Below are 69690 nucleotides of genomic sequence, written 5' to 3'. Positions count from 1 at the left end.
ACGGTAATTGGCCTTCTCTCTCAGGAACTACACTTTTTCGTTTCTCTCTTCACTATTCTCTTTTTTTCTTTTCCCCTTCTCTTCCCTTTGCCCTCCGCTGCTTTGGTATCCCCGTTGACGTCTCATCGGATAGCACGCGTCGAACCTACGTTGACCTTGGTTCAGCTGTTTGCCTGCGAACTCAGTGCTATGTCCTTCCCCTCCTCCCCCCTCTCTCTCGTCCAGCATTCCACCAATGGGGAAAGAGAGGCGCACAAACTTCGGCTTTGCTGGGTAGCAGACTACACCGTCGACGCGCCTTTGTTTGCCCAGCTCCTCTGCTCGCCATGCTGACAGACTGATCCGATTGATGCACGTGGTGCACAAGAGACTATCTCTTTTTTTTTTTTTTGCCTTTTTGTCAATTCTTCTCTTTTCAACAAGCGCACTTCACCCTTTGATTTCATCCCACATCTCCCACACACACACATCTTTCCATTTACACTATTTTTCCACTCCACACTATACAGCGTAACAATCTCTACAGCTGACTCGTATCCTTCCACAGCAACAACGGTAAAAAACAACAAAAAAAAAGAGCAAAAGAAAGGATGATTGGCAAGAATTTTCCTTTTCAACCGAAGAAAGCACTGGCGCCTGGGAGGGGAGAGGGAGGCATGGACAGAAGCACATCTCCTTCCTCCGATGCCTAGGAAGCAAGGGCGAGCTTTTCTCCCTGTTTTTTTCCCAAGGTTTTTGGGGAGAAGAGCTTTTCGGATCTCACTCGTCCGCCTTCTCTCTTCCACACACACACACACACACACACAAAACAAAACAAAAAAAACAACACCTACCACGGAAAGAAGGCTAATGGTACCTTCCGTTCACCCAACAATCTTTTCTGCGCACCTGTGACTTCCTTTTGCACGCTCTTGCACCATACAACACTGGCGTTCCTTTGTAGAACGAACCAATTTAGTCAAGCGAGCTCTCATCACCGGTCAGCCGCGCGCGCATTTGATTACCCGGCGCTTTTTTTTTTCGTTCTTGTTTGTTGTTTTCCTCCTCCCTTCTGCCTGGTGTTTTTCATTGCTTTTGCACGCCCATGTTTGAGTTTAGGGTCAATCAAGGACCGAGGCCCCCTGTGGCCGCCCGTGCAGGCGTCTTCCAGCTCCCCCACGGCCCTCTGCGCACACCCATTTTTATGCCGGTTGCGACGCAGGCCGCGCTCAAGGGCGTCACGGTGGAGCAACTGGAGGAGATGGACGTTGAGAATCATTCTCGGCAACACCTACCACCTCGGCCTCCGACCCGGGGAATACGTGTTGCGCGAGATCACTGACCGAAAGAATAGGGCGGAAGAGGAGAAGAAGGAACAAGAAGCTGCACGGGCGTCGAAACGCGCCAGGGAGGAAGAGGCAGGGACCGGTGGTGACGCTGACAAGCCACAGTCCGCGACGGACCTGTCGCCTCCGTTGAGGGTGAAGGACAACATGGATGGCATCACTTTTTGGAGGGGTGGAAGCGAAATATTTTGACAGATAGCGGCGGTTTCCAGATGGTGAGTTTGCTGAAGTTGGCGCAGATCACCGAGGAAGGCGTGCGATTCCAGTCAACGCACGGCGGTGGCAGCGGGGTGATGCCTGCCAACACCGTCGAGGACGAAAGAGGCACCACGGGCGGCGAAGAGAACTGCTCTCTTTTGCTGCGGCCCGAGGACAGTATTCGCATCCAGAACGCGATTGGCGCCGATATTATGATGCAGCTCGACGACGTCGTGCACGTGCTCACGACGGGACCTCGGGTCGAGGAGGCGGCAAAGCGTTCAGTGCGTTGGCTCGACCGCTGTCTCGCGGCTAACCAAAACCCGCAAAAGCAGTGCATCTTTGGCATCGTTCAGGGCGCCCTCGACCCGGCGCTGCGCCAGTACTGCCTGCAGGAAATGATTAAACGGACCACCTGCAAGGGATTTGCCATTGGGGGTTTGAGCGGCGGGGAGGCAAAGGACGAATTCTGGCGCATGGTGCGTCTCTGCACCGACCAGAGCCACGGCGCAGGTCTGCCCAACAACAAACCTCGCTACTGCATGGGCGTTGGCTACCCCGAAGATATCCTCGTGTGCATTGCGCTGGGTGTGGATATGTTTGACTGCGTCTATGCGTGCCGGACGGCCCGCTTCGGCTCTGCGCTGACGTCAGAGGGGAAGATACAGATTGGCAAGCGGCAGTACCGCGCCGACGGCGGCCCACTCGACCCCAAGTGTTCTTGCAAGACGTGCAAGACGTACTCGCGGGCCTACTTGCACACCATCGCCTCCGCCAAGGACTCCATCTCGGCCACACTTCTTTCCTACCATAACTTGGCCTACCTAATCTCTCTCACCCGCGGTGCACGGACGGCCATCGAGGAGGGGGCGGTTCACCGAGTACGTGCAAGACTTTTTGTAGCGTACTACCCAAAACGAATCTACCCTGCATGGGTGGTGGACGCGCTGCGCTCCGTTGAAATTGAGCTTCTCCCTCCCATGGAAGAGCCGACAGGGCTGTGAAAAAAAAAAGCAGCGATGAAACACCGCTTAATGCCGCTTCGCTGTGTTGAGCGGCTTTTCCTTATTGCGTGATTGATTCTCACGATGTAAGGGACTTAAAGAACAAAAAAAAAAACGATAAAAACGAAAAAGAAGAGAGGGAAATCAAAACCATTGTCTCGATGCTTTTGCGGAGATAGTGATACGAGAGAGAAACGCTGTATTTTACCGGCAGCTTGGACATCACTCACTCCTGTCTTGGCAACTATCATGGGTTCTTTTGTTCCTCCCCCTTCTTTTCACTGCGTCGCCGACATCCTTTTCTTTGTTTCTTTAATCGTCTAGACCTCACTCGATCTTCAAACCCGTGGAAAACGCCAACGCTTTTTCCTTCCCACCTTTGTCTTCCCTCTCGAACTTGTTGCACGATACCTGCTTCACGAGCCTGACCATCTCCACGTTGGACACGTAGACACACACACACACACACACACACCGCCACAGCATGACCATCAACGTCTCCCTGCAGTCCTCCCTTGGCCGCTTTGAGCTGCCCTTGGACCCCTTCCCTTTCCCTCCGCGACGTCAAGCGTGCGTTCAGGAAAGAGTGCGCAGATCTCGCCGATGTGAACATGAGCGCCTTTGTGCTGGGCTTCAAAGGCGTCTTTTCTCCCGAGGATGCATCGACGCTGACGGCGTGCGGGGTGGACGACGGCGACGTGCTCTTCCTCATCCGTAGGCGCACAATTCCTTCGTTGAACGCTCCGGACGCTGAGTGACGGTTTCCTGCGCGTTACCTCCTTCACTCTCTTTCCCCTTTTCTCTCTCCTCTGCAGGTAGGAAAGAACGCACCAGTCCACACTTGTGTTTCTATCGCCTCACCTTTTTTGTCCTTTTTTTTTTTGTTCTATCTCTTCCTTCTTTTCTCTCTCTTTTTTTCCCCACTTTGAAAGAGGCGCAAAGCTATAATGGTTAGAATGTACTATTTCTCTTGCTTCATGCAGAAATCACTTCCCAATCTTTTTATTCTCTTTTAATTACATGTTCTGTCACTACCGCCATCGCCTTGGCATCACAAGCGCACCCAATCAACCAAAAAAAAAAAAAAGAGTTTGAAATTGAGGCCTATGCGACTCGTCTTGACCTCACAATTGCAGCGTTTGTCTCCTCAATCGTCTTTTTTTGTTTTTGTTTTTTTTTTTTTTTCGGTTGACAGAATCAACTCTCTCTCCTCCTTTCTTCTCCGGCTCTGTTCCTCCTGATATCACAACAAAGTAAATTAGCAAACGAATCTGCCTCAGAAAGAGGAAATTCGTGTTTGATAGACTATACGCGGGTTCTCCCACGCTTTTTCAACCACTGAACCCCTGTTTCTCTCTCCGGAAAACAGCCTTCTTGGCCTCTTTTTTTTTTTTGGTGATCTTTTTTTTTTTTTTTTCTTTTTTTACATATTTTTGTACATTTCCTTTTGTTGTTTTTCTCTTGGTAAACCAAGGAAGAGGGGGGGAAAAGAGGAAAGAAGGAAAAAAAAACCCCGTAAACTCCCCTTCCTCCCTTCCTTCCCAGCACTTACAGACGTTGCTGCAAACAAGAAGAAGAAAAAAAAAATATCCACTGAGATGCAACCCGCAAAGCCCTCCGCTGTTCGCTCGGCCCCGGCGAGCAGCAAACGGCTGCGCGGAATTAGCAGCAACGACACCCGCAGTCACACGAGCACCCGCGGTCACTTCAGTAGCGGCGGGAACGTGAAAGAGGGCAAGAAATCAGACGCCACCTTGCGAGTCGCCCCGACAACGGCTTCGCCGCCACCACGCCTGCCGCCGCCCCGTCCGGCCCGATCCCCCGGAGTCAGGCCACCAACCCGCGGTCGAAACCAGCGAAGGTGGCAGCACTGACTTCGACTTTTTCTGATCCGCTCACGCAGCACTTCCCTGGTGCGAAGGTGAGCCCGTCCGCTAAAGAGAAGCGAAAGCCAAAGGGCGAAGACCTCTTCCTTGTGGAGCCGCGCGAGATTACGTTCAGCACGTACGCGGGCAACCAAACCTACGAGGCCGCCCTCACCTTCACGAATCGCACCCCTCAGAGTCAGTTCATTCGCGCGGCGAGGCCGGAGTCGCGGATCTTTTCCCTCACGCCGCCAAAAGGCTCGGACTCCACCCTGAAGGTCGCGGCCGGCCTCTCCGTTGTGTACACGGTGGTCTTCTCCCCCGAGGATGCGGACAGGGACTACTCCTGCGATCTGCAAGTGTCAACCGACCATGGCGCCTTCACGGTGCCAGTGAGGGCGTACAGCAGCCGCGGTCGTCTGGACCTTCCGAGCGAGGTCGCGGTCGAGAGCTGCCCCGTGAAGAGCTCCGCGACGGCCCCCCTTTTCTGCGCAACATCGACGCCGCGAAGCCGTGCGTCTGGCGAGCGGAGCTGCTCGCCGGGAAAGACGACAGCGATGCCGCCGGTGGCTCCCAGGCACCAATGTTTGCCCTCTCCCCTAGCTTTGGCGTCGTGCCGCCCAACGGCGGCACCGCCGCGGCCGAGTTGCTCTTCACGCCCCACTCTGGCCTTCTTCCCGGCGCGCAGGTCACGCGCACCATCCGTTTCTTTCTTGGCCCAGAAGGAGACGAGGTGCAGGACCTCACCGTCCGCGGCGTCACCACAGAGTTGAAGGTGACCCTTGAAGAGCCTCAGGTGTCCTTCACACCAACGTACGTTACCACGGAGCGCCAGGCGGTGGTGCGCGTGACGAACTCGAGCGACCACATTGTCAAGTTTGCTTGGAAGAGTCAGTACGCGGACCCGAACACGGCTCTGGGCACGACGTTTCTCACTGGTAGTGTGGAGAGCGAGGAGGAGCGCGTTCTGTTCCTTGACGGCCCGTTCGACGATGACGTGTTCAGCGTGGAACCCGCGCAAGGTGTCATTTACGGACGCGGAACAAAGGAATTCACCGTCACGTTCAACCCTCAACTGGCGGTTACGTCAACGGCCACGGCGTACCTCGACGTGTCTGGCCGCACAGAGCGGCTTCCTCTCGTGCTGTCAGGCGAAGGCCTAGGCCCGCAATGCAAGCTTGATTTCAACCGGCTTAACATTGGCGAGGTGTACTTGAACGCGGAACATCTGTACACGGTTGAGCTGTCGAACGTGGGCCGCGTGGAGGCGCGCTACTCTGTTGTTTCCCCCGACACCGAGTTTGGTCGCAAGCTGAGCTTTTCACCGGCCTCGGGTGCGCTGGCTCCCGGTGAGTCGCAAGAGCTCAGTATTACCCTCAAGTCCGACGTGATGGGCGTTGTGTCGGAAACCTTCTACATTCGCCTCTACGGCTCCCTTACCGACCTGCCACTGCTCTTCAAGGGCCGCGTGGTCGGACCCACCTTCAGCTTTGACGTGGAGGAGGTTGACTACGGTGAGGTCTCGTTCGGTTTGGCATAGCAAGACGTTCTCGCTGACCAACACGGGGCAGGTGCCACTGCACTACGGCCTCCGTTTGTCGCCAGAGTGTCTGTCTCCATCCGACTACGAAATCATCCCCTCCCACGGCGTCATTGACCCTTTGGCCTGCGAGAGAATTGAACTCCGCTTTCAGGCACGCGAAAGGGTGAGGTGTTGACAGAGCTTCTTGTGGACGTCGTTGATGTGGGCGAGGCCGTCGAGGTTCTGCCGGTGAAGGCCTTCTGTGAGGTCCCAGTCCTCTACTTCTCCGCTGACACACTGCCTTTTGGCCACTGCTTTGTTGGTCACAACTACACAGCCCATATTGAGGTGGTCAACGACTCGGACCTCTGGGAGGTTTGCCGTGGCGCTGACGGGCGATGCCGAAACGCTAAGGGCGCAGGCGACGGTCAAGATTGGCGAGCATGACGACACTGCTGATGTCGAGAGCAATGGCGACGACGAGGACATGCTGTCCTTCCACAGAGAGAAGCTCCTTATTATTGGCCCTCAGCAGCGTGTTCAGGTTCCCATTCAGCTTTGTGCGGTGCGCGTTGGCGCCATCACGTTCACCATCTCCTTGCGCGTGGACGGCCAGGAGATCGCCGAACACGTCGACAATGAAGCCAACGGCAGCGAGGGCTCCGCCCTCTTCTCCACTGTATCGACCTTTGTGTCCAACGATGACCACGACTCGCACGTCGCGCCTGACATGGTGAATCACATGTTCCGTACCGCGCTGGTCACGGCCTCGGCGTGTGGCTCGAACATCGAGATCCAGCCCGCCGGCGTTGTGAGCTTCGGTACCATCCCCGTACTGCTGCCGTTTGAGAAGACGCTCACCCTCGCCAACACGAGTCCCATCCCCGCAACATTCTCCGCCTGCTTTGAGAAAAACGACATCACCGACCCCCACGCCGTTTTCTCACTTGAACCCCGTGACGGCGTCATTGATCCATACGGCAAGGCCACCATCACCATACACGCCTGTGTCGATGAGGCCATATCCTTCACCGACGCGATTTTCATTAGCATTGTACACTCTCTCGAAGCGATGCCTCCAATTATCGTGAAGGCGACCGGCACCGGGTTCCCTTTGGTTACTGACATCGACTTTGCCAAGTGCAACCTTGGCGATGTTTTCACGGAAACCAAGGTGGAGCGGCCCCTGACCATCACGAACAAGGGTCGAAAGGAGCAAGAGGTGCAGTGGCACAACGTCCGCGGCTCGAAGGTGAAGGAGGGTGCGAACCCCATTGTGTTTTACATCAAACCAGAGCGCGCTTTCATCCGACCGCGTGAAACCGTCACCTTTACGATCGAGGGCTTTGCGGAGCAGGTGGGCGTCTTCACGGACGAGTTTTTCTTGAAGCAGTCCAGCACGTTCAAAGAAATCCTCCGCGGGACGATCACGGCAAACTTCATGCCTCCGCTGCTGGCCTACAGCACGCGCACTCTCCTTTTCGACTTTCTGAACACGACGGAAGAGAACGCGGGCATGCCGTTCCCGACGGAGCGGAAGTCGTTCACTGTGTGCAACGTCACGAGCAAGAGCCTGCAGGCTCACATGAAAATCAGCGAACCTGGGGGTAAGACGCCCTTCTCACTGGACGTGGAGCCGATGCTGACTCTCGCCGCCGGCGAGACCCGCGTGATTGGCGTCATCTTCAACCCCCTCCTACCGCACCGACCGGGTCTCGCACGAGGTAAAGTCGAAGATCAAAGTCACGTTTGTCAACCACCCGCGCCAGGAGTCACTCAGCCTCGCCGCGAAGCTTGTCTACCCAACCGTCCATCTCGAGCCGCCCGCTGGCAGCACGGTTGACTTTGGCGTAGTGCTCAAGGACACGGAAGAGCGCCGCGTCGTTACTCTGACGAACTCGTCGACCGATATTCCGGCGAGCTTTGAATGGACGATTGTCGAGGGCGAAAGCAAGCCGGTGGAAACTGCGGAAGGCGCAAGCGCAAGTGCCCCTACGGTGGACGAAAGGCACTGCTTTGATCTCGTCCCTTTCAAGGGCACCATTCCCCCCGGAGGTTCTCAAAACGTCGAAATTGCCTTTTACGGATTGACAGGAAGCCACAAATCCACAGCACTCTGCCACGTTGTCGGAGGCACGACTCATGCAATCAACCTAAGCGGCAGCGCCGGCGAGGTGAAGTTGCAGTACGACCGCGTCAGTCTTGATTATGGCGTGATGCCCTATTTTGACGAGGCGCAAAAGATCATCACGGTCAGCAACCCTCGCGAGTGGCCGCCAACTTCCAGGTGACACTGCCGGCCAACACAAAGCATGCCAACCAAATTCGAGTAAGCCCCATGTCCGGCGTCATCAACGACAAGGTGAAGCTGGTGGTCACCTTTTGTCCGGTGGTCCCTGACGAGACGAACACGGTGTTTACGGTTCAAATTGCCCACTTGGACCCTCAGCCGATCTCCGTCGTCGGCCGCGGCGTGGTGAACACGATTGCCCTCTCAGGCGGCGACGACAAGACCAGCGTTACTCGCAACACCATGTTCAACCCGGCTTTTGGCAACGCACTGTCCGAACTCCAGGCGCGCACCATGACCGTAAACAGCCCCACTTGCGAGCAGCAGCAGCAGCAGCACCTTCAGGCACCCTTTGTTCCGTATGTTCTCCGCACTGCTCGGAGCGACGATCTGGTGCAGCTGTACAGCAATCAACTGCACCCCGACGCGCTTGAGATTGAAGCAGAACGCATGGCACTTTGTTCTGCATTGAAAACGACCCCACCGATTGTTGCGCAGATCGCGCTTGAGAAGGCCGTTGCCGAAGACGTCGACGGTCCGGTAGCCGACACCGCGTCGCCTGTCGCAGTGGCCCTTACCTCCGTTGAGAAGGCAAACATTAAAAAACTTACCAGACCAACAAAACCGACGACCCGCTTCGGCGTTTTAACCGCCGAAACTCGAATACGGCTCTGTTCAACGGCTCAGTGAAGTACGTCCTCGCCAAGTACATGGTCGACTTTGGGCACATGACACGGAACGAAACGCGCACGACAAAGCTGAAGGTGTCGAACAGCAGCTCCGACCGCATCTTTGTCATGCTCGACCACAAGGAGCTGAGCGCCACCCCCATTTCCATCACTCCTACGAACCTGCCACAGCTGGATGCCCTTCAGTCGACTACGCTGCAAATCACTTTTGATGCGGCGGGCGCGGTGATGGCCTCGTCTTCCGGCAGGAGGAACAGCACAGCGAGCAGCAACGGTGGTGGTGATCGCAGCAGCAACGCGCCCATCACCACGACAGCGACGCGCAATACGCTCCAGCACGCGACCCCCACCATTCGCCCCGGAGAAAACCTTTTCGAGTTCACGCTGGACATCAAGAATGGCCCTCTTGTTGTGGTCCAGTGCCGGTGCTACATCGCCACCCCGACCCTTCGCATCAGTGAAAGTGCGATTGACTTCGGTAAGGTGATGCTTGGCCACGTAACGGTCAAAACCTCACGTTGCGCAACGACCAGGCGATCCCATGCGAATGGAGCGTGACTTGCAAAGAACCGACAGGAAAGGTCCGCCCGAAGCGCGTTGGCTACTTGGCCGGCGTAGGTAGCGGCGGTTCTGAGGAGAAGCCTGCCAACGTTAAAACCACCGCCGAACAGGAGGTGAACAAAGACAAATCTGGCAACAACCAGCAACAGCAATTTTGGACCGATGTCGAACACGGCGTGCTTGCCGCGAACGAAAGCACCACACTCGATGTCTTCTTTGCCCCGTACTACCAGAAGAAGTCACACGCATCGCTGAACTTTCGTTTTGTGAGCAACGCCAAGACGTACGAAGTCCGCTGTGATGGCGAGTCTGATTCATTGGACGTGTCCGTCTCCCCGTCTCCTTTGGTGATGCCCGTTGTGCGGCCCCAGCAACTTGCCAACGCCACTGTCACGCTGAGAAACAACGAGAACAAGCCAGTTGAGGTGTACCGCTGTGAGGGCGACGTTACGCTTCGTTGAAGAACAGGACATTCTCAGTCACGCGCTCTCGGTGCTTGGCGTTGGGCCGCAGCAGCGACTGCTCACCCCCTCCGCGTTGCAGGTGACGCACTGCCGGATGATGTGGTGAAGGCAGTGTACGATGCGTTGGGGCAGAAGGCCGCCCAGTTCTTCACTGAACTCAGTGATGGCGAGATTGAGGCGTCCCTTGAAGAGGACGCGGACGGCAGCAGAGCACTTGGCGCGTTCGCCCAAGGTGGCGCCGGCGCCGGCAAAAACGGAAAAGGGGGAAAGGCAACCGCGGCAGCGGCAAGCAGCAATCCCAGCGCGACAGCCAAGGAAAGGACACTGTACCGGAGAGGAGACACAGCGCAGGCAACACCGGTCCCATGCAAGGCACACTTCCTCCCAGTGCCGTGCGTGGCGTGACGGGCCCCGACGCTGAGAGTAGCGGACGGGCCCCGACGCTCACGGGCGGCACTGCGAAACCCGTCTCGGTCATCCTTGTGGGGCCACCGCAGGCTGGTAAGACGACGCAGGCCGCGCTCTTGGAGTCACGCCTAGGCTTTGACATCGTTGACTTCAACACCCTCGTTCTGGCCGAGGCGGAACGTGACACGGCCAACGGTGAGGTAATCCGAAACATCCTCACGATTCTCATGCGCCAGGCCCGCCCACCTGAGTTCAAGGGCACGCAGCCACCGCAGATGCCCTCCCCGCGAGGCACCGCTCGCAGAGATGAGCTGGGCGACATCACAGACGCTGACAACCAGACGGTGGATTTCGAGGAAGAGAGGGCGCAGACCGCTACATGGCTGCAGAACACAGTCGCGACCAATGAGCACTTGCGCTTGCTGCTTTCGGACCCTATTGACCGAAACACGGAGCGCTCACGCCGCGCACCGCCGAGCTGTCCCCAGGAACCTCCCCGGGCGAGGTGTCCGAGGCCGCTGCGGCGACGCGGTCTTCCTGGACAAGTATGAACGCTTCCTTCCTGGCATCCTCAAGACGCTTCTCCACGCCGAGATGGAGACGCTGCTGCAGCAGCAGCGACAGCAGGCCGAGGAGCGTTTTGCCGCCTCCTGCGGCCGCACGCCTGGCTTTCCTTTGACGGTTTACAGTGCTGCCTCACGATGAATAAACGTTTGCTGTACGACATTGTGAAGGAGGTTAGCGAATCCCTGGGCAGTCGTCTCTCGTTTACTCCTTGTCGATCAGCGAGGCGGGCGTGGGCCTGCGCCGCGCTGCCATGGAGCAACGCGAGTGCCAGGAGCGCACCAATGCGGCCTTCATCCAGCCACTCTCCGAGACCGAGTACGAATGCCTGTCCCCTGTAAATCGGGAGAACTACAACGTGCAGTTGAAGTACTACAATGAGTGCCGCCGGCAGTTGAACATGGCGACGAAGCAAAAAGACCGTTACCAGGCGATGCTTGACGAGGGTCCGCAGAAGTCCATTCAGGACAGCATCGAAGAAGAACGTGTGCTAGCCCAATCGGTGAAGCTGGAGTCGACACTGAACGGTAAGGGTGGTAGTGCTCGCAAGGCCACCACGTCCAAGAAGTCGGAAACGCCAGAATACGTGGAGCCTGCCTGGGACACTCTGAACGAAATGCAGAGTTTTCGCGAACTGTGGGCCTACTTGCTGCACATTGCTCAAACCGCCGAGAACGCGCCTCCCGTCAAGGGTACGAAAGGTAGCAGCCCCGCAAACAGCGGTCGCGCGGGGATTTTGGCGCGGAAGAACGTGGGCAATTCGCCACCCCACCGGCGCCCGTGAATCTTCTGCCTGTCAACGTGAAGGGTGAACAGGATGAGCAGTCATTGACGAATGAGCTTGTCAATTCAATGGAAAAGCTGTTGTCCACGGAGGGCCTGACGGCGGCCGCGGCGACGGCAAATGAAAACAGCCCTCTCAACTTGTCACACGGGAGCAGCGAGGTTGCCAAGAATGCAGGCGGTGGCGAAGAGGTGGACTCGCCTATTGGGAAACAAGCAGACGGCACGGACGCACCCAACTCCATGAAACGCGAGCGTGGCGTCAAGTGGCCAGAGTTACGGCCCCTCACAGACCAGGGCGAGCAATGCTGGAACTACCTGGACGCCGCCCGCTTCGCCACCACCGCGACCACACGCCCTCGGCGCTGTCAAAGTACGTCCGCTTCTTCGCGATGGTAGAGCGCGAAATCGCCACCCAGGTTAACTTGACACCGGCGCAACAGAAAAAGAACGCGAACAAGCCGAAACCCCCACCAACCATGGTGCGCAAGCTGGAAGAGATGACGCGTTGGATTATCCCCGCGAAGTCATCTCTGGAGCTAACCGTTGAATTTCAAGCGGATTACGCCGGCAACTACGCGATTCCGTGCGAATTCGGTATTGTTGGGGTACAGCAGAAGCTTTTGTTGACGGTGGAGGGCCACGCCGCACTCCCGGACATGACGCGCGATGACAAGCACATCTTCCCCAACTGCCGAGCCAAAGTGCCCGCGACCGGCCGCGCCCCTGCAAAGGTGTTCTGGACTGCAAAGCGCGTGTTTGACTTTGGCCCGCTCCTCGTTCCAGCCTTGGTGCAGAAGCGCCGCAAAAGCGACCGAGGCTCTGCAGCAGCTGCGGCGGCCGCAAGCCAGATATCTGACGCGGCCAGCAAAGGCATCCGTAGCCCCGTAGCCGATCCCAGCTCGACACTTGCCGCCGTCACCCTCGAAAGCCTCCCGCCCGCCACCTCGGAGGAACTCCTGACCTTCACGAACAGTGGCGTGTCCTCTGCGGAGATTACGCTGACCTTTGAGAATGAAAAGAGAAGTGCTTTTCTGTGTTTCTCCACCTTCACGCTCCCGTTGGGGCTACGGAACAGATCCACCTGCGCGCGCACCCCGAGACGGTGGGCGACATCACCAATACTCTGGTGGCGACCGTGAAGGACAACGCCACACCTTGGAGCGTCACGGTGACCTGCACAGGTTCACGCCCCTCGCTTACGGTGGACGGAAAGAAAGACGCGGAGCTTGACTTTGGCCGCTCCTCACTGAACCGCGCGACGGAGTTATGCATGACCCTCGCAAACACGTGCCGCATGCCGATTCGCTGGACCCCTTGTCGGCACTGAGAAGCTCCCGGCTGAACTGACCGTCAGCGCAACCAGCAGTGTGCTCGACGAAAACGCTGCCCAGGAAGTCGCCTTCACGTTCCACCCAACGTCCACCTGCCTCCACGTCATCCCCCCTCCAAATCCAGGTCAGCGACGCGAGTGCCCCCGCCAGCTCAACCGGCGGCGGCAGCAGCAACACGAACAGCAATGCTCATGTCGTGTACGAAAGCATTCCTGTCACCCTCAAAGCGGAAGGCCATGACGTCATTCTTGAATGGACGAAAGAGATCGATTTCCAGCTGATGCACGTCGGTGACACGAAAAAAGGAGATCTTCCGTGTTTTAAACAAGAGCCCGTACGATGTTGGCTATGTGATTCGCCTCCCGAGACGCCTGCAGAACTCCATCACCGTTACACCACAAAAAGGCACCATCCGCGGCATGCTGGGCTACAAGGACGCCGCCGTTGCAAATGTGGAGGTGACTGCGCACTTTGAAAAGGAAGGCGAGATTAACAGGAAACTTGGGCAGCTTGAGGTGGCTTTTTTCGACCCCGTGGAAAAGGAGCTTGTTTACCCACTGCAGATTGTGCCGGTGCGGGGCGAGGCGTGGTACACGCGCTACAGTGTGAAGCCTACGTGCATCGACTTTGGCTCCTGTTTTTTTGACCAACTCAGGCAAGCTTCTTTCGAGATCCGGAACACCGGGCGGTTTCCTGTCACGTACTCGCTGTTCGACTACAAGGAGGGCTGCGATGGCCTCAGTAGAGAGTCTGCATCTGCCACGACAGGCGGCGCCGCAGCGCCCGCGGCTGCCCTGCGACCCCCGTTGCCGATCTCACGGCGGCTTCACACGCTGCGCCAAGCAACAACAGCGACAGCGGCCCGGCCGGGGGCAACGCGAGCAAGAAACCGTCGCCGAAGAAAGGCAACAAAAACAACGAGGGCACTGACTTCAGGCTTGGCTGCTTCACCGTTTCCCCATCCCGGGGCGTGGTTGCCGCCGGTGAGGCGGTTACGCTCCAGGTGCTGACCGTTCCTCAGGTGTCCAGCCGCACGCGCGAAACCCTTGGCATCTTTGTTGCACAAAGCCACCCCGAGTTGGAGGCCAAGGGCACGCCCATCGAACTTCTCGCCCACCCCGCCACCCCTGGCATTGCCGCTGATCTGTCTTCCCCGTCGGACATTGAGACCATCTTCGAAGAGCAGCAGGTGGTCTTCCGTCTGGCGCAGTTCGACCTGGAAGGCCAAGGCGTACGGCAAGGACGACAAGGCTTTTTTCCTTGGCACGATGCTTGTCGGCCACCGCACTGAGGAGCGGTTCCGCATTGCGAACACGAGTCCGCTCCCGTGCACCGTCATCGCCCAACTCATCACGTCCACGGGCGGCATGCCGCCAGTCGCCGGCTCCTCGAATGTGGGAGGGACATCCGGCAACTGGCCAGTCAGCGGCCCGTCCTGACGGCTTCGACATTCGCTACGATGGTTTTGACGAGCCGAGACGCAGCGTACGCTGGCTTGATGGAGGAGGCAGGTGGCGCAGGAAGTGACAGTCGCGCGCAGCCGGGAGCCCACAAGATCCGCAGCATCGCCCGAGCTTCGCCGAGTACTGACGGGCGAGCGCAGTCCGTTATTGCCACTTCAACCGGCGCCGTCCACCTCATTTTGCCGCCGTTCGAGAGCCGCTTCGTGACCGTTGGCTTCACCCCCACATCACTGCAGCGCTTTGAGGGACGCTTTGTCGCTACCGCAGACAACGGCAGTGACACAAGGACGAACTGCCTCTCCTTCAACCTATTGGGCTTCGGCACGCTCCCCAACGTGGAGTGCATTCTTCCCGCGCCCTTCACCTCGTCGCTGGAGCGTTGGCCGCTCTGCCATTGTCGGCAGCCCCATCGCGGAAGGCGTCCACCAGCTGCCACGCAGCAGTTCAAAGGGCGCGGCAACCCTGTCTCCACCCCGTCGTCGCACAAAAAGAGCAACAGTTCTGGCAACAAGGACAAGGACGCCTACACGAACGCAGACGGTGCCCTCGTCACCCACCAGAAGCGGATCCAGATCCCCTGACGCGTGTCGGGTCGCGCAGCTCGCGCTACTTCACCATCCGTAACATTGGCGGCGTGCCTGCGGACTTGCGCGTTTCCCCGGCTTTTGACGAGCCGTTTGCGGCTGAACTTAGCGTCACAAAGAGCGGTCAAGACGTCACCATTCGTTGGCTCCGGAGGAGGTGTTCGAGGTCAACTACGCACCGACCACTGTAGGCAAGGCCACTATGAAACTGAACGTCTCTCATCGACAATCCGTTTGAGGATCAGGAAATCCGGATCGAAGCCCAGAGCTTCTCGCAGCCAGTCTCCTTGAGCAGATCGACGCCGACACGACAGACTTCCTCGACTTTGGCGACTGCTACGTTGATCAGCCGAATGAACGCACTTTCGCCATCCGTAACAACACGGAGAGCCGGCTACGGTTTGTCTGGCGCTACCCCGGCTCGACTTCCCCCTTGACCCCACGGCAGCCGCTTCGGGGCCGACCGTCGTTGATATGGAACCGAGCGTCGGCCATATCGCACCCGGCGCACGGTGAGAATGATTACAGCGCGGCTTCTCTGCACGGAGGCGCCACAGGGCAGTTCCGGTGCCTCCGTGCACAGACTCCCGTGTTCGCTGGACGCCCAGTCGATCGAACTCGTCGGTGACGACGTGGACAGTCTGGGCGGGCAAGCACTGAGTGGGATAGCTCGCTGATGAACCAAAAGTGGGCCGTCGTGAATAACCCGAGCTCGCCCAGCACGAACAGCACGTTTACTGCGCCGGTGGCACCTCCATTGCTGACCGTCCTCACTCAGGCTTTGCGAACGATGCTGGCCGCAGGAACCTGCGCAAGGTGATGGAGCCTGTGCCAGAGCCTGACTACCGCCTCACCGACCACGTCACTTGCGTGGTGCCCTTGCAAATTGGCTACGTCTGCGAAAGCCGCGCTACCAACTTGCGTTGATGAACAAGGGGTGGCACTACGAGCGCTCAGCCGCTGGAGACCATTGCCTTTGAGACGACGAAAGATGTTCCAGCGCCGCGTCGCCACTGTCTGCGTCACAAACACGGGTGCAGTTGGCTTGCCTTTCCAATTCCGAACAATGCAAAGGGCGAAGGGCGATGTCGTGAGCGCCTTCAGCACTTCCGAAATCGCGGACGGTGCTGCCACGTCGTCCCCTCTGTTGAAGAAGACTGGTGTGAGTTCTCCGTGGAACCGGCAGAGGGCGTGGTGCCTGTTGGCGGGAGTACAGAGATCTCCGTCGTCTTTGCCCGCGCGCGGCCATCTTGGCGACGGGGACGTTAGTCATGCAGTTCCCCTACAGTGAGCGGCCGCAGAGCGAGGTGGCGCTTAGTGGGATTGGGGAGTGCCCGCTTGTGCACTTCTTCATTCCACAGAGCACTTACCTGGACAACCGCGTGGACGGCGAGGCGGGCGTCATCATGGATCCAGAGACGCTCCTGCTGGAGTTCATGACGCGCGGACTTCACACGCGCGTCACCATGAAGTTCCAGGTGATCAACCCCACTACGCTGAACTACCCGTTCGAGTGGACCGATCGTTCACCCTCCGGTACGCTTTCGCCTTTCCGTTGCGTCACGCGCAGCGGTACCATTTCCGCTGGAAAGCAGTTCGAGATGGTCTTTGAGTTTTCTGCTGATACCCTGGGCACGCGCGAGGCGCTCTGGTCTTTTGATATTCAGGGAAAGGCCTCTGTGCCGTTCTTGCTTGTTGGCAAGGCGGTCGAACCCGACGTCCTTTTCACCACCAGCAAACTGAACTTTGGCTGCGTGAATGTGCGCAACCGTGTGGAGAAGACGATTGTGCTTGAGAACCGCGACGACGTCCCGTCCACTTTTGCCTTCGACAAGCTCGACGGCCAGAGCTCAACAATTGCCACGGCAAACACGGTGCGCCAAGGCGGCGCTGCCGCCGTGCGCGAGGACCGGTCCGGCAAAAGTCAAGAGTGTCACGAGCAACTCCTACCTGACAGTGAAGCCAGCCTCTGGCGTTGTGGGCCCCAAGAGCAAGCAACTCATCACCATCAGTTTTGCCCCAGTCGATGAGATGGAGTACAACGTCCCAGTCATCTGCCGCGTCAAGAAATTGAGCGCGCCACTGACAATCAACGTGAAAGGCGAGGGTATCTCGACCCACGACTCGCTGTACGTGGAGGCTGCTGGCGTCGACGGAACGCGCGACAGCAGCGCGACGTCCCAGCCTCTCATTGCAACCAAGGGACAATTGCTGATGCTCAACCTTGGCCGCGTGCAGGTTGACGAGCGTGTTACCCGCCGTTTTGTTTTGACGAACACGGGCCAATACCCGTTCGATTTCATGGTCAGTGCGCCTGAGCGCCGCTTCGTCACGTTGGAGAACACACAGGGAACTGTGGCACCCAAGCAGCGCGTCATTGTCACACTTGTATACCACCCAACCACGGAGGAGTCCTTGCGGCAGTTTCGCATCACCTTCAAAACCGGCCCGACCAAGTCCTCGTATCAGATCGGCGTGCAGGCGGTGACCTACATTCCCAAACTGCACCTTGGCTTCGAAAAGTATGACTTCGGTCCCCGCTTCATCACGCAATACAATCCGAACAATGCACCAACCACCGTTCTCACGTTGACAAACAATGACAAGGACGTGATCACTGTGGACTGCGGCATGACGGAAGGCAACGAGTGGTGCCATCTTGACAACAACTCGTTTGTGGTGAACCCGAACGAGACGAGTGAGGTGGAGCTTAGCTTTGCCCCCACCGACGTGCGCACGTACGACGACAAACTTAAACTGCTGCTCAACGGCGTTTACCCCGTGTACGTCCCGATCAGCGGCGAAGGTGTGGTGCCGCACGTGGAGGTGCTGAATCATGTGGCCAAGCTCGGCGTTGCTCGAATCGGCGAGAAACGCGAGGTGGAGCTGAAGATCGCCTGCCGGAGTCGCATTCCTACTCCTGTGTCCTTTACTGGCTGCCTTGACGATGACCTGGTGCAGAAAGGGATTTCCGTTTCGTCAGGCCAGTCTCTCTGCTCTTGAAGCCGCGCGAAGTCCGCGTCATTACAGTGACATTCAAGCCCACGCACCGCATGGGCGAGTTCCAGCGAGAGATGAAGATGCTTGTCTGCGGCCGCGAGTGCCCTTTTGCGCTCCTGACGGGCTCCTGCGAGGACTCCGAAATCCACCTGGACACCCAGCAACTGCACTTTGCAGACGTCGTCGTCGGCTCTTCTGCCACGCAGCGTTTGGTCATCATGAACAGCGGTGACATTTCACAGAAGTTCACATGGGGTCTGCGCCACGGCGGCGAGCTGACCGTCAGCGCACCAAGCGCCTTTATTCGCGCGCACACCGAGTTCGTCTGCGAGTTCACGTACACGCCGATCCGCGCGGACAGCTCCCTCCGCCGCACGCTTGAGGTGACGTTTGACCACTCGCCGCCCATGAGCATCAGCGTGGAGGCGAACGCCGTCGGGAGGCCGGCGGCGAAGAGCTTTGTGTCGTTCCGCTGCCGCGCTCGCGAAACGGACACGCAGGTGATCACGGTTGAAAACAGCTTCAACCAGCCGTGGAGCTTTACACCGGTGTTTGATCAGGCACTGTGGTCCTTGGCAAGAGACGCCGACATCGCCATTACCATTAAGCCGAAGAGCAAGGCCGACCTTGCGATTGTGTACGCGCCGACGAAGGAAACACCCGAGGCGTCCAGCGATGTTGGCACCATGTTTATTCCTCAGCCGGACGGCACCGGCCTCACATTCATGCTCGATGGTCACGCCGAGCCTCCCGGCCCATCCGCGCCTCTTGCGGAGATCGAAATGGAGGCAAAAACGGCTCACGAGCTCACGTTTCCGATTCGCAACTGGGCCAACGTCCCGCTTCGCTTCACGCGCGAGGTAGTGTGGAATCCCGAACCCGAGGACGGCCTTCTCACCGTGCGCGGCGCGAGCGGGCTGGAGATTTTGCCGAACGCGACGAAGGACTGCGCGCTGGAGGTCCAGTGCATGCGTGAGGGCATCTACCGGGGCACCGTGTACGCGCGCTGCACTGAGCGCCCAGAGATGGTTCAGTACTTTGAAATCTCTCTCTGCATGTGTCCGGGCAACCCAGCGCCACCGTCAGCGACCTTCGCGCGACGGTGCGCAGCTGCGCTTCACAACATCCCTATCAGCAACCCGCTCGCGAAGCCGGTGGTGGTGCAGACCAAAGTTGAGCTTGTGACGAACGGCAACCACGGTGCGAACTCGAGCAACAACGGAAACGCCGCCAACACTGCTAACGCGGGTGCAAACCCGTCCTCGCCCGGGTCGCTAGCGGACTACTTTGTCGTGCCGGCGACCATCACCGTTCCCGCCAAAGGGGCCGTGAACCTGTTGGTGCAGTTTGTTCCTCTCGTTCAGCGCGATTACACCCCGGTGCGGCTGATCCTATCTTCTGCGGAGTTGGGCATGTCGCGCTACGTGTTCAGATTGTTTGCCAGCCCCGCGCCTCAAGAGAAAACCACCCAGGTTGTCTGCCCACTCGGCCAAAGCGTTACCTTCGCTCTCCGTTTTACGCACTTCTGCCACAGCAACACCGATTTCACGGTTCAGTTGTGTGGCTCGCTGAGGGACCGTAGCACCCCATCCACCCGCAAAGTAAACAGTGGCGGCTCCGCGGACCAGCGTGGCTCCGCCAACCAAAACCACAGCGGCGGCGGCGCAGCGGTTATTAGCGTGAATCGCAGTGGCGGCGCCGGCGCATCCACAGGCGCGGCCGGCGCTGTTTCTGCGTCCTCGGCGGTGCTTAAAGCTCAGGCGAGCGCTGGCTGGCCGCTTGGTCAGGAGGTGGGGATGGAGTTCACTTTTGAACCGCAGGCGGTGGGCACGATTAAGGAGGTGATTGAATTTAGCTCCGCCACCGGCGGCACCTACACCTTTCCCGTCATCGCGACGTGCACCGGCCCGGAGCGACAAGGCCCGATCGCGATTAAGGCCGGCTCGCAGAACACCCAAATCCTGTTCAAGAACGTGTTCAGCGAGCCTGTCACCATCAGCGTCGCCAGCGATAACCCATCGTGCTTTATCGTGACGAAGAAGACCGAGACCATCCCCGCGAAGAAGGCGATTAACCTCGCGATCCAATACAGGCCACCACCGCCGAACATGGAGAGAGGCTCGAGTGTCGTCCAGCACGGTGCGTTCGCAGCCGGCATGGCTGGCCGGAGTAGTGCGGACGACACCACCGCGGCTACGGCGGCGCAGACATTGTGCGCGGCAAACTTCTGGTCAGCTGCACCCCACCGGGGCAGTCGGCACCAGTGGAATGGGTGTACTACCTAGAAGCGGGCAAAAGCGAGAAGGACGCCATGAGTGGGCGTCGCTTGACCATCAAGCGAAAATAACTCTTTGTTTCGTGTTTCGTGTTTCATTTTTTTTTTTTTTTACATGACTCCAGGGCAGTCTCTGTCGTTTTTCTTTTTTTTTTGTTGTGTATTTGTTTCCTTCTCTTTCTCACAAGTCTCATGTAAACAGCGAAGCCTCCTTTTTGTCTTTTTTTAAAATTGACGCTTTCGGAATGCTGAAGACGCTTTTCATGTTTGTTTCTCTGTTTTTTTAATTTATTCTTCTTGTTTTGCGCTTTTGGGCTTTGACGCGGGGCCACGCTGAAAAACGCCAATGCGTTACTTGAAAGCAACGCTGAGAGAACAAAACACATCTTTTCCTTGTGTCGTCCGGAATCATGTACGTAACCTTTCTCTCTCTTTTTTTTTTTTTTTTTTTTGCTTTTGTTGTTGTTTGCAAAGGAACGGCAGACCCTTTTTTTTCATCTTTTCTTTCTTTTCTTTTTTTTTTTCTCATCTGTTTTTTTGCTTCGATGTAGTTGACACACAGACCATTCCTGTTCATTCGTTTGCGCGCAAACGCACCAAACTCAACACCCAACCCACCAAGAAGATGTAAGGCTGCGCAACTCTTGTTGATGGGGCGAGCAAAGCACTCACTGTGTCCGTGTGTATGCGTGTGTGTGTGTATGTGTTATTGTTAAAATAGAGGATGATTCTGGGAACGAAAAAAAAAAAACACTCCTTGCTTCTCTGCTTGTTACGCCGGCAAAACACAACCACCATTGTTTTTGCATCCCTCTTCCTCCCACTCTCTCTCCACACGCCTTCTGCTTCACTCTCTTTTCCGTTGCTACTGCCTCTAAACGGGGTGGTGACGCAAAGATTGAAACAAGTTTTTTTTTCTTTCTCTTTCCTTTTATTTTTTCTGTTGACATTACGCACACTCTCTCCTTTTTTTTTTTTGTTTTGCTGCTGCCGTCGTTGTTCCTTCTGAAAGGAGTGGGAGAGAACCGAAACACGTTATTCTTACAGAAGCAAAATCGATGGATACGGGCGTTCTCGAACGCATCCGCAGCTTAGAGGCGGACATTGAGAGGTGCATTGAGAGTGTAGTGCAGCAGGAGCTTTTCTCTCAAGACGTGACAAACGAGCGCCACCGCATCTTGCTAGACCACTTTCAACTAGAGCAATTGAAGACAATCAGAGGACTGTCAGAGAAGCTCCTGGATATCTACCTGGATGAGGACGAAATCGTGGAGGCCCAGGAAGCGCCGGGCAAAGGCGAAGAGGCAATCGCCTCGGCCGTGAAGAAGTTCGAGGGCAAGGTGGCCGACCTTCGCGAGTATCACTTGACCTACCGCACCCTCCCGGCGGTCAAGAATCAGCTCGCCATGCCCAACCCAAAGATCCTTGACACGCTGTTTGCGGTAAACGAGCGGTACGGCAGCTGCCTGGACCTAGCGACACCGTTCAATCAGCACTGCACGTTTATGATTAGCACCGCCGCCATGGCGACTACGACGTACGAGGGTGAGGAGGTGCATCTTGCGATGCGCCGGCGGATCGCTGCTTGGGCGTCGACGTGGCCCAGCCGCCTAGAGTACTTCCGCTTTGTCCCTGAACTACCCGAACTTGTGGTGGGCGCTGTTGACGCTACCAGAAAACTCACTGGCTTTGCGATGTACAAGGACTTTGTGACGGGTCTGCTGACTTACCTGAACGACTTTTACCATCGCGTACATCCCTTGAGCACGGAAGAAGTTCCTCGCCTGCTGACAGAGGCCGAGAACGGCTGTGAGGAGTTTTGGTCTGCTCTTACAAAGGAAAGCGACGACGTCAAAGTTATCTCGGACGCCTATGGGAAAGAGGATGATAGCGACAGCGCCGACGACGGAGACGGGGAGGGCTCCCACGGAAGCGAGGGCCGCGACTCCCTCACGGCACCAAGTCCTCCTGCGGGCTGGCGATTCCGCCGCCGCTGAAGAAGTACATCAAAGCCTACAGCATGTGGCCCCTGTCCCTTGTCAAGGAGTTGGTCGAGTACCGCCGCGTGCTGGTGCAGTCATCGGTAGAGGGAGAATGTGGTGAGGTGAACCTTCCCGCGGCAGACCCGAATCGCAACGCGGCGCTCCGCCAATTAGCGGAGCAACTCCCCGAATCCCTCGCGGACGTGAAAGGTGTGTGCGTGGTTGAGGCGAAGATCTCCTCCCTGCTCCGCTCCCTCCTCTTCGACGTGCTCCAGCAAACGGAGAAGACGATCCTGCGCGACTACAGCAAAACAACCGAGGAGCTGGAGGTTGACCGTGCACAGGCAGACGCTGAGTTTGCTGAATCTCTGGACATGGTCAGCAAGAACTCCACCAACTCTCTGGAGGGTACCGCGATGAGCTACGCCGTGGCACGGCAAAGCCTGTACGCACAGGGCGGAAGCGCAGCGGTGCTCAACCGAGGCGCCCCTGTGACCGCCGTCGCGGGCGGCTCCGGCGTCGACAGGAAGACCGGTGCCATCATTGGCGATCTTGCCGATTCACTCGCTAATGAGAAGTTCATTGGCGAGGATGGCATCGCCCTGCCTCGCTGGCTTATCCAACTGCAGCAGCTGGAGAAGTCATTCGTTTGTGAAGTGTGCGGAGGGACCGTGTACCAAGGTCCGAAGGTCTTCCGCGAGCACTTTGGGCAGGAGCGGCACGCGGAGGGCCTACGCCGCCTCGGCGTCTCACAAAACTTGCGCGAGTTCGAGGGCATCGCCTCCATCCGCTCTGCAATTGAGATGCGTGATCGGCTTGGCGACGTACACGGCACGTTTCGCAAGCGCCTGCGCGATGAGAAAGAGCTGGAGGAGATTCAGGATGGACAGGGCCACGTGCTGACGAACAAGCAATATCTAAGTTTACAGCAACACGGCCGGCAGGCGTGAGGTGAAGCGAGTGCGTCGCCGCCACACAGGTCCTTCTTTTTTTTTTCTTGCCTGGTTTGTCCTTTGGGGTTTGCTCGCGTGCAAGCCTTTTTTTCCAGGCCTGTCGTTGTTGTCGGTTGTGCGTTTAAAATGTTTAAACAAGAAAACAGGGAAGAAAAAGAAAACAACCAAACAAAAGAAAAAACAAACGCTGATCTCTCTGTAGAAGACCGAAGGCTGCGCTTGTTCGTTGTAAGCTTAGTGCTTTTTTGAATCAAACTCATGTACTGCTCCTCCTTGCTTTTTCTCATTCCATCTTTATCGGATGCCTACTCAAAGTTAGAGAAACAGCACACACACACACACACACACCAACAACAACAGCACCAAAAAAAAAGTCTTTTTTATCTTTTCTCTGCTAGACATGCCAACCTCACCAACCGGGCAAAAAGGCAAAAACAGTGCTCGCACGAAGAAGGTTTTGCCGTCTGCGCAAAAAAAGTCAGAGTGCTGAAAACAGAAACAGAGGTGACCCGTGTCAAGGTGGAGGTCCGTGCGCAAAGTACGGCAGCGTCGCTTTCAACCGTAGATGCTGCCGGTGTGTCAAACCCACCCGAGAAAACGGAATTGGCCGCCCTCAACGCCAAGAACGCTGCGTCGATGACATCAACGCAAGCCACTACGGCAGCGGACATCGTGGACGGCTCACAAAAAGGCCTCTCTGGACGTTGTAGGTGAGCAAGTCAGTGACGGGACGGAGCTTACGCGCCGTTCCAAGAGACGCAGAACGCCAAGCATATCCGCTAACCAGACAGTTGTTGCCTCAAACGCTAATCGGAGCCGTCGCGTAACCTCCTCTGAGCAAGGGAGCGCTTTCTCGAGAGCGACGACGCTAGCAAAGACACGCACCCATCCTGTCAGGCCAAAGGGGGAACTTGGTATCGCGTGCCATTCTGTCCAACGCGGAGGAACAGGAGAGCGACGTGACAGCTTCGTCACTGCCCGTTCTTGACAGCAAACGGGAAGAGGAGGTGGCGAGCAAGCAGACCGCTTGTGGGGGTGCGGAAACACTGGGAACGAGCCAGACTCTGTCACCGATTCCCCCCTCCCCCGTTAACCCCGTCGCCGTGTCAGCGCCCACCACCTCCGCTCCTGCGAAAGTGGTGTTCAACATTGCGGGCATTAACATCCCGGCCTACCTGGCGGAGTCCTCTGATCCACCACCGGTGTTCTCTCGCGCAAACAAGACGCGGCGAAACCGACGCAGAAAACAGCTCACCGCTGAGAGCGCGATGTTTCAACAACACCAGCAACTGCGCGAGAATCCCCAGAGCTTCGCCAGACATTTCCACGCTGCACCGGTTGCAACGGAGGAGCACGTCGTGAAATCACTCAACGAATTCACGGACTGCCCCTCTTTGGTGTATGCGGAGCTGTTGTGGAAATACGTCCCGGAGGCCGTAGCATCCATGGCGATGCTCCGCGCGCGACGGCAGGCCAGCGAGACTGCCGGCACTTCTGACGTGAAGCGCGAAGATGTGTCTGCGGAGGCCGCGCCGAGCGAGTGAAATGCACAGAGACCTCTTTTTTGCTGTATTCTACCGTAATGATGGCATCAACGCCGAAACGAAAAGAAGGAAACAGCAACAACAACAACAACAAAAATGAAACGCGCAACGGTGTTTTACCTTGAATGGAACAATACTTCACGTAGAAACGTGCGTTTACATCACACTGTCTTGTTCTTTGTTCGCTCTAACTCGTATCTCCTTCTTCTTCTTCTTCCCTCTTTCCCTTCCTCCCTTTTTTTAAAAACCTTTGCGCTCATTTAGAAGGTGCGGGTCAACGATAACTGCTGTACAAAGCCCATACATCTCCGTACACGTACCTGTGTATCCAGTATATATATATATATATATATATATATATATATTTACGTCCAAACGCACTCCTGGCAGCACTCTTTCTGTTTTTATTTTTTGTTTTTCCACTGTTCAAGTCCTTTCACTCACTTCTTGCTTTATTGGATTCAGATAACCTTATTGCAATTCCGTTTGTGGCTTGACCCGTGCTTGCGTTCTAAACGCCAGTTTTTTGCTTTTGCCTTTTTTTGCTTTTAAAAAGATAAACTCTTTTTTTTACCCACGACTGTGCTGGTTCTGTCGGGTTTTTTGTTCCCCCCCCGAGCACTATCTGATGCAGTGTTGCACTGAGAGATCTGCGTCCGTTGATGACGGCACAAATGCGGTGAACCCGTCCCCGCCCCGCCCCGAAGAGGACCTTCCGTTGCCGAGACACACTTCAAGGTCACTGATAATCAGCACCTGCTCCATGACTGGACCGTGTGCGACCCTTACTTGGACGCTGTGCTGCGACGCGAGGTGGTCACAATCTCTCCGTGGATGGGGCAGTAGAGGTTACGGTGCGGACGCTGGCTCAGTACGTCGACGAGGCTGAGAGGCGACGGAATGCCGCGGAGGAGAGGAAAAGACCGTAACCAGCAAGAACCCTGAAATTGTGTTTGTTTCTCAGAGAACGGCTGATCCAAGCGCGCCGAATCACGCAGGACAATCTCCCGCAACCCCACCTTTCTTTTCGCGAACTGTTTTGGCCGCTTCTCCTGTGCAATCTATAGACGACGTCGCGTCATCGTCCTCCTCGTCCGTGTCTGTCACCAATGATCCGGCGAGTGGCGACACCAGCATCCATCAAGCACTGATTGACTCCGTCGTGGAGGACGGTGCTCTCTTTTTTGTTCTTGCCAAGGAGCTCTATGAGTTTTCACGCAGCCTGTACGGCGACGGTGTCCGTGCTGGCGACGTGTACACCTTTGAGGACCACTGCCCAGGATTTCGACGGTGCTGCTTGGTCTTTGGCGAGGTTTACAGTTGCCATGTTCGACCGGTAGCCGACCGACTACCAGACTTTTCTTGTGTGAGTGTGAAGGACCTGCTGTGGTACCGCACGGTGGTCCGCGACACGTTCAAGCTGCAACCTGACGATCCGAACATGACGGGCCCTTCCGAATCCAACCTGGACTCTGACTGGGCGAACAAGCACGTGAACAAGGACCCGTACTTCTTTGGGGAGCACGCCCGGCGCCCGAAAAACAAGATGGTCTCGAAGTCTTCCGTGGTGGACGTTACGTTGAGTTACGTGCCTTTCAGCAGGAAAGTGAGGGGCAGCAACGCCGACAACGCCGAGGCAGAGCAACCTCAACTGCAGGAGGAGGAGGCCGAAGCAATGACCAAGGAGAACAACATCCACACCTACTACCCTACGGAACTCCTGCAGAATCCCACGTGGGAACCCGACTCCATCTCCATGCAGTGCCGCCAGTGTCACAATCACTTTAAAAGCGTCACGTGGCCGTTTGGCATGGGCGCCCACCACTGCCGCAGCTGCGGTCACCGCCTCTGCAGCAACTGCATCACCCACAGGGCTCACCGTTCGTTTGCCAAGCTGAGCAAGCCGGGCAGCAGTGTGGAGGAGCCGGATTTGCGGTTGGTTTGCGACGTCTGCTACGAAGCGTACCTCAGCCTGGAACGTTACCGCTACCTCGGCGCGCTCTTTGCTTTTGGCGGTCTTGACTTTGCCAATCTGTCCCTCTGCAGAACCGTGAGCCGGCAGTGGCGTCACGCTGCGGAACTGTGCATCAGTGAGTACCGCCTCCTGCTGCATCAGTGCGACCCGGACATGAAGTCGGTGCTGACTCCCGTGGGTGCGCTTCTGCAAAACAGTGTTCACCTGATCGCCTCCTCTGCGCTCGCAAAGCCGTGCCGAGACGCTGGTGCCGGGCGTCACCAGCGCTCCTCGGCTCATGGAGCTGCCGACTCCGCCGACAAAGGCCGCGAATCGCACCCAGAGGCTCATCGAGTCTTGGTCTCGCTGCACCCGGAGCCTGCTCTTCTTTGTTGAAGTTCATTGACAACTGTGCGCAATGGGAACACTCTTCGACCAAAGAGCTCTTACCACTGCTGTCGCAATGCGTGCCGGGACACTTTGGCGGTCGCCCGGCGAAGAGGTGGTGGGCTGTCCCCCCACCTCTTCGACCAAGAAGAACAAAAAGCACGGAGACATCAACGCCCCTGGCGCCCGCGTTTTTTCACATTGGCATTTCTTTTGTACCTCGTGCTGCAACCGGATGCTCCCGACGTTTTTTGCCATCAAGGCGGCTGAGCGACTCTCCGGCGCACCCGCGTCGTGCACCGTTGCCACACAGGCCATCGCGAGCATCGCGCGAAACCTTCTGTCCCCAACGCACGTACTGCGAAGCCTGAGCATGCTTGGCGCATTGCGTACGGGCCAGCTCAGCAGACCAAAGACGTCACGGCTCCCGTTTTTTTCGACCACCTCGCCGCAGGGCCGCGTGCTCGTCACGCACACCAGTCCGGAGCACACGGCCGCCGCGGCCGAGTCGGAGAGTGTGATCGTGTGGTTGCTGGATTTCCTGTTCCGCGATGCCGCGGAGCGCGATCCGCGCAAACGGCGCTTTCAAGGCTTCCTGGAGGTTGCGCTACCCCCTCTTACCGCCGCGAGCGTTCCCCTGACGTTCATTGTACTGTGTTCGTTGCAGTCCTATTACCCCTTCCGCAACTATGACGAGGAGCTGCTCGGACTCTGGCGCACACGCATCTGGGAGGAGGTTGGCAATGGTTGGCCTGGGTTTCCGAACCGCTCCCCGCCCCTTCGCCCGTCCCTCAATTCGTCAGTGCTGGGTCCGACAGAGCTTCAGCAGATGAACACGGTGTCCACTACCCAGAGTGCCGAGGACGTGCGGGCCGACAAAGGGGACATCAAACGCACTGTCGAGGCCACCATGAATTTCTTTGGGAGACTCGATCAATTCTGCGCTCAGGCGACAGCGGGGTTGCAAAGCGCGACCCTGAGCCGATGGATCAAGGAGTACTGCAGTCCCGCACTGAGCACCAATGGTGAGCAGATTCCACACTTTGCGGTCCCGTCTATGGCAGTCCTTCGCTCACCTGGCGCAGGTTCCCCTCCCCGACCAGCAAACGAGCCCAACAGTATGTATTGGGAAAAGGACACGCCTCCCGTGCAGCCCACGACCACTTGCGCCGGCTCAGTCTTTTCTCACCGGGGCCTTGCGAAGGGTCTTTTTGTGGACCTACCACACCCCATCTTCAACCCCTTCAAGCCTGACATTCTCCTCAAGTCTATCCGGATATCGAGTATCCGGGTGGAGGAAACCAGTTCCACTCGTCCGGTATGGCTGACCTTCAGCACCTTCGCCGACGCCGATCGCGAGGCTTTCATCCAGCAAGCGGAGACGGAAAAAGCGGCGGCAAAGGACGCGAAAACGCGCACGCACGCCGCGAGGAAGGAAGACAAAAACACCCATAGGCTCTTACATGCAGATTCTGCTGAGCAGGCGTCGAAGGAGTTCGGCGCGCTCCGAACAGCTTTTTGAAATCCTGTACAAGCGAGAGAACGCAGAACGGGATCAGCTCATGTGCATCTGTGGCCGCCTCATCCAACGTTTCCTCAAGAATGAGATTGGTGACGCGCAGCTCACCAACTACAGCGTGCTACCTCTCTCCTGCGATTCTGCCCTCATTGAAAAAGCGGATGGCTACGTTCTGTCGAAGCTTCCAGGGACGAGCGCCTCCGCAGACATCACGACTTTCTTGAATACACTTGGCGACAATGCCCGGCGGAACTTTTTGGCTTCTGCAAAGGTCTTCCTGTTGATGAACTACATGTTCAGCATCGGCGACCGACACCAAGGCAACGTCATGGTTAGCTTCAACGGCGCCATTTTGCACATTGACTTCGGCTTTATTTTTTCAGAAAAGACGTTTGTGGAGAAGATCGCGGGTACGACGATGCGCATTGACAACCAGTTCCTTGCGGCAGTGGTCAACTCACGAAGGATCCTTCAGGAAAGGAGCTTGAAGCGCAGCGCAGCAGCAGCAGCAGCAACACACGCCCAAAGCGCATCGCGGCACGTTAGTCGTTGTCGACACTCCACAAACCGGTTCTACTACGGGCCCTGTGCCCAGGGCCACGACGGCTTCCATCTCCGCGGCGTACGACGAATTCTTCAACGAGGCGGCGGACTGGTTTCTGGCGCTGTGTCCACATGCTGCCGAGTTCTACGATCTTTGGCTCTACGCAACCAACCGCCTCACCCTTCACTTTAACCAAAAGCAACTGGCGGAGGCGCTGGATTGCCTCTTTGACCGAAGCGCGTCGCGGAAGAGCAGCCGACTGAAGTTTGCGTCTACCATGAGACAATCCATTAATGTCTGCCGCCTCAAGGATGTTACGCATTCTAGCGCACAGGTGCTGCGCTCTTACTCGGATCAGGTGACCAAGAAGTTCACGGATGGCGGCTACGAGGTAACCCGCTCCCTTGGCGCACTTCTGGGCTCGCTTTCGAAAAAGATGGGACAACTATAGGAGGAAAAAAAAGGACCGTCTTTCAGGATTTAGTGCCTCGACGGCGACGCTCGATCTCTCCAAGGCTGCATAGTTGTCGGTTGTGTGCAACTACAGGGGTTCACGTCTCTCTTTGACACCTGCGTTTGCTTGTTTCGTTTTGCGAACGTCATCATTGCATGTCAGACTACAGTACCTTCCGTTATTTCGTTTTTTTTTTTGTGCTTTTGAGAACGGCATTAACCAAAACAGCAACAGCAAAAAAGGAGAACTGTGTGATGTTCTGTCATTCCTATGCAGAGTAGACACGCACGTTTTTGCAGACCCCCAGTCGGTCTCTTTTTTTGTTGTTGTTGCTGGTTACGTGTGTGAATACATGCTTTTTTTTTCCCCTACTGTCTTCTTTGTGTTTTTCGGCTCACCTCCACCCCCACGCAAACAACGGTTTTTTTTTTTGTTGTTGTTGTTGTTTTGCTGAAAAGGCGACGGAGCGCTAAAAATGCCCCGAGCGCCCGGCTGTCGCACCGGACAACGTTCATTCATGCACTGTTCAACTCACCGGCTACTTTTTTTCTCGCCTTTCTGCAACACCTTCCACGTTCTTCCTCTCACCTTACCGTAGCCTGTTCATCAGTTTCCCGCTTATCCATGCAGGGAAGACCTTTGTCCCCTCCTCCTCCCGCACCCTCAGCGACTTCATCGAGTGTCATCAACGCTTTCACGCACACCTAATCTTTTGTTCTTTCTTTTTTATCTTTCCCTACAATTCCGTGAGTACAATTCTCATTCAATAGACAGAAATGACCTCTCTAATTCGCATATTGTCTGCCGAAACCAGCTGCATGGACGACAGCTCCTTCCTTGCTGCGGCCAACGCCACTCCCACCACGGCAATGGTCGAGGCTAGCGGCGGTCAGGCGGCCGCCGCCAAGGTGCCCGTCCTCGCCTCCACCACTGCGAGTTTTCCTGCTTCCGGCATGTCATGCTCCTTTACGACGGTCGTCTTTGTCCGGGAGGATTACGAGCCGCATGAACCGCAGTATCACGTGACGACCATGCGTGTACCACTTTCCACGGCTGATGTGACCGTGCGCCAACTCGCGAAGGAGGCCATGAAACGACTCGCTTCGTCCTTCGGCGCCAGCAGAAGCAGTCAGCCTATGCGAACGCGGGGGAAGGAGTCTCTGGGTCTCAGGCAATCGCTCTCCCCTTTGTCGGCGTGGCGCAGGTGCTCGTCGAAAGCAAGGCAAACCATCCGTACAGTCCCCCACGCTCACAGGGAGAGGACGACGACCCGTCCACCAGCAGCTCTACAACACCCTTGCCCCTTTCTGAGGTCTTCTCCACGGATCTTGTGCGGCAAGTTGTGTCGCTACGTGAGGAAATCGTGCTAATGCGTCTCCGTCCAAGCGAGACTGCTAGGCGGGCTTCTCATCCTCGTGCGGTGCCCGTTTCTTCCGCAGGTGCAAGCGCCCCAACCACAGCGCACGGCAAACGCGCGAGAGAGGAGAAACCTCCAGTGGAGGTGACCACAGGCGACGGTGCGGAAGAAGAAGCTTTGGGAAAGAAGGACGCGACGACGACGACAACCACACAACGGCGATCGTGGATGCTGACATCGCAATAGCAGCGAGAGAATTTCGTGCACGCGGCCGCAACCGCCTCGGCTGGGGCCCAGACGCGCACAAGAGCTTGCCAGCAACTACGTTCCCAGTCCTCAGAAACTCCTGGGCAGGCCGCGTCGCCCTGCTTCCCGACGGAAACCGCTGAAAACAGACGGGGCGGCGAAGGACAAACAAAAAGAGGAGAAACTGCCGGGAAAGGACGAAGCTCAGGCGTCCACTCCTGTCCTGTCGTCTCGGCCAGTGGACAGTGTCCCTGACACCGAAAGCGCCGCCCCACCCACGGTGGGAGGTTCACCCCTTTCGTCCCTCCTGCACTCAACGAACAACCCTTCACCGCCGCCAAGTTTGTTCTCCCGTTATTGGACATTCGAAAATCGTTCCACGATTCTATGACCAGCGAAAAGGAAGTAGCGCTTCACCAGGACATTGTTGAAGTGCCTCCTCTTAAACTCGTCATTCCCACAGAGCCACATAAGCCCATGAGCAGCGCTGCCACACCACAGCAGAGCGGGACTCTTAGTCCAGCTCTTAAAAACACCCCTCCTGAGCAGAACACCGCTCGCTGCCTGCAGTACGAGGAGAGCAGCGGGTCCCGTAATGCGAGCAAAGCGAACTCACACCAAAAGCCTCTCACGCAATCGACCAGACTTCTTAGCTCTCCGCTCCTGTCTCACACCCCGATCCGCGCCGAGCAGCCACCGCAAGGTCCCACGCAGTTGGTGCTGCCGCCGAAGCGTTCACTGCCATCCGACACAGAAAGAAAAATCCACTTCCCCTCCGTGCGGTGGCCACGTCGACACCACCGGCGGAACCGCACGCGACGGAAACCTCAACCCCGCTGCCAAAGGGCTGGGGAGATGAAGCAACCACCTACTTTGACCCCGCCACGTACTGCGACAACCCCAACCGCGCCAACGTGTGCAACCGGTCACCCATTCGAGCGCGGCGGCACGTCGAACTCCCGGCGTACTTTTCGATTTTAGACTGCTGCCTCAGCGATCGTGCGATTATGAACAAGCTGTCGCAGATAAATCAGAAGAATCATCGTGCTTCAGAGTGACTTCACCTGGATTTCCCATTCCTTGTGAAGCTAGAGCACTGCGTCTCATGGAAGCGCAGGAAACGCACACACACACACACACAGAGACACACACGGTCATAGACATAGATCACGCACACCTATAGGAGACAATAGAACAACGTTTTTTTGTTTTTGCACTCTCTTTCATTTTATTTTTTGGTTCACATAGAAGCACCCCTCGACATTTTATTGTTACTTTGTCTCGTATGTGAGACACCGCACCGTAACTCAGCGGATCATGGATTTCACTCATATTTCTTTCACACCAGTCTCCAGAGGTTGTGTTTCTTTTTGTCGCACTTTTTTTTTTTTTTTGCCTTACGGAGTTCAACTCCTTCTCATGTTTTACCGTAGAAACAATAAAAAAAAAAATACACGAAAACGAAATGCAGCAGTTGATTGAGGATGAGCTTTCCAGGAAAGCGGATGCCTTTGCTTGGTCCTGTCTGATTGTGCCGCAATAACGGCATTCTGTGGTCATTGTACACCGCTTGAGACCAATCGATCTCGCCTCGTTTTTGAGTGTTTTGGTTGTCGTTCGGCGGAGAGTCACAACAATTGAGTTGCCTGCCTCCTTTTTTTTGGCTTGCACCCGGCAAACTTAATTGATTGATTCTGGCGAGGGAAAAGAAGAAAACACTACTTCCCTACACGGAACACAATCGAAGACAAACGTACCCATAGAAGAGGGAAAGCAGCACGTTGCCTTCTCATGAGCGATAACGAGGGTAGACTTGGTGCTGTCGTTGTTCATTTATACCAATGCGCTGCACCAGTGGAGTTGGCAAGAAGTCGAGGAGAAGGAGATGCCGTTGCTACGACGAAGCGAGGACGACCGCGGCGCAAATTCTTCTTCCTTGCCTTGGTGGCACCACCTTTGCCGAGTTCTGTACCTACCTTGAACAGCGTCTCACTCAGTTTCTCATTGTCCATGGACCTTGCGAGGCGTACGGGTGCGATGACCAGGATACCAATGATGCTGGCCAGGTCGAGACCGTACCACTTCTGCAAACACAGCAACTGCCCGCCGAAACGAAAGTGCCCGCAAAGCGGGTGTCCTACTACTGTTTCGATTGTCACACAGCTTCCGCTTCTACCTCTGCATCACAGGGTTGTTGCTACTGGTGAAGCTGCTGCTGACCGACTGCAAGTATGCGGCAGATTCTGAGAAGGACTGTTCCGCTTCCTCCAGCACGGAGGTGGTTCACTTGGAGCAGATGAAGAACGTTATCGTTCCGCAAACGTCACACCTTGTTTGCTTTTTTGCTGTGGTGCCTTCTTGCGAAACCGTAACAGTGCAGCCAGCTGAATCCGCGGAATTCCCAGGTGGTACGTTCGATTCTTGTCAATTACCCCTACACTTAACCGTTCTCCTAGGGGATGCTGTTCGCGTTGGCAGTGGCCCAGACGGCCAGGCAACGCTGATGGACGCAGTCGTTGGGCGTCTCCGTGGGCACGGCCGTAAAGCACACAAACAGCTCCCCGGTGAGGTCCTTTTGCCACATGGGAGTCCCCGCCAACCGGACCCAGAGCTGTACTTCTTAGATCCCACAACGGCGCTTGCGTGCTGCCCTGCGAACGCGTTGCCGTGATTGCGGGGCCCCGGTCTCCGCCCACAGGTTGTAGACCGGCGAACAGAACTCAAGAAAGAAAGAGCTAAGTAGCAGCCGCCGAAGAAGCGCGAACAGCCCACTGCACGGCAGGGTTCCGCAGCACCCAGCGATCCGCAAGCGATGGGTGGGGTCGATGATTTCTATGTCCGACGTCAACAGCGGTAGCACTCCTGTGTTCCTGACGGGAGACCTAAGCGGTAGTGAGCAGGAGCTATGTCTCTCCGCGGCGGGCGGGGTGAAAACACAAGAGAACCTCATGCGTTTTGCGATGATGCCTGGCCTGGGCAGCACTGCAATTGAAAGCATGATGCGTCCCAGCAGATCTTCGAGCGGACGACATCCAGTCGTTTGGCTTCCAGGATGTCAATGCACTGGAGCCGCGCCTTACCGGCACAATGCAGATAAAGGAACGGAGAGGCGCAAAGATGTCAATGAGCTCGGTAGCGAGGAGGAGGAGGATGAGGCGAGCGACGCTGTGTTTGTGTACCGCCCCACCGGCTGCCAGCAAGCGCCCGGGTGCTGGCGAATTCCACTGCGTCCACCAGTGTGTCCTCCGTCGCGACGCTTGTCAATCGCAGTGCGGCCAAACGTCACCGACCACAGCGTTGCGACGAGAAACTCATTGCTGCTCGAGTCTGCGAAAGGTTCGTTGGTGATGATCGTAGTGGTAGTTCGCAGAAGGACTTCGGCTTTGAAAGTGAAAGCGAGGCCTCGGAGTCCTCCCCTCCAATGAGCGGCCAACTGAGGTGGCGGCGAGCCAGCTAACAGCACTCGAGTCGTGCCTTATCTGGAAACGGCCTTTCACAAGAATGCCAGAACTGTATTCAGACAACTCCAACAGCGTCCAGCTAGCCCAACGACAGTCAGCAGCCACTCCGCCGCCGTTACCGTCGCCCCGCAAACTCCTCAACGGCTACCCCGCGCCGAAGGCCACGGAGCGCGCGAAGCGTGCACGCCCGTTCTTCTCGCAACGGCTTTGGGCAGTGACACGGACGTGCGGGCTCCTCCTCTCGGCCCGACCGCAAGCGAACCCGCGAAGAAGACCATCATGCACTTAGCGGCAGCGAGCGATCCCCAGCAAGTGCCCACTTCAAGGGACGGGGGGACGTCGACGCCTCTGTTTTCGTACGCCCATCGTGACGAAGCACGATGCCGAACACCCGTTCTGCGCAGCAATGACAGCGTCCTTCGGCAGTCCGGCGAACGGATAGTCCACCTCTTTCGTCGATGCGGCCACACCAACCGTCTCACTCCCCATCCGCTTTGAGCGAGCACCACAGCGCTGCAAACAACCAAACTCCCGCGCGGCGCCGAGGAACGTTCTTCCACACCCCGCAGGGCCGCGGCAACGCCGACGACGGCCGCGCCAAAGACAGTGACGCCAGCAGCGACGCCGACGGTCCCATCACCATACGCAGCGCACGACCAAGCTGCGGCCGAGCGCCGCGACGACGCTCCTGGTAGGGAGCCTCGCTTTTGCCTCTGCGACTCAGCAGTCGAGCCACGCCCAGAACGCCTACCGAACCCCACGAAAGGAGACCGTCCCGTCACAGCGGAGGGACAAACGCACCGCCCGGATGTGTTCTCTTTACAATCTCCGCGGCCTTCGTTCCGCTCATTGCAGGCGTTTCAGCCGGTGCGTGGGCCGCCACCGCAGACGCGAGACGACCCCACACCGCTGCTGGTGACACGCGCAGCAGGTGCCGGAATACGTCTTCAGTGCTGCCGACGACAGCCAAGGTGAGGAGGATGAGGAAGAGGAGAACGAAGAGGAGGAAGACGAGCCCCCTGCTGACCAGCGAGCATGCGCGTTTCGCGGACGAAGGAGGTGTTCTACCTGCAGCCTGCCGCCGTCACGTGCTTAAAAAAACAACAACAACAAAAAAAAGAAGACAAACAAAAATAAAAATAAAGCAAAACTGAGGACGATGGAACCACCCCGGAATATTATCATCAGCAAAGTTTATCACTGAATCTCAATGGAGGACGCGGTGCTGAAGTGCACCGCGAAGCAATGCGGGCAACTCGTTTGAGGCGCAAGTGTCTGTGCTTGCTTTTTCCTTTTTCTCTCCTTGCGCGCGCGTCGAACTTCAATTGTGCGCTACTTATCATCCACTTCTTTTTTTTCCTTTTCTACTTTTCCACGGGCGCTGATTCCCTTTTCTTCTGCCGCTTTCCATTTTGTTTTTGACCTTGTAAAGAGATGAACACGAAACGATACATAGGGAGACACCTGTCCCTCCAGCTCGCGCGCCGAGCTTCTCTCGCCAGATCAGCGCTGGTGTCCGTTGTGCCACCAGGCCTACGAGAAAAAGTGTTTGCGGCACACGAACAGTCGCATGCGCATCGCCTTGCGTGGCGGAAACAGAACAAATTGAAAGGGTTGTCTTTGAATATGTGGGAAGACCACCGGCGGGCACCGCTCAGCGAGGAAAGCGGCCGTGAGTCGGATCTCGCTTCGGGAGTTTGCTCGGTTTCGGCGAGACCAGCAGAAGCGTGAGCAGGCGTCGCTGGACGCCTGGCAAGCATCCATCCATTCGCCGCGCCGCGATCACCCAAGATGAGGTTGGTGAGCCACCGTGCAGTTGCACGCCAGCGTCATTTGCTGTCATTGACTGGTCCCGTCACGCTTTTTCTGCCGTGCGTAAACAGGAAGTGCTTTCTCGTTTGCTTGTGCGCGCGCATTTCTCCTGTCTGTTTTTTCTCATTCAACGGTCTTCTCGGCGTTTCTGTCCAAAAAAAAAAGAAAATGAAAAAAGAGGGAAAACCATGAATCGCGTCGCTTTACCTGAAGAGTGCGCACGTAGCTAAAAAAAAAGAAAACAAAAGCTAACTAGAAGCGACACACACCGTCATTTTTGCTCTTTCTTTGCTACTTTTTGGTTTTCTCTTTTTCAGCCAGCCAACCGTCGACACAAACAAACACACATCCACACACACACACACACACACACACACACACGCACAACATGGAACAGCCCAAAGGAGTCAACATTCTCATCACCGGAACTCCGGGGCACTGGCAAGACGACCATGGCAGCCAGCATCGCCCAGGAACTTGACAACTTTGAGCACATTGAGGTGGGCAAGCTGGTAAAGGAGCATAAATTCTTCAGCAGCTACGACGAGGAGTTTGACACGCACATAATCGAGGAGGACGACGAAGACAGACTGCTAGACTACATGGAACCTCTTCTCACCGGCACCAAGAAGAATGTCGTTGTCGACTACCACAGCAGCGAGCTCTTTCCGGAGCGCTGGTTTCATCTTGTCATTGTCCTGAAGACGGCAACGGAGAAACTGTACGAGCGCTTGCAGACTCGCCACTACAATGAGACCAAATGCGCGGAGAACATGGAAGCCGAAATCATGTGCGTCTGTGAGGAGGAGGCGAAGGAGGCGTACAAGGAGGACGCCGTGATCGTCTGCGTAAACGATACACTTGAGGAGATGGTGGCCACGATTGACCTGATCCGCGATCGCGTGGAGGAAATCAAAGTGGCGAAAGGGTTTGTGTGACGTTCACGGACGGTTACTTTGTGGTCGTTCGTGTACGTTTTTTTCCTCAACACTACTTTATCCTAAAATAGCGGTTAACACACGAAAACAACAATAATTCTCCCTTTGAGTCACTGTTCTTGTGCGTGCCTGCCTTAGTTTTTTTTTGGCAAAGACGAAACGAAGTACATTAACTTGCAATTCTTGTGACTGCAAAAAAAAAGAAAAGGGTGGGGCAACGATATTCTTTTGCCAAAACTTGCCACGCGCTCTCTCTCCGGTTTCTCTCAGGGATGCGCTTTTCCTTTTCCCTCACCCCCCGGCAATTCTCGCACACCCTTTTTCCCCTCTTCTTTCCCCGTATTCCTGCAAACACAATCTACGCACTAAAGTAGGGCTCTGCTGGAGCGCAGTTGTCGCAATCCGCAGTTTGCCTGCTTTCTTCTTTTTTGTTTTTTTTTGTTTTTGCATAGACTACAACACTTATAACCTCTTTAAAAAAAAAACCTTTCTCTATACACTCGCACACACACCTCTCTTTCGCATTTTGTTACATTTTGCGTTGACCCACTGTTTTTATTCTAGGTTTCCCTACCTCCACTTTTTTCGGTTTTTTTTTTCTTCTCTTTCTCTCCTTTCTTCTCTTGGTGTCGTTTGTGTCCGTTACCCGTAGAGTTGAGTAGACGGTCCGACGGGAAATGTCTCGCTCGCATAAAAAACTGATCCTGATTGGATGCAACATGAATGATGCTGGCTATCCCTTCCGCGGTGAGTACAAGTTGGACGACGTGATAAACCACGGGCACAGTGGCCTGACGAAGCGTGTGTCAACGTCCTTGGCGCTCAAGATTTCTGGCTCTAACCTTGTGATTGAACGACTGCAAGCTCCGAAAGGCTCCCAGCTCAGCTGCGAACTTGCCGTGGACGGAGGCGTCCCCCGGGCCGTCTCCTCGGCGGTGTCGGCGAGTCAGGTGCGGCGTCGGCTGCGCTGGCAGTCCCCGGTGATGGCCGAGACTACCACGTCATGGCGGTGGTCAAGACGGACCATGGAAAGCACTTTGTCGAATGAGTTTCAACGGCAGTGAGGGTCAGAGCATCATCCGCCTAAGGGCACCAACGCAGGGTCCCCCGAATGCGGTTCAGCTGTTTGTGGACGGGAAGCACGAAGCCCGTTGGCGGCTACTTCAACATTCCTCTCCGCGCAGTGGATTGTACACTTGTACTGAATCTGCCGGATGCGAGCTTTGGCTCAAGTGGCGCTGACCGGGGGTTTGGCAGCAACAACCCCACCAAGGGTTTTGTGGGGCAACAACAGTGGGTTCTTCCTCCTCTTGAGACGTCCCTCGTGATGGCGGGGCGACCGGGGTCAACAGTCTCTCAAGCACCCGCGAGTTTCGTGGTCGAAACGGTCCCGGATACTCTCTGTCTGCCGTCTTGCAGTGCGTGGGAACCGGGCAGCGTTTTAGCCTGCAGGAGAACACGGCAACATCGGTGCCGGCTAATGCAGGTCCGTACCGGCTTCACCTCCCACTTCCCCTCCGCAAGCACACGATGGCAGTCCCGCTGGAAAAGCGGCCTCCACAACTTCTTTACCTTCTCCTGTCCCTGCGGATACCGCCGCCGCCGCTGCTGCTGCTCAATCGCCAGCTGCTCCTCGTCCCCCTCGAATTGGAATGCCGCCCTCATGCCGGCCCCAACGGCGCACCGTGTTACACAGTCATCGCCGCAAGCGCCGGTGGCGGCGTCAACGCCCCGCAGTACACTGTTCAACTGACTGCAGAAGACGGGCACGGTTACGTCAGGGTTCGGCCACGCGACCCTCACCCTGCCGCACAAGCGCGAGCAGCGCGTGCAGGTGGTGGTGAGCGACAGTTCAGCGGGCAGCGGCGTGCCTCCGGTCGTTGTGCTACGGCAGAAGCAGTATGTCCCGTCGCAGCAACCTCCCGCGGTCGGTCTGAGTGTTCAAGAGGAACCGGCAACTGGGGCGTTGGTGATCCGCGGGGTTGCCGGCAGTCGTGTCCTTGTGTCCCCGCTTGGCGGAGGCGTTGCTCAACCATCTGCCCCTGGTGCTGCGGCAAATGTCGGTCGCGTAGACCGCACGAAGGGCCCGCAGACAGTGACCGTTGAGCAGAACAACCCAGACGGCACGACCACTTCCGCAACACTCTCGGTGGATGGAAAGGCGGCGACACCGCAAGCCTCGGCGTTGGCTTCCACACCAGCGGGTGGGGTGAGCGGGCTCTTCACCCGTTGCCGCCGCCGCGGTGCAGAGTCCGCTGGTCGCGTCTTCGCCGGGGAGTCTGCTGACGATGGCGCGCTGCTGAGCAAGTGGGCGAACACGCTTGCCGCCGCCTGCAAGCGCCAAGCGTTGCGGAGGCGAAGCATGCGTTGAATGAGGTGGTGGCCCCACCAACGCCGTCCGCCAGGACGATAACCAACTTTGTCCGTGACCAGCTTTTCCGCGAGGCGCCTACGTTCTCCTTGAACACCGTTCCTGGTGGGCTGTCGGGCGTGTCCTGCGGTGGCCTGACGGTCACGGCTGCGGTGGGTACCGATGCGGAGACTCCGGTCTCTCCGGGCGGGATGGTTAACATCCCCAACGGTGGGTACGCCACGCTCACGGCTTTGCACCCCGGCACGGGTCGCCCAGTCACCGCGCTGCGTGTGGTGAACCGCGCCGGTCTCAGCAGCGCCGCTCCCGGCTCTTCACCGACAGGAGGGGCCCCGTCAGTGTTTGGGGCCTCCTCTTTCCCCTACTCCATGGCCCCACCCACGGCACCCACCGCCGCGGAAGAGGCGACGGTGGCACTCCTCGTGGAGTGTCTGCAGCGTCACAACCTGGATCCCGCCAAGGTGGCCGATGAACTTGCCGCACTGTCTCCCACCTCCTCAGTCCCGGCGGTCAACGTCTCATTCCCCTGCTTGTCAACTGCCTCCGTCGGGGCCGTCGCCGCCGCCACACAGGCGGCAGGAAAACGCGGTTGGTAGCGGTGCAGGTGCCGGCGACGACATTTTCTTCACGTGCGGCAACGGCTACCTCGACAACATCTACACGGCTCAACCACACTATCAGGTGACCGCCACCATTGACGGCCAGGGCCCCATCCTCGTCGCTCAGCGAGGCCGTTCGCCCACCGGCGGTCCGGGCGCCAAATTTTCGACCACGGGCCAACCGCACTTTGTGGAACTGGTCGCCAAAGATCCCATCACAGGACAGGAAAAGAAGAAGCTGCGAATCACGGTCATGGGCTACGAGGACGTTGCACCGGTGCGCTACAGCTCGAGCTCAGCACCGCTCGCTGCGCAGCCGGCCAACGCCTCGTCGTCGTCGGTGCTGACGCCCCACCCTCCGCCTCCGTTGCAGACCGCCGCTGCCGGCGGAAGCGCACCGAGCGCGGGCACGGTGCCCTACCTTGACATTTCCTTCCAGCAGGTCGGCCAAGATGTGCAGCTTCGCTGCTCCACGCGCCCTGCGCATCGAATCGTCTGCGACGTCGACGGCCTCGGCGGGGACACGGGGTTGTCCGACTTCACGACGCGCATGCACAGCGCGCGCGCGCACCGGGGTGGAGCGCTCAGCGTTCTGGACCCCAACGGCAGGATTGCGTTCCAGCAGCGACTGGAGATACCATCGATGAGCTCCTCTGTCTGGGGGGTTGCACTACAAGACGGTGGTCTGTCCATCGACCCAGACGGCGGCTGCACGGCCACCGTCTCCATCGACCGAGCCCCCGAGCGCCTTTCCAGGCAATTACTCACTGGACACGAACAACACGCACATTTGGTGCTGCGGCGGTACTTGAATGGGGTTCATGGGGTGAAGGCGGGCGAACTTGCTCTTCGCATTCCAGCCTTATCAGCCCTTCGGCAGACCTGGAGGCCTTGCAGAAGCTTTACCGCAACTACATCGCAGGTGGCCTTGACGACAGCGGACTTCGTCAGGAGCTGCTGATGCTGCGCAATCGTTGCTCGTCGCCTGCGCTTCGCGAACTCATCGACACGCTTATCGCAGTCCTTGGTGGCCCGCGCGTGGGCAGCGGCGGAGCCCCGCTAACGTCCGCCTCTCGGGGAGATGGTGAGTCCTCTGGTCGCGTGTACTTCCGCCTGACTGGACGGGAGTGATGTGAACCTTTTTTGTTGTTGTTCCTTGTTTTGGCGTTTTTTCCTCACTGGAATTTTCTTTCTGTGTCTTCCTGCGCCTTTTAAAAAAAAAAAGATCATAGACCTCCTAGACCAAAGGATACGCAACAACGAGTGTTTCTTCACTTTTTCCTCAACGGTGCATTAGAGAACACCCCCCTCCTTAGCTTCATCGCATTGACTGTACAACACACCTGTCGTTTTATTTCTCCTCCTTCTTTTCCTGAATGCTTCGAACCTGTTTCCCTCCTTTTTTTTGCCCTTTTTTGAGACCAACTCGTTGTCTGTTCATCTTTTTTGTTTTGTTTTCCTTCTTTGCTTTTTCTTACTTGAACTGGATATGCTAGATGCTCTTTTCCTGTGGCAACCACTGAAAAGAAGAAAGAGAGGTAAAAACGGTTTAGGAGGAAAAAGAAGGTCCTTTCGCGACAACTGTCCCGCAATGACGTTTCCTTTTTTCTCTTTTGATATGACCGAGACACTAGTCACGCGGCGATATCGGCCTCTGTACCAAACTCAGATCCGCGAAGCAAAGGACAGCATCCAGGTATGCAATCCGCACAATTTGTCTTTGTTCGTTCTCTTCTTCCTCCTTCCCACGACGCGTGGAATGACGCTTTTTTTTTTTTTTCGGACTGTCCCTCCGGCGGCTTCGTATCTGTGCTTTGCTGAACAGCGATTTGTTCCGTAGCACAGTGAACTGTACGTTGAAAGACACTGTTCCCTCTGACACTTCCTCGTCGTCGTCTTCCTCCTCCTCCCCTTTTATCATCTCTCTCTCTCTCTGCTTTCGAGTGTGCAGCTACACGGTAAAAAAGAAGAAAAAAGAAACGGTGGAAAAAGAGTAGGCTTCATTCTCTCTTATGCACCCTCGCACGATCGACGAGGTCGACGCGTTGCATGAAGTCGTCTTCGGGTACCGAACCGTTAAACTCTCAAGACCATGTGGGATTATGAAACGGGCGTTGACTGTTGTGCCACGGGTGACCGGAACGCGTCGCGCTCGCCAACTCATCTGTGCCGACAGTAGCGTGAATGCGGGAAACCGCCGCCGCCGTTGCCGGAGTCACGACACCATCGCATCACGCCAGCGCCATGGTCGGGTGCGAAAAGCTGATGCCGCGCATGCGCTCCGCATCGATGGCCTGTTCACCGTATTCCCAATCAACCATACGGCGACGGCGGCGTACCACTGGCGGTGTGCACATGCCAGCGTGCGAAGGACGCTGTGCACAACGACCAGAGTTGACGGAAGCTGCAGTGCCGACACCAGACACCCAAGCACGCTCTCCACGGCTGCACAACACTTCCGTGAACAGCGTGCGGCAGCGGGAACCTTCTGCGGGTGCGGAAATTGCAGCATCAAACAAAGGACGTCGCCATGCGAAGGCGAGAAGAGCTGAATCAGTCTTCACCAGTGTCGGAAACGCTCGCGTGGGAGACCCACGGCGTGGTGAAGGAGAGAACACCACCTGGGGGAGAAGCACCTGGTGTCCTCGAACCGGTTCTTTGTCCCCTCTCCCCCGAGCGCCTGTCGTCCGTACGCGAAGCCCAACACGAAAGCAGAGAGCATGACAGTCGCGGAGGATCAACCAGCTACCGAGGTGTCGCAGAAGGGCCCATTATCGCCATCGCAGAGCGCAGTGGTGACCAGACTCTATTCAACAGCGGCGGTGAGCACACCGCGATCGGAAAGCGCGTCTACCACTGGGCGACGCATGCTGGACTAGTCCTGCGGCCCTGCCCAGAATCCCGCTTTGACACGTGTGTCGCGTTTGCTCAAAACCCGCTGGCGAACAGAGACGCCTGGAGCCGTCTCTGCTTCCGCAGCCGCCTGTACTTTGCGAGAAAGGCGGTGTACACCATGGTGGGCAGTAAGGCAGCGTGTTTAGACGGCATCTCCACACTCAATGGCACAGCTCTTTCCGCAGTAGCCAGCATTGACTGCGAGACCACGCACGCCACCGCCAACCGAGCGGCGACTGGCCCCGCCAGAAAAAGACAACACGGTCAATTTCGTGAGCGCCGTGACGGAGAGAGCCTCCGCGAGTACCGCAAACGACTGGAGTACGCTCGCTGGTGTGGTTGGCAGCTTCGTCATTTCTTTGAACAAGGTCCTTCATACCTCACCTCTGTTTGGAAGCCGGTGGGGCCTGTTCCTCTGTCCTTTCCTGTTCACGGGTCGTTTCGCTGTGCTGACGGAGTCGCGCATCGAGGACGAGGTTCAGCGCTTTCAACAGGAGCGGCGAAAGGCGCTGTTCCTTCATCGAATGCTGCTAGAGGAGTATGGTTTGACGGAGATGGAAGAGGAGGTGGACGGGAAGGTGAAGCGTCCGCACTGGACGAGGCGGTGACGGACCAGGGAGAGGACGCCGCCCGTACCCACGAGGTGGTGACGAGGAGGACGACGACCTCTGATTCTTGCAAAACGGGCCTCAGAATCTCTCATGCTGCAGGAACCCTTTGTGGACGTCGTGCTCGACCGCGAGACGGGCCTGTTAGGGCTTACCGTGTACGTCAACGGTACCGAAGATGGCGAGGGAGCGACCTTTCCCGCGCGCGGCCACAGCTGGCTGCATCGATAACTTTCACTGGCTCGTGCTCGAAGGAATGTGGAGAGGGCAGGTCCTCTTTTTCGCACCGCGCCAACACCCCGAGCACCGCGGCAACGTGGAGGCAGATTCAAACACCGGCAGCGGCTGCGTGCTGCTACCCGACTACGTTGACGACATCCAGTTCCTGATGGTGGACGGTGTGTCCTGGAAAAGCTCGACAGCCGAACACCAAGCTGCAACCAGCGACGCCAACGACGTGTACATGCCGTCGATGTGGTCAGTTTCGCAACCGCGGCAACGCGGCAGACGTGAGAAGGTGTCGGCCCAGACACGCCTTCGCGGAAGACAAGCGGCTTCTACTTCTGCCGAGTGTGCTGCCGCCGCAGCGCGCACGTGCTCGTGACCCCCGAGTACGTCGATCTCAAAGTCCAACTGGGTCACTGGCTCTCCTCACGCGGCGTGGCTTATAAACCGTCACCGCGCGAGGTAGACGAGTGGCTGCGCGCTCACGGAAGTGACGGGAGCGGCGGCGATTGCCAGCGGCAGGCGCCGTCCCGCTTGGACGACCGACACGCACGTGGACACTCGTCGCCTGCTTGGCTCTATTTCATCACTTGCAGCGTCCTCCGACACCACCAATATAACACACACACACTCACACACCCTCTCGCCAATCCCCTTGACAATGTTTTTTTTTTCTTCTTCTTCTTTTCCCCCTCTAATTTCGCAAAACTGATTTGGTTTCCAGCGACTTCGAGTGTGCTTTTATTCCCCTTTGGTTTGCCACGTCACTCACTCAAGAACTGGTCGTGAGAGTCACTCTTCTTTTTTTTGTTGCTGTTGTCGTTGCTCCCTCCCCCTTCCTTTTTTCCTCGAAAAGATTTCCTTCCTCCCACCACTCTAAAATACAGCTGTTGCTGTTTCTCCTTTATTTACTTACTTTCGTCCTCCCTTGTTCCGTACCGTGACAAGACGCGAGTGGCGAATCGATTCACCTTTAGACACTTAGACGCGCTCTCTTTTGCCTTTTCTTTGAGAAAAAAAAAGAGAAAGAAAACATCACTGCCAAGAAGGCAATCAGCACCTCCTTTTGTTTTTGAGTGTGCGCATAGCAGGATCTCTGTGGATGACGGAGTTGAGAACGCACTTAAAAAAAAAAAAAATGCACTGTGGTTTTCTGTCGGTGATGTGTGTGTGTGTGTCAGATTGATCCAAACAAACAAAGCAACAACAAAAACATTTTTTTCCATTATTCTTTTTTTTTACCTCTTATCAGCTTGCACCCACGTCAAGCGCTGCAAACTTGTGACAAAAAAACTCGGAAAAAAAAATATCCCCCCAAAAAAATAGCGTGTACCTGAACAGACACACACGCACCAGCGGGAGCGGGACACAACAACACGTAGTTGGGTGTCTTCTGCATACTTATCGTCGGAGTCATCTCTTTCTCTCTCTCTCTTTTTATTTACGTACGCCCCTTTTTCTTTTTTTTCGGGCGTGATGCGTTCATCTCTTGTGTGGCTGAAGCCGGCGTGCTGATGACGCCGCCGCTGAAGCGCTGGCCGACGTTCCAAATGGGGCGAGTGTATTCTGCGGCGGCTTTGGCTATTCGGGCGTACCTTTTTGCCCTTCTTGAGGAGTTGCATCGGAAAGGCACCAAGAGCCTGATCGCGATTGCCTCTGTATCCGGGCAAGAGTTTGGCATTGGCCTTCCTCGCCACCGCCCGGCAGCTGAGCAAGGTCATCTGCTGTACATGGGCGACAACAAGGTCTTCTCCGACGCCTTTCCAGAAGGGCGAGGTGGAGGTGGAGCTCTGCCCCATGGGCAGCTTGGTGGACCGCCTCAACGCTGGCGGAACCGGTATCAGCGCCTTTTACACGACGACAGGCTACGGCACTTTCCTGACAGAGGGGCGTCTACCCCAACGGATGGCCGCCGATGGGAGCGGGAAGGTGGTCGCATACCCCCACCGCGCGAAACGCGCTTTATTGACGGGAGCGGAATGTCCTGGAAACTGCCTTGCACATGGACTACGCGCTTGTCAAGGCGTGGAAAGCCGACCGACGAGGGAATCTCATTTTTCGCTCCGCCGCCCGCTCCAGCAACCCCGCCGTCGCCTGCTGGCGATAACGGTCGTGGAGGTGGAAGAGATCGTCGAGGCTGGGGAGCTGGATCCCAACGAGATCCACTTGCCCGGAGTGTACGTGGATCGTCTCGTGCACGTGCCGAACCCTCGGAAGCCCATCGAGAATCTCGTCGTGGTCGACGGTGATAAAGGTAGCACGAGCGCCAACCACGAGGACAAGAAACACCGCATGGCACGGCGCGCGGCGCTGGAGGTCAAGGACGGGATGGTGTTGAATCTCGGTATTGCACCCCAACCCTCGTCACCACGTATGTGGCCCCTGAAGTCAACGTGCTGCTCATGGCGGGGCAACGGCATTCTCGGCTTGGGGGGCTTTCCCACGCGGAGCGAGGTCGACCCGAGCTTATCAACTCGAGTAAGCAGACAGCAACGCTGGACAGGAAGGTCGGGCCAAGCTTTCTTGACATCAACGACGCGCAGGGCCTCATTCGTGGCGGCAAGGTGGACGTCGCAAATGCTCGGCACCATGGAGGTGGCAGAGAACGGCGACTTGGCGAACTGGATGGTGCCGGGCAAGCGCATGAGCGGCATGGGCGTGGATGGAGCTTGTGCAGAGCGGGTGCCGCGTGATTATTCTCACCAACCACGTGAACAAGGACGGCAGTCCAAAGCTATTGCAGCGGTGTAGCGCGCCTCACGGCAGAGGGCGTGGTTGACATGATCATCACGGACCTCGCCGTTTTCGAGCTTGTCAAGGAGGATGGCGAACAGGAGAAGCACATGGTGCTTATCGAGCTCGCGGAGGGTGTGACGGTGGAGGAGGTCAAAAAGAAGACAGGCGCATCTTTTGTGGTTTCGTCTGATCTTGGGCCGATGAAGCAGGCACCAATTCCTCATAGTTAGGGCATTAAGAGAAAGAAAACAAAGAAGCGGGCATGTCGCGCTTGTTTTTTTTTCTCTCTCTTCCGTATCTGCTTTGTTTAACGACAACCTATACGCTTTGTCTTTCTTCTTTTTTTTTGGTTTCGGCCTAACTGTGACCTTCAGCACGACTCGCTTTTTTCTGCACGAAACTCTTTTATTCTGTGTTTGCTTTAAACGCTCGCTTTGCTTTCAGGACAGTCCCGTCCTTCCTACTCCTTTCTTTCTTTCTTCCCTTCCCCCCTCACCCCCTCCCATCTCTTCCCACACGCTTTTGCTCGCCACACATACCCTGCACCGTCGCCGCTTTATCAACGCCGTGGCAAATCACGGTGGTGCTACCCACGGCATGCAAAACAGCATCAAGGACAGCAAAAAACAAGAGCAACAAAACGAGCAAAGCGCAACAACGCAAACACATGTATAGGCATGTATGGGATTCAGTCACCCGTTTTTGACGGTTAGCGGCGGAGGTATCTTGTTACCGTTGCCAACAGCCTCACCTCCTTTTTTTTTGCTTCACCTCACCCCCTTTGACCCTTGTCCCTTCCCTACCCTTCTTCCCAACTCTTTTTTTTTCTTTCTTTGCCTTTGCCGCTTGTCTTTTTTTTTTTTTTTTGCGCTTATCGTGTCATGCGAGTCGGTGCTTAGAGTCATGATTTCCTGTTGACAACACCCTCTTTCCCTCATTTTACGCTCTCGTCTTTTAACACTGCTTTTTTTCTCTTTCTCACCCTCTGTTGCGGGTTCTGCTTACCGCTGCTTAGTTCTTTTTTTTTTCCCCACTCCATCTTTTCTACTCCTTTGCTCTGCTAGAGGGAACTTCTTGTAAATTGCATCGGTACTCCCCGACCGCGAGTTCCGCTCGCCTTTTTTCCCACTTCTCGGAACCAGCGGGTACGCGCTCACAACGATACAAGAGTTCATCGATTAAGGATGCTTCGCCGCTCGTTGAGTTTGTTGAAGCCGACGATCATGTCGGTAAAGGAAGCTCTCCAGATGTGAACAATGGAGCCACCATTGCCTTTGGCGGGTTCGGTTTTTGGTATTTTCCCCTTTGCGTTGCTGGATGAACTGCACACCCGGGGAACCAAGGATTTGACGTTGATTGGCGGCACAATGGCGTGCTCAGGCGAAGGTGGTACCGGACCCCTTGCACGGGAAGGACAAATCAAGAAGGCGATTACCACCGCCGTTGGTGAAAACAAGACACTGATGGACGCGCTGCTCGCTGGCAAGATGGAGCCTTGAGTTGTGCCCGATGGCTCTCTCATCACCCGTCTATACGCCGCTGGCTCTGGTCTGCCGGCCTTCTATACCCCCTACTGGGTACGGTACTCGGCAGACGGGCCACCTGCCAGTGCACACCGCCGATGGTAAAACTGCACAGTTTAGTGAGCCGCGCGAAACCCGACAGTTCAACGGGCGCTGGTGCACTCTCGAGACAGCCCTGTACGCAGACTTTGGCTTGTGCGTGCGTGGAAGGCGGACACCCGTGGGAACTCGTGTTTCGCGGCACCACCCCCACCCCCAATTACGCCACCGCCCGCGCTCAAGGTGTGTATCGCGGAAGTGGAGGAGATCGTCGAGTGCGGTACTCTTCGAGCCCAGTGCGGTCCATTTGCCTGGGACCGTGTGACCGCATCGTCAAGCCGGACGTGATCCGCAAGGAGGCGGAGTTTGTGATCACCCGCGCGTCCGATGAAGAGACGGATGAGGTGTCCAGGAAGAAGTACGCTGTACCGCGGCATCGGCGCAGAAGCACTGCACGTCCGCCGCGCCGCGCTTGGAAACTTGACGGCATGTACCTGAATCTTGGCGTGGGGGTTCCCACTATTGTGGCGAACTACATCCTCGACTCCATGGATGTGGTACCGCAAGAGAGAACGGTGTGCTGGGTCTTGGTCCCTACCTCGACCAAGGAGGAGGTCGACGTGGATCAGCACGAACGTCAAAAAGCAGACGGTCACCTTTCGCAAAGACGGATCTTCTCTTTGTTTGACAGTATGGAGTCGTTCACCATGATCCGCGGTGGGCACATGGACCTGACCATGCTCGGTGCCTCCAGGTCCTCGCCAACGGCGATATCGCCAGCTGGTACGTGCCGGGCAAGGTGCTCAAAGGCATGGGAGGCGCCATGGACCTCACCGCTTCGGGCTGCAAGGTTATCGTATTGATGGAACACTGCTCCAAGGATGGCCAGTCGCGCGTGGTGAACCACTGCACGATTCCATTGACCGGGCTGAACTGTGTGAGCGTGCTCATCACCGATCTCGCCGTTTTCCGCTTTGAGAAACAGGCCGGTGGCGTTAACAAAATGATTTTGTGCGAAGTTGCGGAGGGCGTGACCGTGGACGAGGCCGAAGGCAAAGACGGACGCCAAGTTTGAGGTTTCGCCAGACCTAAAAGCGATGAAACTAACCCCCGTGATCCACTGAGCGCGTGGCGAGGTAGAGATAAGACACTTTGCCAAAACGTCCATCAAAGAAATTGCGCGTTCTTGTATTATTGCTTTTGTTGTTCTTGTCGTGTCATTTCCGTGTCCATCGATTGTGGCACAAAGTGCTTGTTATCCTCGTTTTTTTTTGTGTTGTCTTTTTTTAAGAATTACCCTTCTGCGTGTTTGAGAACTGTCGCAGCGCGTGCACGAGTGTGAGTGTGTGAAGCAAGAAAGGGAAGGGGAGACCTTATCTTCTTTCGCAAACGTGTACGCGTGTTCTCACGCACTGTGCAACCGAATCTTGTGTTTTCTTTTTTTTTCTTTTTACCTCACTGTGCTTGGTAACAGTTCCGTTTTTTGTAGAAGAACCGTGAGGTTTGCTGCACCCGAAATCGATACCCACTCCCAACTCATGATTTTTTAAAACTTTTCTTAGCGTACTAGATTTTGCATTTCTTTCTGTTTATCTTTTCCTATTTTTGTTCCTCTGGTTCTTTTCTGTTCAGTTCTGCTTGCCAGCGTACTACCTCCTTATCTTTGTCCCCCCTCCGTTCGTTTCTTTTATCTCGTATTTTTTTTTACTTCCTCTTGCTCACCCTGTTGTGCCTCTTGCGACCTGAACACCGTTTTTTTTTCTGAGTTTCACACAGAAATCATAAACGAGGCACACAGACGCACAGAGGCACACACTTATATTTAAGAAATATTAAAAAAAAAAAAGAGAACTGTGGTCGACGTTTCCCGTGACGAACTCCCTACCATGTCCTTCGTTCACTGAGCTGCCATCGCTCAGGAAGAATTTTTTTTGGCAACATAAAAAGGGAGCTTTTTTGTTTTCCCACTTGATGTGCACATTTTCTTTGTTTTTGCTTTCGTTGATTGTTGCGTGCCGGAGAAAACGAAAAAGTAAACCTGTCTTAAACCGTAGAACGGGGCCGAACGCACGCGGCGTTCTGCAGAGTTGCCACATGCCTGCGCCGTCTCTTCTTTCTCTTTTTGTCTTCCTCCCTCCCTGCATCTCTCCACTTCGTCGAGTTTTTTTGTGCACAAACGTATCGACCTGGTCTTGTTTAATAGAATTCACAACATCTGCAGCCAGAACGGAAACAGTGCATGAAGAGGCGATGAATTATCCTGCTTCGGTAAGTTTCGGTCACAGCGAAGTTCATCCAAGTCTGTCATGGCCCATTGGCAGTGTTCCCGAGGAACAAACCACACGGCACGCAGCGGGGACCATCGAGCGAGCCAGCTGGTCGCCGGTTGTGTCCGGCGATGAACCACTGTGGTCTTTTGATGTGCTCCAATGGGAGCGAAATAAAACAGCGTCCGCAACATCGCTAGACCTCGGTGCCACCCTTTTCATTGGCAGACTCTGGGTGTCGCAACTGTCCGCACCTTCGTGGATTCCCTTTCGGACACTCGGATACTATCAAGCAGAAGACTTGATAAAACTGCGGTGCCTCTACGCGCCCCACGCCCCGATCTTGACGGCAGCTTTGTGTTCTACCAGGGCCCCGGAAGCAGCGGCTTCACTGGTAAACGACCGCTAAACCGGAAAACGCTGAAGCCGTCGTTTGACCGACGAGGAAGGCTCCTGAGGCGCTAGCCTCGCAACGAAACTATGTCTCGGCTGCGCAACCGTCGCGCGCATGGACTCGGTGGCGTCGCAACGCGAGGCTGGCCGAAATGCATCCAGCACGTCCCATGGTGGCCGGTTCAGTGCCTTCAAGCGCCGCCTGCCCTCCTCTTTACGCAGAAGAACCTCTCGGTCCGCGAGCGCGACGGAGCCCAAACGACAGCTATTCAGTTTAAGCCGAGTGACCTACGGAGTGTCCATCGGTATTGTTTTTCGACGCCGGCGGACTTGGCTTGACAGCGCACTTTGTCGAGTGCTCGGACGAGAATCAGACGGAATCGGTGGCATATCGCTTCTGCTTGTTTGGCCCTGTCGGGCTCATTCTCCGGCTAAGCGGTGACTTTGAAGTTTTTGTGGTGTTCCGTACGGTCGGCGACGCTGTAGCGGCCTATGCGCACCTGCAGCATGAGCTGAACGCCATCGTCATCAGAGGCGCCGCGATGCAGAGAGGGCAGGCCCCGGCGTCAACCTCCGAAAGCGTTTTGAACGAGGTGGATAATCCCGAGGGGAGCGGTGAGCGTCACAGCAGTCGCTTTTCATTTGCAAAGAATAGAAGGAAAGAAAAACACCCTTCTGAAAGTCCCACAGTTGCACGAGGTGTCGCGGGTGGAAGGTAGCAGCGTGTTTGACCAATCGAGTCAAGCAGACACAACGAACGCAGGCCCGGCGAGGCATCTTCACCTACCGGTGGGTGGGAGCGGGTTGCGCCCGTTGCGCACGGCCCCGCAAAGCCCGGACGCCGTCGCGTCTGATGTTCGGGCTGCAGGTCGAAGTTCACCACTTTACGTGCGACCCTCGCGGATCACGTTGCAAAGCACATGCGCGGTATCCGCTGCTGTGGCTTCACTGTCCACTGTTAACGCGGCGACCGACACCGCGTTATTGCCATGGCTGCGCTGGCTCGCCTCCAAGCTGTACTGTCCCATAAAACCCTCAACGTCCATTTGACACGTTCGAAGGCAATGGTGGCAGCGTCTGCGGCACAAGCTCTCTTCGTCGACGCCAGCGTTGCTCACGGTGGACCTCAAATTGTCGCGTATCGTCAACCTCAGCAGCGCAGGAAGGACGTTTGCGTGGCACGTCGAGCGACCAGGCACGCACGATATCTCTTTGGACAAGTCTCTCGCGCGCATGGTGGGAACGCCTACACAAGGCCCTTCTTTGCTTACTTCAGGAGCCACGGTCTCGCACAGGCGCGGGAGGTGACTCTCCCATCACCCACGATCAAGGAGGCTTGGCTGCGGTGGTTTGAGCTGATGGGGCCCACGTCGATCGGGCTCCTCGGAAGTTACTCCGGTTCCACCCACTGAACCAGAGACAGCACCAGAGCTGCTCCACAATGACGAACGCCCTTTTCCCCTGCGGAGAGCGCCGAACCGCCAAGTGATGATGAACGCGCACCCGCACCACCCCGAGGACGTGCCACGCACAGCCGCTCCTTCCTTGACCTCTGAGCTCGATGAGGCTAGCTTACAGGAGGACGAGCACGTGCCAGTCAATGCCGAGCACCATTCGCTCCGAACGCGGCGACGGGGAATGTGTACTTGCACGATACGACAACGTCAGACAGTTCTCTGCCCGCCTCTTCGCCGCTGGCATCCTCGGGCTGGCGTCTAGGGGAGTCAACCCCCGAGCGGAGCCCGGCACTCCCTTTAAAGGAGGAGAGAGCAGAAGCGGCCGCGCAGAGCAAGGAACAGGGACAAGCGCCAAATCCCGTCGGCTCCTCAAGTGCACGCAGAGAGGCGAGCGAAACCGTCACAGTTGATCCTCACGCCTCGCTGCTTGACGGCACTCTCTCAGCGTCACCCTCGCCTCCCCATCATCGCCCTCGCCTGTGATAGGTACAAGCAGCCACTCTCGCCTCGGAGGCGGAGCAGTGGGCCCTCGAACGACAGCACCTCAAATCAGCTTCGAAACGGAAAGTGGCTTACCGTCGCCGGTGTCCGTTCCGCCGCCCGAATTGCCCCTGGCGCAAAGCACTTCTAGCGGCCTACAAGGAGCACGAACACCGCGCATGGAAGAGGAGAACGCTGAGGACACGCCGGAGACGTCCACTTCATCCTTGTACTGCTCTCCTGATGTACCTTGAGCAGGCCTTAGGAAGCGCTTGGGGTCGCGCTTGATCGCCCCACGGGAGAGGACATCCGTGACGAGCCGCCAAACGACAAGGCTATGCTGCAGCGCTCGCAGACGCGCGCACCGCCCACGTCCTCCGCCTCTTCTTCTGGCTCTCATTTGTCTCCCCCACCGTCCTCTCCGCCCGCCTCACAGGACCCCGCCTGCTGACGAGGATGCCATCTCAGCGCTTTGCCCGGGCTCACCGAGCCCGTGCAACAGTCCGCGCTGCTGTCGGATCTTTGCCGCGTCCTTGACAGCAGCCCGGGAGCGACAGAGGCAGGTGTGATGTGATGGCGATTCAATTGCGGCCTTCTCAAGAGAGTGTGGAAACGTCACTGATCCTCACGCGCTGCGGGCATTGTCAGACAGCCGCGGCAGCTCTATTCCCCCACCTCCGTCTTCTGAGCTAAGCGCCGTCTCGGCTACCTCTGAGCTCGCCACCCCGCCGCAAACTAAGGCGAAGGCGCATGCAGAGGTCTGATGTCCCAAAGCCAATCAACGCACAGCACTGTTCTCACGGATTTTCTTTTTTGTGGAACTCTTTTTTTTCTGCGAAGTGACAGGATTACCTACTGCTTTTCACTGATAGATGATATTAGACTTGCACAAATGCCTTTGAGACCAAGCTTTTTCAAAAAAAAGAAAGAAAGAGATGAACGTGTTTACACAAACGTCGACGCCTCCGTAACGCAAAGACAGAACCACTGGCACTTTCAACCAAAACACGAGAGAAAAGGGTACACGTGAGGATTACTTGCGTCATTCCTGTATGCGTTTCTTTCTTACTTGATGTTTTTCTACACTCATGGACGTGCGCGTGTGTGTGTGCAGACACACGTCACTTTACCCCGCTTTTACACCACCCGCTTTTATTTTCTGTCGCACAGCATTTGAATTTTTGATCATCAATGGCGAGGACTTTCATTTACTCTAGGCCAAAGGCTGACCCTGAGGAAAGCTTAATTGCGTTTCTCTCCAGGAAATTCTCCTACTTGACGAGCGAACAATGGTGCGTTCACATTGCTGCTGGACACGTGTCTGTGAACGATGCTGTGGTGCGACAAGGAGACGATGTCCTCTTGCAGCACGACCGTGTACTGTTCTCTCCTCCTCGTCACTTGAGCCTCCGGTGGATGAAGAACACATTCAAACCCTTTACGAAGATGACTATATCTTTGTGTGCGCAAAGAACGGTGATTTGCCGGTGTGCGAAGGTGGACGGTACTGTGAAAACACGCTTGTCGGTGTCCTGACTCGGCGCTCTCTTGGCTGCCAGTGCGGTGCTCTCCAACGATTGCAGTGCCAGCGGAAATAGTGGTGCGCCCAAGAAACGGACACGGACAGAAACGAAGACACCGTGTGTGCAGCAAAGCAAACGCTGCACCGACAGTCTGTTTTTCCCTGTTCATCGTCTGGACAAGGAAACTTCCGGCATTGTCGTCTGGCAAAGTCTCCGTCCGTGGCTAACGTCTTGCGCACATTCTTCGAAGCGCAGTCGAGTGAGTTGGCGTCCGTTCTTTTCAAGGGTGGTATCTTTGCAGACGAATCTGGCAGCAGCGGCTTTGTCGCAAAAGCTCCTTTTCGTGAAAAGCAGTACGTTGCCCCTGCTTTCTGGCGCCGCACCCGTTGGCTCTGTCTTCCTCGTACAAAACCGCATTGATCCGTAGCTGAGCACCCCACGGCCGGTCAAATGCAAGAACACCAAAATTGAAGAAGCTAAAAATGAAGGGGTGCGGTCCGCTTACGTCGCTGGACGACGCTTGTTCGCCGTTTGGAAAACCAGCCGTGACCCGCATCACGGTCGTCCGGTCGCGGAGTGACATGAATCTTTCTCTGGCCGAAGTTGACATTCTGACTGGGCGAAGTCATCAGATCCGGTGTGCACTGCGCGGAAATTGGGTTTCCCGTTCTGGGGGACAAACTGTACACGACGTCGTCCCCCGGCTTGTTTATGGCGGTCGTCCTGTCCCGGACGAGCAGCACCTCTCGTGCGGGCCTTCGACCCCGTAACGGGCCGCACGGCCTTTGCACCAGACACTCTACAGCCGCAGTGGATGCCGCCGCCACCACGCTTGCACGCCGCCGCGCTCCGCTTCACCCACCCCGTTACGCGAGAGCGCACTTTTCTTTCGACGACGCAGCTGCGACGTGGTTTTTGCGGGACGTTCGCCCCGCTTACGGGTCCGCGCGGAGCTCAGTGTCGACGACCTACAAACGATGTTGATGCCTTAGCACCCTTGAGCTCGCTACACACGAGTCCGCTGGCAGGGTGGTGGGGCGGAGGCATGTAGCCGTTGTTTTCGCGCAATGCCGGGTGAATGCGGGAGGCCCAGCCTTCTGCCAGCAATGAACGAGGCGGAAGGATGAGCATGGATTTGTTGCAAACGGTCCGCTGATACGACCTTCCCTTTCCAGTAAAACGGTTTCTCGGAGGTGGTCCGTGTGTGCTGACCCTTTAAAGGTGTCAGGGTGAACCGCGGTGAAGGGAGCACGTTGTCGCAGCTACTTCGTCCTTGCGCATTGAAAAGGGGAATGCGACAAAAAAAAAAGTTGAACTTGCCCGCGTGTTGGGCTGACTAACTGACGTGTGCGGCGCAGGAGATGCAGCAATTGTGCTGTGTTTAGCCTAGGCGTTGAGCGGTCAATATCCGAATAGCTTCATGTAAACTCAATAAATTTTTTGTGTTCTTTTGTTGTTTCTTGCATACTGCTTGTCTTTTTTTTTCTTGAGACTTTGCCAAAACCTAGTGAAGACTAGGATTCCTGTTTTACTCCTCCTCGTTTGCTCCCGCATCGCTTATCTTTCTTCCAGATGCCTATCGGGAGGAAGCATTTGGAAATTCCTCGGACTGGTGGACCAGACGCGCCGAAAAGGACGCCAGGCCGCTGTGCCTGAAGCGCCCGAAGAGCCTAGGATCGTTGCAGACGAAAGGAATGCCGCGGAAGGGCACACCACCCCAGACGCCTGAAAACGGGAACAGCACGGACGCCACCGCAGCGCCTCCAGTCAGACGTGGCCTTTGCAAGTCTAAGGGATCGCGATATCTTCAGCTCGTTCAGGAAAACCATGAGGGCAGATGGTACTATGTCAATGATAAGGGTAAAAAAGTTTATGCTTTCCGAGGCGATGTCTACGGCATTGGTGAAGTCTCTAACGACAGAAGGTTCCCCAACAGTTGACTCTCCGACTCTTTTTTTGCCCCTGATTGGCGTGCACTTTTGGACGTGCACTACAAGCGGTGGAAAGAGCAATTGTACATAATTGCAAAAAAGAAATCTAAGAAAAGCAGGTGGAAGACGGAAAGCCGGTGTTTCTCCTTACAGGGAACTGGTACTGGACAGCCTTAACTCCTGTTCCTTGAAGGAACTCAAAGGCATCTTTGTCGGTCATGACCCACCTTCTGCGCGGAGGTCGCCAAAAGGCAGTGGAGCCAAGCCAGATGGGTTAGGCTACCCCTCCATCCCTGCAGACGGCGATAAGCACGTCTACCAGACCCCCAAAAACATTCTCCAGAGTGCGATGAAAGCTCTATTCTTTGATCCACCAGAGCACAGATTGTTGAAAGCCTGGGCGCGGCAGGGGATCCTCCTCGTCAACACCTACATGACGATCAAAAATGAAGTAGAGGATCGAAAACTGAACCGAGTGAAATCATGGGCAAAGATCACGAAGTCTGTACTTGCTGCCCTTCCCAAGGAATATCCGGAGGGTGTGTTTTACGTGTTGGGGGGAAGCACGGCGCAAGAGACATCTTCTTTCAGAACGGACATCAAGGAAAGAAAAAAAAACAAAAGTCCACATGGTAGGAATGAAAAGGGGTACATCTACTTCGCCCATCCAAGTAAAGCAACTCGCATTCCATCAAACCTTTTCACATTGTGCAACGCCTTCCTCGAGAAGGCGGGCGTCGCGGCTGTTGAGTGGCGGCTTCCCGAACCGCCGCAGCCGCCGCCCTCCTTGAATTGATGGAGGTTGCATGCCATGCCGGGGGAGGGGGGAGGGGGATCGCCCATCAACGCATCATGCCTGACGTGGATCCGCCTCCGGTGTTTTCAGGCATCACCGGTTTGAAGACGCGCCTGGTAAATGAGGTGGTCGCCGGCATTCAATGGGCCCTTTTCACTGCCCGCACCGCTTTGGACGCCGCGGAACACCTAAAAGAGTACCTTCGCGTAATTTAGCAAAACGGAGCGCAGAACGGCGACGAGAACTACGTCAGGATTCTCTCCTACGTGGACAGGCTGAACTCGCAAATTCTCAGCGACCCGACGGGGCTGAATGCGTTGACGCTGTCAGTTGCCGACATGGCAAACTTGCCAGGTCCCATGTAGCAGATGCTCGAGCTCTGGCCGACTACTTGCGTGGATGTTTAGTACCCGACGAGTGCTTTTGCCTGGCCCAGCGATCGTGGGTAGTGGGAATCCGTTCATTATGCAAGAAGCGCTCCAGCAGTTCGACAAGGAACTCCCCAGGTGGGAACAAGACAAACACGTAACCTCCGCTGAGGTGGAAGCCTTTTTTTTTTCGATTCTGTTCTCTGCTTGTTGTCGCACTCTCACGCTCTCTGCCCCGCGAAGAACGCGAGGTAGTTGTCTTTGAAAGAAACAGAGCATCTTTCGCGCTTTCTTTTTCTCTACTCCTTTGGCGGTCCCATCATCTGAAGGCGTACACTCCCTTTTAACTCATTTTACTTTTTTCTCTCCTTCTTTCTTTTTCTCCTTTTCCGTTTCCCGTTCCCGCCATTTTGTTCTCTTTCCCCATCTTTTTCTTTTTTCTTCAACTCTCTTTTTTCTTTTATAGCTCCATTTCCGTTACGAATACCGGCGCACTGTGAATGAGATGAGTTTGCACTTTTGGATCAGAAGTCTCACAAGTGTGTCACTTCCCGCGCCCCCATTCTTTTGCTGAGCCGCAAGAGTGGAAGCGCGGACTCGCAACGTGTGATAACCATGATAAGGAACCCCGTTATGCAGGGCACTGAACATAACAGGAACAATGAAGCGCTGGCGTCTTTGAGCGTTCCTCTTGCTTTTTTTTGACATGGACGTCGCCTCCTTCAATGGTTATTCCTTCTTCTTTGACCGCTCAATCTCGTTCAGGTTGCGAGAAAGAAAGATGTGTAGCTTGTGTCTTTTGTACCCCAGTGGCTTTTACCTGGCGGTTTCGTTCGGTCAAAGTGAAAAACAAATACAAGAAAGCACAAGAACATACATGAAAGAAGGAACAGTGGCTCATCTTCTTCACGAAAAGGGCAAAACTGGTTGACTGCGTTTGTCATGGTACTGAGATTTGTGAACACACACGTTTTTTCAATGTCGGCCCCTGCGATCTTCTGTTTTTTTTTTCTTGTTAGAAAGGAAACGAGAGTTAGACATAAAGGCTACTGTCGTCAACACTGACACACACACACACACACACACACACACACACACACACACACACAAGTGCACACACGTAGGCAAGCGTAGACAAAGGGTTGATCATACGATCCATCTACAGATATCGCCTTTTTTTCCCCCGCAACCAGAAAGGATGTCTTCCCCCAAAGAATCGGATGGCGGCAAAGTGCTGCTATCGGTCCCCGCGACGGATAAGCTACCCACCACCGACAGCGAACGACTGTTCTTCTACAGCGAAGTGGTGATTGCCAATATTCCTTCCGCTCATCGCTGACTTAAGCTCTCCAAAATACACTTTCTTGAGTTTCTCAGAAAAGACGCGAACGGAAGTGAAACAGAAATCGGCTCTTATCCAGTCTATCAGTCGAACGTTCAATAATGCTCTTTCTGTTCTTCGGCAGCTCGAAGAAAAGCAAAAGAAGCTCGAGCAGTACGAGGTGGATCTCTGAGCGCCTCGCCGCCAAAATTCATGACAAGCGCCGAGGCTATTGAGGCGAAGAGTTCCAAGAACAACGATCCGCGCAATGGCGACGCCGACAGCGTTTCCGGTGCCAGAACGATCATGCTGCTGAACGAAGAGGATATCAAGCCGGTTCGACGAGCGGAGGAGAAAAATGCGGAAGAAACAGCTGCGTTCAAGCAATTGAGCAGTGACGCAGACGCGATGGAGGTTTCGTTTGCCAAAGCGCGCGTCCGGTGTGAGGAAATGACCAAGCACGTGCAGTCTCTCAAGACCAAGTATGATGATCTACAGCACTTCACTGCACGCGCTCCAGCAGGAGCGGCGAGTTCTGACACTGGTGCGGTCAGAGTTTGAGGAGCGGCGGGATCTCATACAGAGGCCGTCTCCCTTGCCCAGGCTATGGAGACGCAGTGCCGGAACGAAGAGCTGGCGTTGATTGAGCGCTCCATCGCAAAAAGGCGGAGTCCGAGGTCGATTCGGTGCGCAACGAAATGCTGCAGCGGAAGGAAAAGCACGAAGTAGAGCTGGCAACTTATCAAATTGCGACAAAAGAGGCGCAAGGAGAGGGAGACACTCAAGGACGACGTCGCCTTCCTTAAACGGCACCAGAAGACCTTGAAATACTGGCCAAACAACAGCAGGTGGAAGAGGCCAATCAGAACAGCCTGAGGAACCTTGTGAAGCGTTCGTTGACGTGGTCATCGTCAAAGAATGGTGACAACAAAGCGCCGCTGTCCAAGGAGCAACTCGCGGAGGTGCGAGCTGACCATTCGTTGGTTTCCGTCTTGTCCGCCAACGTGTTTGCGATGGACGATCAACGGCATAACGTTGCCGGCATCCTTGCCCAAGTCGACAACGTTTTTGACAATGATGCTGTCCGTGTTGCCTTGGAGCGGATTCAGGCTGTCCTCGGTCCACCCATTGCGTTAGACGAAGATGCGCTGAACTTGTGAATGGGACCGCTGCGTGGGGGTTCATGTGTCGTTCGCTGTCTTTTTCTCGTTTCCCCCTTTTCCTCCTCTGTTTTTGCTTACGACCCTCACACCACCCACCCAAATTATCACCTTTTTCATCGTGCTACTTTTTTCTCACTGTTGCTGTAGTCTTTTGTTCTGTGGGTGCACTGGTGTTAACAGCCAGCTTGCAACCCCACAGCGTGCCAAACACGAAAAACAAACGAAGTGCGAGCACTCTGCTCTGCTTGCGATGTCATGTCCTAATGCGCGTCCTGTGAAAATGCGGAGCATGGTGCTGCTTTTTTTTGCCAGCAAGCGTCCTGCTTCGTTTGGTGCTTTTACTTTTTCCTCCTCTTCCTCCACGACTTCGTCACTCCTTTGTGTGTGAGGCTTAGAATTCATGTCTCAGCAGACGCTTTCGTTCTTTGTGCTGGTGGCAGCGGACTGCAACGGCGAAAAGGTGAACCTTCGCTTCGCTTTCGATGAGGTGCCGACTCTTCGTCGTCTTCTGCGTGACGTGGATGATGCCTTTGCCAGCCTCTACGTCCGTGAACGCGTTCACAGCATTTTTGACATTGGGGCTGTGGTCATTTTTAACCACGAGCGCTGCACATGGGACCGACTTGAACGCTCGTCCCAGTTGCATTGCGGCTCGCAGGTGTACGTATTTCAACCGAATTTGGAGGACTCCCCCGCGGAGATACCGGATCCGATAGAGTCAGCTCCTCTTCTTTTTGAGCACCGCGGGCGGCTTTCCAGAACGGTCCCGTGGTAGGGCCCCGAACCCACCGAGTACATCGTCGCCACGCCCCTGGTCGGCCGCAAAGATGACGATTCGGTACCCCTAACGGTGCTCGGGTTACATCAAAGCCACTGCCGCCAACGTACGAAAAGAAGATTTACAAAGAGTACGTCCCCAATAGCCAGCGCTTCTCCCTGACCAGCAAGGAGAGACAACATCAGGATGAGATGCCAGCTGACACCCCAAAGCGTTTTGCTGTGCCCTCCTCATCTTTCACCGAAACTGATAGTCCGGCCCCGCAGCGCCCTTCGTCTGAGCGAGTACGGGAACCTGACGGAAGCGCGCCACGGGGACCTGCGGCTGCAAGCCGCCCGCCTCCATCTCCGGAAAGGAGGTCTGTGGGAGGTGAAGCCAGTCGCCGCCGACATGGCAGCATTTTGCGGTCACAGCTCCTGTCCCCTCAACGTGACGACGTTGCGGATGCGAGCGGGGCAACGTCGCAGCTCGTTTCCTCGGAGCCTCGCGTTTCACCTGCCGCCCTCGTGTCGAAGTGGGGCGATACGGTCGAACCCGCTTCGCGCCCGACCTTTGAAAGTGCACGGCGGACGCTTTCCCCTGTGATCGACGTAGCTGCGCCGCACTCGGGACGTGTGACGGACACGATTTGGACAAGTTCATCGCCATCCTCTTCTGCTGTCTGCGGCCGGATCAGTGTTCTTTCCGTCTCGCGCGGCGAGAGCTCTCGCCCTTTCAGTCGACAGTCCCCGAACGGACACGGAGTTCACTCCCGTGAAGAGCGAGAAAAACTAGCGGAGCGGGCGCGCATGCCGCTGGACGAACTGCGGAAGAGCTTGCAACTGGAGCGAGAGGAAATGGAACGGAGTCTTTAGCGCGCAACGCGACAATCCTGCAAACGCGCGTTTAAAGAGTAGAGACCCTTTGCCTCTTTTGACAGACAACGTTGCGAGCTCTTTAAATTATAATTTTTCCTTTTTGCTTTTTCCTGTACTGATAGAGTGCGCGTTGCGCAACAACGAACGGACCGCGAAAAGTTCAGCGATGACTTGCATATTGTTTTTTTATCGCTCTCTTGTCATTGCTGCGGGAGTTCATCATCTTTAAAGCATTGCTTTTTCCTTCTTGTTCGTCTGTGATTGTGCCATCCCTGTCCAAGTCGCTGTTCCCCTTACCTCTTTTCCTTCTCTTCTTTTGTACTTTTCATTCTTTCTCCGAACACAACCATCAAGTTGCAAACTCTATCACAGAAGAGTAAGGCATTCCCCGCACACACACACACACACACACACACACAAAAAAAAAAAAAAAAAGCGGTGGACCTTCGTTGAATGCCGACGCAAACTCCCCAAGAACTTCAGGAAGCGTGCAAGCGCATTCTCACCGCGTGCAGTCTCACCGTACGAGTTCCTTCCCCTGTCCTCTCTGCGAGATCCACGTTGCCAATGGCGAGGACAAACTTCTGACTCATCTTTCCCGCGAACACAGGCGCGCATGTGTGCGACTTCAGCGATGTCGTTGACTTTGATGGCTTCATTGCTTGTCTGAAGGAACGCGTGAAGCAGGAAGGCGTGCTGCGCTGCCCTGTCTGTTTGGAAAACCTCAGACCCGCATCCGCGGCAGATGCACTCAAGTCGCACCTGCAAAAGAGCGGACACGACGAGTGGAATCCGTGCACCATACCGGAGCTGGCTCCGTTCTGTCTTCCGGTACACCGCGATGCGGCGGCGACTTCTGCGACACCCACCAGCGGCGAAGACGAGGACTCTGACGGCAGCGGACATCAAGGCCGCAACGACGAGGACCCCGACGGGATTGAGGAGGAATGGCTCAACGACGATGGCGACGACTGGGGTGATTCCTGCGTGTGTCTCTACTGCCCGGAGGCGTCGGAGGATTGTCTGTCGCACATGACGAGTGCTTCACAAGTTCAACCTGCCCGCCGCCACGCGCAGCCGCGGCGACGTCAACGACGAGTATGACGTCATTCGCCTTCTCAATGCGGTACGACGCTGCGTCGCGGAGGGGAAGTGCCCTTATTCTTATCTTTCCGCGGATACCAGCCCTTGCACTCTGGAGGGCACGCTGAGGCGCATTTGATGCAGTGTCCCAATCACCGTCTCCCGAGGTCCGTGCCGCGCGCGTCGGACGCCGAGTTGATTCCCTTTCTTCCCGGGGACTCTCTGCTTTCGCTCGTGGTCACCGCCGGCGAGGGCTTTCTACGAGAGGAGAAGGAAGATCCAGATTTTCCCATGGCCCCGACACTTGAGCAGGTGGTTGCACACGGCGTCGCGCAGAACAAGTCCGTGAGAGCTCCTGCGAGCCGGGCTAAACCTGCAAAGTAGAAGTACTCTGTATGCCTTTTTGTTAATGTCGACTAAATGCGGAAGAATCGCCGTACACGCAACGAAACCAAAGGAACGAAAAACCTACAGTGGCCGTCTGATAATTAAAAAAAAAAAAGGAATGCGTCGTTGTCACCATTGTAAAGGCAGCGGCAGGAGATGTCAGTGGTGTGACTCTGTCTTGTTATCAGCCAGATATCTGATTTTTGACGCAACGTTCCACGCGTCATTACGAAGTCCACTCTCTCACCTTTCACTCTCATTTTCCTCTCTCTTTCTTTTTTCCCTCTTCTCATCTTTTTTTTTTGTTCACGTCGCAGCATCGCCCGCCTCTCTCTCTCTCTGACCCGCGCGCGGGAGGATGCTGTCCTCCATGCGGTCACGTGCCTTAGCACCGACAAAGGGCGAAACGCACGGCTCGTTAAACAAACGAACTTGGCGACTGGCCTTCCTTTTCCAGCGTGGCCGACTACGTGCTTCGAGGGGGAGCAGCTCCGGTGTCACTACAGCTCACCTTTTTGGGTGGACGTCACTCTTTTTTGCCCGTTCTCTCGTTGAGACTGCGGCGCAAGGCCTTGGGCAGTGCCGTGTGGCTGCCAAACGCATTCCTGCGGCAGCCATCGCACTTGGATACCACCCGTTACCCCAGCAAAAACGCAAGCGCTGCTCCGCTGATGAATGCAGTCTTCCTGGAAAGAGACCGATCTCTTTCTCCTTCTTGTGGCGCACCCGCTCTCATCGGAGCAGCATCGCTCACTCAACCGTCCGTTGTTGACCGATCCCACCGAGCCAGCACAACCGAGATGGGTGCCGCGATGTAGAAGTCCAGGAAACGCGCTCCCATTTAATTTTTTGGAAAGGCGCGTGGGAGGAGTGCCTACCAGGAAGTCCGGGGCATTCCTGGCTTTGTGCAGGAAGTCGTTGCGTAGACGCCCAGCTTTGCCTGGGTCGCGCGCGGGGGGGAGTGAAGAGAGCAAACCTCCTTCAAGGCCTCAAGCCAGACCGCCCACCCAGCCGCACCGTATTTCTCCGGCGTCAGACTATCTTCGCTATCTCATCAAACCTCCAGACAACGCTGGCATGGGCCGCCCGAACATAACGGCGGATCAAGTGTGGCTCGACAAGGATGCAGTTCAACGGTACCAGTTGGGGTGCTTCCAGGACGCCTTTTTGGATTCCTTTTCACTGGGTACTGGACCCAAATGCTTATTCTCACGGTGCACCAAGGGAGGAGCTCTCCTTCCTCGGTTGCAGATTTATCAATTCCGATGACCTGGTGATGGACGAACACTTAAGTCGCCTTATCGGATAAAAAGAGAGGTGCTCTGTTTCAGAAAAACGGCTTGCGCGTTTTATCGTGCTGTGTGACCCTCCTAGTTTTTTGTTTGCTCCTTTTTCTCTTTCCTCCTGCTTAACTCATTGTTTTTTTTTTTTTTTTCCTCGAGCTGCTGGAGAGGATCATGAACTTCTCGCCCTCTCTCTGTCGCCACCACTACAGGTCGTACTGCACTCATGATAAACGATACGCAAAAAAAAAAATTGGACTAAAACAACAAAAACAACAAAACAAGCAATCGAAGAACAGTTAAGATGGTCTCCACTCTTTTCGCAGGTCTTTACACGCTTTTTTTCTTTTTTGCTTTTTTACACTTCTTGCCGTCTCTCATTCACTTCTCCAGCATTTGCAGTGTGCATTAGTGAAACATAGATTGGTTGAAAAGGATACACCGAGAGAGATAGATAGATAAAACAGAGAGGTCGTGCAGAAATGCCGAATACAAGCTCACCTTATTCAATTAGCGTGGGCGAACGCAGAGGCGACGGCTATCGCGATGTCACACTGAAGAACCGTGGCCGCCCTTCCTTCTCCACAACACACAGGGAGATCCAGTGGACTCGCTGGCCTTCTTTTACCCTCTTGGCCGGGTGGCTCACTGTCAACAGGATGGCGCTGAGAATGCTCTCCCCGGAAGGTGCGAGCACACTTTGCAGGAGTACCTCTGCATCTTTCACCGCGAAGAGCTGAGGGACCGCTATGGCCGATATGTTGTTTCTCAACCGACGACGACATGCTCCACCTACGCGGTTGCTGACGGAACAGCGACGTCTTTTGTTCTGCAGGGTGTTGCCCCTTCTAGCGTCGCACCTGGCAGCGCAGGCGTATTTCTCCATGGGAAGAAGCTGCCGACCCGCCGTGTGCCGCACACCCCGCTCACCGTAGACTATCTTGGGTGCACGTACACCGCTGCCTCGGACGTGTGGTGGATGGCGTCGCCGCTTGTCATAATGCCGCTGTACGTGAAGGACGAACCTGGCGACGCTCTCCGCCGAACTCCCTCCCCAACCCTCTCGGAGAACGGTGCGTTTGTGGCCATGCAGCAAGCGGCGGCCCGCCAGGAGACGATCCACCGCGTTGAACGCGCAGATTCTTTTCAGTTCAACGCCTGCGACGAGCGACGACAGGGTGCCTCGGTGTCGATTCTGCGAACAGGAGAGGAAGAGTTGGCCTGGCGCTGACCGTCCCCGTCTATCACAAGGACCTCATGACGTTAGAGTGGCTCCCCGTCCGCGTTCGCGTCCCTGGGCTTTCCGTCAATTCCGCTGCGCTGAAGTTCACCGCGGCAGAACACGCACGACGTCTCAGATGAGCAGGTTGTGTTCCTGCATGATAGCCTCCAAAGCATCGTGCACATTCTCCGCGTAACAGGTTTGAACGCTTGCCTCGCGTGGGGTGCGAACGCCGCCAGCGATGTGGACGCAGCACCATCGGCGGATGTGCTTTTCACACTCCACAATACTGACTTTCCTCTGGTCCTTCCGTGCCTTCGGGGGTCATGCCCACAGCCCATCATGGTGTGCAACTACCCGCGCGCCAATGATGTCACGCTCTTTAGTCCTCTCAGGCTGCTCAACGAGGCGAACGAGCGACAGCTGGACCGGTGCATTCTCGGTCAAAGGACAGCGCTCCCGCGAAAGGAGGCAAGCATCACAAACAGCAAACGAACCCCGCCACGGATCGTTGGCGTGGAGTACCAGGACGGTGCAACAATTGCCCTCCTCTTCGACGACGATGACAATGCGGACGTGGTGGCGGAAGGCAATTGCGCCCACACCATTGAGGAGGCCAGCGTTGCGTTCCCCGTGTTGAATGCGGGTCAAGATCCTTTGATGTGTTATGTGCTTGAGGTGCTTGAAGCGGCTGTAGGTGCACCGACGGAGTACGCATTTGAAGAGGAGCTCCTGCGCCAGCTCTGGTCCCGAAGCAACGATTGTTTTGATGCCTGCTCCGCATGCTTGCAGCTCCTTCGTGACACAGTAGGCGCTAGTGTCGGAGCGTTGAATGCACTTGCACCCGGTGCCCCGCCCTCCGCTTTCACGCGATCGTCTCCTCTCAGCGGCGTTCGATCCTTTGGCGCTCTTATCGGCGAACCGTCACGGCGCTTGTGGAAGTGGGCAAAGTCCCGGTGGGCACCTCGACTCCTTTGCACTGGACTCGGCAGCAAGCTGCACTCGCAACTGTTGTGATGCATCTTCTCTGCGAGAGCTGCCGAATCCAAGAGAGACTGTGCCCCTTTGTTGACAAGCTTGCGTTAACCATCCGCTCCCTTGCTGAGGCGCTCGGGTGGGAGTCTTATGTGGGTTACTACGACCCCTACAAGGTTCCCCGTGAAGGTACTCCGGCGACCTCCTTTAAACAATCCTCCCAAGAGACGTTCTTCGCAAGTCTTTTACCTTTCTCTCTGAAGAGATGCAGTCCGCCCATGACGAGGAAGATTCGACCTGTGCGCTTTTCCCTGCCGTCTCTCGATGCCGTGGCGCTGACGAAACGTTTGACACCTTTGGCCGACTTGGGCTATCCAAAGGTGAAAATTCTTCTCGGGTGGCCACCGAGCAAAACGACCAAGGCGACCTTGCCTCACTTCCTTTTTTCAATGGTGTGCCGGCTGACTTGTACGCTTCTCTGCGAGCGACTCTCATCAAGCCATGGACGCTGAACGGGTCGCGCAGGTGTTGGGGGCCTGGCCAATGCTCCGTTGTGTCCCACAGAACCACCCGATAGCGAGCGCGAACGACATGTTTCGGCTGTTCTGCAAAGGCGTATGCGGAATCAATGCTTTGCTGGACGAGACGGCGATGGGCGGCGGACCGCCAGGGCCATGGTGGTATCGAGTTTGCAAACTCTTGTCGACCAGCAGTCTCGCTGGGTCGATGTCAAGTTGCTTCGTGAATGGTGAGTGGACTGCTGGGGTCGCCTTCCCACTTCTCTGCGCAACTGCAGCTGGTCGCGACCAGTTGGATTTTTCCTCCCAAGGAACGACTGTTTTGCGGCTGTCGTTGGTCGTCTAGATCGGATCGGTGACGCGCAGACCTTGGCTGCCTTATCCGATCCAGGAAGGGATGTGGTGAGGCTCGCCGAAGAGCGCGCCGTCGGCCGCCAGTATCACGCGTCCCTCACCGACGACGACGGGGTGATGATGCGGTTAGACTTTCCGCAAATGTGGCGCGACTCTCGTCTTGACGCGGCCCAGGTGTACTTTAACTCTTCCAGACCCATCCACATCCCGACGCGCACCCGCGAGGAACAGCCTGTGGACGTGTTGAAGCGACTCGCAATGCGGGTGTGCACGTTGCCTCTTGGCCGAGGCATGTTGACTATGGCGACACACAATTTCAGAGTTCGCGACAGTATTCCGATTCCAAAGCTCAATCTGGACGGACGGACGAGTGAAGGCGTGACTGTGAGGAACGTGACAAAGGAGCTTCAACCGGAGAGTCTACTGTGGCCCCTGTTCCACAACGGGTGTGCTGCCGGTCTCCGTTTCCTGCCACTGGGTCATGCTTCGGCTGCGACGGACGGGAGCGCGGCTGGCGCGTCGGCCGCGGCTGACGGTGAGGGCAAAGACAACGTCATCACGCGACACTGGGTGGTGTACCAAACGAAGAATGTGTCGTCGCCCTCTTCACGGGCTGGGCTTCTCCTGGCTGCCGGAATCCTTGGTCATTTGAAGGTCCTGCAGCTGACGGATATTTACTCCTGCTGGTGTCGCCGCGCGTGCAGGCAACGGCCGCGAGGCAACCACGATGGCCGTCATGCTCGGGCTCAGCTGCAGTTTCCGAGGACAAACAACGACCTCGTGTATCGCTGTCTCGCCATGCACGTGCAATCGTTAACGCCGAGCGCGGAGGAGATCGACGTATCACTGGACATTCAGACCTGCGCGCTCGTCTCCGTCGGCTTTTTGTGCCAGCGCTCTCCCACCAACTGCTTCCTTGTCGACATGTTTCTAACAGAAATGTCTCGCTTACCATCGGATGAGCATTGCATAAATCGCGAAGGGTACGCGCTGGGCGCCGGTTTCGGCCTTGGGCTGCTTCTTCTTGGCCTGGGCGCTAATCATGGTGTGCCACACGTGGAGGATCGCCTCTTTAGCTTCCTGGACGGTGGCCGACGAGACTCGACGCCGGTCGCGCGGGATGGAAGCACTGCCGCGTACGAGGAACGCAGTTGTGATGAGGGTGGCAACTTCCTCACAAGGCGCTCCTTTCGCAGGGTCGCGGCACTGGTACCGGCATGCTGTGCACCCGTGTGTTCGAGGGCGACTATTACAACACCGCGATTTCAGGACCCGCAGCGACGGTGGCTCTCGGCCTCATGTATCTCAAGACGGAAAATTCGGCTATCTCCGCCAAGCTAATGCCCCCGATCGCCTCTCCGCCTTGCAGGGCATCTCCCCTTCTTTGTCTGCTCCGCACTTGCTTTGCCGCACTGACATCCTGGTCGTCCATTCAGCCTACCCACGACTTTCTTCACGTCGATTGCACCCCAAGCGTGCTGCAGACCCTCTCCGTGCAGACCGGATCGCATCTCCAATTGGCCCAGCAGCAGGTGCATTACTTGATGATGAACCATGGACACTGCATCGCCGGCGCCGTGCTTGCGGTCGGCCTTAGGTACGCCGGCTCCTTGGACACCGCCGTGCGCGACCTCCTTTTGGCGGAGCTGAGCGGGTTTTTGAAAGGCCGGCTCGGAGCGACCGCTCTGTCGGTCTCCACCCTGCAGCGATCCACTGGCGCGTACGAAATGTGCATCTCTGCCTGCTGCATTGCCGTGAGTCTCGTCATGGCTGGCACGGGAGACATGAAAACGTTCCTCCTCCTTCAGCGCATGCACTCGCGCACCAACACGAGCTACGGTGCACACTGGCGCTCTCCATGAGCGTGGGTTTGCTTTTTCTGGGCGGTGGCCGACTCTGTCTGTCGACGCAAACAGAATCCGTCGCCGCTTTAATCCTTGCCTTTTACCCCGTTTGGCCAGCAGACCCAGAGAGCAACGTGCACCACCTGCAGATCCTTCGGCACCTATACGCCCTGGCGGTAGTGCCTCGTGTCGTGGAAGCGGTGGATGTGGTGAG

At 56.1% G+C, this 69690-nt stretch overlaps 5 protein-coding genes and 1 pseudogene across 5 annotated transcripts; all 6 read left to right on the top strand.

The window, feature by feature from the left end:
• Positions 1–1084: 1084 nt before the first annotated feature.
• On the top strand, positions 1085–2527 carry LOC126766737 (queuine tRNA-ribosyltransferase catalytic subunit 1-like). The gene is given in 4 exon segments (XM_050484460.1): positions 1085–1252; positions 1254–1372; positions 1460–1479; positions 1482–2527. Coding segments are annotated over 4 exon segments (1353 nt in total).
• A 14558-nt stretch (positions 2528–17085) lies between these two features.
• LOC126766736 (hydrocephalus-inducing protein homolog) lies at positions 17086–20401 on the top strand. The gene is made up of 3 exons (XM_050484459.1): positions 17086–18037; positions 18085–20193; positions 20262–20401. Exons 1-3 carry the CDS (start codon positions 17086–17088, stop codon positions 20399–20401), a joined length of 3201 nt encoding a protein of 1066 aa, XP_050340416.1.
• Positions 20402–21387: 986 nt separating this feature from the next.
• On the top strand, positions 21388–22326 carry LOC126766735 (uncharacterized). The gene has a single exon (XM_050484458.1). The coding sequence runs from the start codon at positions 21388–21390 to the stop codon at positions 22324–22326; it is 939 nt and encodes a 312-aa protein (XP_050340415.1).
• A 14604-nt stretch (positions 22327–36930) lies between these two features.
• Positions 36931–37480, top strand: LOC126766734 (adenylate kinase isoenzyme 6 homolog). The gene is given in 2 exon segments (XM_050484457.1): positions 36931–36975; positions 36977–37480. Coding segments are annotated over 2 exon segments (549 nt in total).
• A 6651-nt stretch (positions 37481–44131) lies between these two features.
• On the top strand, positions 44132–47144 carry LOC126766733 (probable succinyl-CoA:3-ketoacid coenzyme A transferase, mitochondrial; annotated as a pseudogene).
• Positions 47145–48535: 1391 nt separating this feature from the next.
• LOC126766732 (succinyl-CoA:3-ketoacid coenzyme A transferase subunit B-like) lies at positions 48536–49551 on the top strand. The gene is made up of 2 exons (XM_050484456.1): positions 48536–49051; positions 49168–49551. The coding sequence occupies exons 1-2, from the start codon at positions 48536–48538 to the stop codon at positions 49549–49551; spliced, it is 900 nt and encodes a 299-aa protein (XP_050340413.1).
• Positions 49552–69690: the final 20139 nt, after the last annotated feature.

The sequence above is a fragment of the Bactrocera neohumeralis genome, unplaced genomic scaffold (genome assembly GCF_024586455.1).
Source record: "Bactrocera neohumeralis isolate Rockhampton unplaced genomic scaffold, APGP_CSIRO_Bneo_wtdbg2-racon-allhic-juicebox.fasta_v2 ctg2333, whole genome shotgun sequence".
NCBI classification, from domain to species: Eukaryota; Metazoa; Arthropoda; class Insecta; order Diptera; family Tephritidae; genus Bactrocera; species Bactrocera neohumeralis.
The sequence above is the reverse complement of the archived record's forward strand: the minus strand, read 5'-3'. Positions and strand labels throughout refer to the sequence as shown.

Bases quoted from the DNA above. Each gene is read 5' to 3' on its own strand.
- LOC126766736 (XM_050484459.1), top strand. From the start codon at position 17,086: ATGGAGTACAACGTCCCAGTCATCTGCCGCGTCAAGAAATTGAGCGCG. The intron at 18,038-18,084 runs GCCAGTCTCTCT...GCGTCATTACAG, and splicing joins AGGGATTTCCGTTTCGTCAG to TGACATTCAAGCCCACGCAC. The intron at 20,194-20,261 runs GTGCGTTCGCAG...ACGGCGGCGCAG, and splicing joins CTCGAGTGTCGTCCAGCACG to ACATTGTGCGCGGCAAACTT.
- LOC126766735 (XM_050484458.1), top strand. From the start codon at position 21,388: ATGGATACGGGCGTTCTCGAACGCATCCGCAGCTTAGAGGCGGACATT.
- LOC126766732 (XM_050484456.1), top strand. From the start codon at position 48,536: ATGGTAAAACTGCACAGTTTAGTGAGCCGCGCGAAACCCGACAGTTCA. The intron at 49,052-49,167 runs GTGTGCTGGGTC...TTTGTTTGACAG, and splicing joins TGGTACCGCAAGAGAGAACG to TATGGAGTCGTTCACCATGA.